General features: G+C 44.2%; 1 protein-coding gene across 1 annotated transcript; it reads left to right on the forward strand.

Moving 5' to 3' along the window:
• Nucleotides 1-3,255: 3,255 nt before the first annotated feature.
• Nucleotides 3,256-30,769, forward strand: TAMALIN (trafficking regulator and scaffold protein tamalin). Its single transcript, XM_081320400.1, has 8 exons — nt 3,256-3,448; nt 17,704-17,753; nt 20,815-20,869; nt 21,332-21,434; nt 24,859-24,952; nt 25,073-25,139; nt 27,523-27,589; nt 27,907-30,769. The coding sequence occupies exons 1-8, from the start codon at nt 3,296-3,298 to the stop codon at nt 28,350-28,352; spliced, it is 1,035 nt and encodes a 344-aa protein (XP_081176526.1). The 5' UTR covers nt 3,256-3,295; the 3' UTR covers nt 28,353-30,769.
• The last annotated feature ends 26,388 nt before the right edge of the window (nt 30,770-57,157 follow it).

Genomic DNA, 57,157 nt, shown 5'->3' on the forward strand with positions numbered 1-57,157 from the left:
CAGGGGAGAGCAAGAAACCAGCACCCTAAATCTTAATTTTTTTCTATCATATACACTTCCTAGTCACAATAAGATTTTCAACATTCTAGCCTTCCAATTGCCAGGGGATGATAGAAACTGCAGTTTAAGGTGCACTAGGTTGGGGAAGACTGAACTCATCTTTTACCGCTATATGGTCATCTAAATGCTTATACAGGTAGTCCTCAACTTACGATCACAATTGGGAACAGAATCTGTATCATTTAGCGAAGCAGTTGTTCAGTAGGACACCCATGTGACTGCTTTGCTCAACAACTGCAATCCCAGCTCTCCCAGCTGTGGTGGTTAAGCAGATGGTAAAAGACCTGCCTGCCAAAGGAGAGCAGGCAGTTCCCTTCCATCCATGGAAAGCAACTCCGGCATTGGGCTAGAGAAATAAGGCTTGGACCCCAAAGATTTCTGCAGCCCGACCAAGGATTCTCTATACATGGAGGGGAGGGGAAATCATTCAGCGGCTGGCAGCAACGTGCAACCTTTTCTACTGGTTTTCCCATTGATTTTCTGGGGAAGGCAGCAGACAAGATTGCAAATGACAATCACATGATCACAGGGGACTGTCCAACCAGTTGTAAGTATGCACTGGTTGCCAAGCACCCAGATCACAAGCACATTATTGCAGGGGTGGAGTGGGGAACAGCATGATGTTTTAGAATAGCCAGAAGTATTTCACTTGCCAAAATTTCATAATTTTGAGCAGTCATTAAAAAAACTAGTTGTAAATCAGGGAGTACAATATAAAGTGTAATATAATTTATTTATTTATTTATTTATTTTTGGGACTTATATCCCGCCCTATCTCCCGAAGGACTCAGGGCGGCTAACAACAATAAAAACAATACAAAAGTTAAGTTATAATAAATAAATAAAAGTTATAATAATCAACATTTAATCCCAGCGCTATCTATATACAAAGGACTGAAAAAGTAGCATTTTAAATTCAATCTTTTAGTTCAAACAGCATCTTTTATTTTGTTTTTCCTTGGAGTGAAAAGTTGTGATGCTCCTTTGACTCCTTTACATGTTATACAATTCAGCCAGGTTTGCAAACAACTGTACAGACATGCAAGTGAGGTTGCAACAATCAGAATCTATCTGTACAATGGCTCGTCTTTTGCACTTGCCCTTTCTTCACTCCTCCACTGTGTGATTTAAGAAAGTGAGATCCATGATGTCCCCCAGATATTGTTGTTGTTAGTTGCGAAGTTGTGTCCGACCCATCGCGACCCTATGGACAATGTTCCTCCAGGCCTTCCTGTCCTCTACCATCTTCTGGAGTCCATTTAAGCTCACGCCTACTGCTTCAGTGCACGGCATCGCTCATAGCTTCATTGAATTACGCAAGCCCCTTCCCCACGACAAGGCAGTAATCCATGAAGGGGCCCCCAGATATTAGATAATGTCATCTAACTTATCCATCTCTAAAGAACCCGGGTTGAATAGCACATTTGTTTTTGGGGATTCCCCAATTTATTTCGGGGAAATAAAATGCTTGTATAAAATGGATAGTTGTAGAACTAACCATGAACAGAGCTAGTATTTCTAACAATGTGCTTTTTGTAACTGAACAAGGTATATAACTGAATAAGCCTATAAAAGCGCACGCTTCTGTTACAGTCTTTTCTGGCAATTAAGGTGTCCTCTTAATTTATCCATGTGGACGCTAGGAGGAGCTATATCACCGCACATCTTTCCCACGTTTTCGCGCAGACTATGAAATATGAATGTATATTCATTTGTGGCTTGAGCCACATTCTGAAAGCAACCTGTCTGTGGACAAGAACAGAAGAAGGAAGGAAGGAAGGAAGGAAGGAAGGAAGGAAGGAAGGAAGGAAGGAAGGAAGGAAGGAAGGAAGGAAGGAAGGAGTTTCTTCGCTTCATTTCAGGAATATCGAGCTGTTCCGTCGCTCTCACCAGAAGCGAAGTGCAGCACTCGCGCCGGCGTTCCCCAATCTGGAGCCATCTAGATCAGGGTTTCTTAAGTTTGGGATCTGAAGTCCACATGTGGCCAAGGCTGAGAAAGCCTGATCTGTGGACGATTCCCAGATTCTCTGATTAGGGGAGTTGCATTCCGGTACAATTGAGGGGCGCCGGATTGGGGAAGCAAACGTAAGGTAGGTGATGAGAGACTGTTTTGTGCAAGGAATCTCTTTGTTTCGGACACGATCGCCCTGTATCTCTTCCCACAAGCCTAACGGTGCGGGAGCAGCGAGAAAACATAGCTCGTTTGAGACAGTTTCGGATTTGCGTCAGCGGTCTTTACAAAGATTGCTTTATACTTAGGACACAGGACAACAAGATCCGGTTTCTCAGCCTCAGGCGCACCGCAGCGGAAGCTCCGCTACCTGGGCCACAAAAAGCAGCTTTGTTTCGCACTGCGGCCGACCGCAGACGGCTGAAACGACGGGGCCTCCGGGGAACCGCTTCGCTTGTTAACTGTCCTCAAAAGGTTCCAAATGAAGCGCTCTCTGCAACCCGACAGTCTCGCCTCTAGAACAACACCGAGGACTAGCGGCTTGGAAGTTGGAAGAGGAGAACACTCTCCTTCAGACGCCGCTCCCTCTCGGAGTTTGCTTCTTAACCGAGGAGAAAGCATGCCTGGGATGAATGGGCCGAGTGGAGGTGAAAGGGGGCGGCTCGCCCAAGCGAGCTCGGCTAATAGAAGTAGCCCCGATATCTTCCTGGCCTGATGGGGGATGGGTTGGGTTTTATGGTCATTTTTAATATTTGTATTTACTGTTTTTAGTCGGGCATATGTTTAATCTTCTTTTAACTTTTGTATTTTTGTATTTTTGATATACTTGCCCTGTTCACCGCCCTGAGTCCTTCGGGAGAAGGGCGGCATATAAATAAAATTATTATTATTATTATTATTATTATTATTATTATTATTATTATTATTATTATTATTATTATTATTATTATTATTATTATTATTATTATTATTATTATTATTATTATTTATCTGTATTGGAAAGCGTCCAGACGTCAAAGCTGGAAGCCCGTCACTTATTCCGATTTAGCGCTCCGAATTCAGAAAGGTGAGTTTTCTCGGCGGTGGGCAAGGCGCTGCGACGCCAGGGGCGTGGCCTCCCGAGACGGGGCGTGGCTTCCGCGGCGCTGTCTTTGCAAACCGAGGCTTGACTCGCCGAGACAACGCGGAGGGGCGGGTTTCCCCCCCCCCTCCCCATCGAATCCCGGAGCCCAGACAGCATCGTGTGGCGCGGCCGCCCGTCTTCCTTTCCGCCGCTCTCCAGCCATGACCCTGCGAAGACTTCGGCGCCTCCGGCCCGGACAGCCGGCTCAAGAAACGGCGGCGAGCGTGGCCGGCCCGGAAGCTGACGGGGGCCGAGTGTCGGAGCTGGAAAAGGCGCTGGCGGCCTCGGGGGGCACCTTGCCCCGAGCCAGGCGGGTAAGTGAAAGAAGGGACGCCGCCCTGGCGGAGGGGGACGCGGCGGCAGGAACCGGGCATTTGCACCCGCGCGATCCTCCTAACCCGGCGCCGGCTCTCCTTGGCCCGCCTCGCCCAGCCCGCTTTCCAATCCTGGGTGTGTCTCTTGGCGGACCCGATTGTCGCCTTTGCCGCCGCTCGTTTAGCCGCCCGCTCGCGTTCCCCCCCCGCCCCCAATTGCCTTTCCTGCCCGTCCTCTCCCGAGAGGCGAAGAGCTTCCAAGGACTGGGGAACTCGGGAGGAGACCCCCTCGGGCTTTCGCTGCCCAGTCCTGCGAGGAAGGGCTGTCTTTTCCACCACCACCCCCGGTCTTCTCGCTGTCCGTTCATTCTCCGCGAAAGCCTTCGCCTCTCCTCCTCCGGGGAACCTGCCTCGGTTCAACGCGGAGCGAAGCCGTCCGCCTTCCCTCACCTGCGCTACTTCTCGATGCGGGAGGCGCGCTTCTCCGTGCCCTGAAGGTCCCGCGTGGGCGAAAGGGGTAGCCGCGGGGAGGTGGATTCACGCACACTTTCGGCAAGACTGATCTTAGCCTCCTGCTGCCATCCCGACTCATCCCACCCCACCTTTCCTGACAAAACGTAACGCCCCTCTTGGGTGAGGAAGATGGAAAGTGCGAAGCCGGAGCCCGAGTTTCCGCCCGAGCCACCAGAAATTCCTTGTAGTTCAGAGGTCGCCAACCTTGGCAACTTTAAGACTTGTGGAGTTCAGCTCCCAGAATTGGCTGGCTGGGGAATTTTGAGAGTTGAATGGCTGGGGAATTTTGAGAGTTGAAGTCCACAAGTCTTAAAAGTTGCTAAGGTTGGAGACCTCTGTTGTAGTGGACCTGTTAGTCCTGGGATTGACCAACTGTTTTGAATTTGCTTGGAGAAGCTAGTAGACGGGTCTCCTGGGTGGGCTAGGGCCTCTTCTTGATTGTTACCACTTAGTATCTGGAGGCCATTTAAACTTATAATTGATCGATGGCTTCCAGTCCATGAAAGTATTGCAGTAAATAAAAATTAATGGGTGGCAAACCACTTTGGGGACTTGAATCTAGCAAGGAGGGGGAGAGGAGGGGCTTCTGTCAGATGCTTTATTGGGGAACTCCTCTTTGGCCCAGCTAGTTACCTTTGCAGCTGACTTTCTAGATGGAAAAGCATCACGTACTGTATATGCACTCACTGAAGTTGTTTTTCACATTGCAGAAATGTGTGGCTTATGTCTCACAAGACGCGTACGGGGAGAAAATTTACATGAGTGCAGGTCCTACTGGACTGTGTGAGATATATATTTGAATAAGCATACGTTATAGTTTGTTTTTAGATACAAATGTAAAACATGAGTGTGTACATTCAAAGAAGTTGTGGTATTCAGATGTTTCATTGTTTGCATGGGTTTCTTGCTCTCTGGAGGGAATCATTTAGGAAGGCAATACGGTGAAGTAAAAAAGTGTCCATCTGTTCAACATCTCAAATTCTGTGGTTACTGTTCCCCTCCTAGTTGCGGAATTAGTTTTAATTTTTTCATTGCGTCCTGATTAACTCGGTACAAAGCAAAAAGTCTAACTGAGCTCCTTCCACCCCAAAATTGATTCCTGATAACTCCGGATTTCATTCCTTTCAGACTAATTTATTGAGGGGAAGAGGTGCTGTAGTTCACTTTGCAACTGGAGCCAGTACAGATCAGCCAGTGAGCTATTAACTAATGCAGACTAATCTTTATCTGTTGCTGGGTTAGGTATACCTGAATTCTTTGGGAACTTCTAAGTGCGTAGGGGGGGGGGAACTCCTTATGATTGAGGGTTTCCCATTCCCTTCTCCAAATCATCCTAGCACTCTCTTGGTGAGTTAGACTGTAGCTTCCATAGTCCACAGCTTGCAAAGTGGAAATGGAAGTGCCAGGATGCAATGCTTCGGGGAAATTAAAATGGAAAGAAATAACTCTCCTGTTTTCTTTGGTAAGGGTTTATGAAACAAGTTCTGTATCTAAATTTGTTTCTGAGATGCCAGGTTGGTCACTCTAACCATGTTTTGAGGGGAAGGGTGTTGGAATTATTATTTCTTTATTCAGTACAGTACTAAGTGACTAAGGTTAGCATTCTTAGTGCTCATTTTAACAAACCAGTGTCACAGTTACTGCTGCAGATACTGCTGCCTCCAAGTTCATCATTTTATGAGTCTGTGGCTTAACACCGAAATGGGGAATTAATTTGTGTGGTATTCCCTCCTTTATTTGTGAAAGAGGGGATAATGGCACAATAGAACAGCCCTTCTTTGTCTGTCTCAACAAAGGGCAAGATCAAAAAGCTTACAGGAAACTACTCAAAAAAGCCAGGAACCTTTGCTAGGCCTATTCAAAATGAGTCAAAACCTAATAGAGATACATGTGCCATTTGTATATCATGAAAGTATCCTAGAAACAACTGGAAACCTCTTTTGGCACTCACAGGTGCTTTCATCTATACCAGGAGTCTCCAAACCAGGCAATTTTAAGACGTGTGGACTTCAACTCCCAGATTTCCCCAGCCAACATGGCTGGGTGAGGAATTCTGGGCGTTGAAGTCCCCAAGTCTTAAAGTTGCCAAGTTTGGAGACCCCTGATCTATATGTTTGAAGGAAAACGACACACACACACACACACCCTATTTGAACTACATATCCCATTAGGTACAGGTAGTCTTTGACTTGCAACCATTGTTTAGCAATCATTCAAAGTTACAAGGGCACTGAAAAGGTTACTTATAACTGGTCCTCCCACTTATGACCGTCGCAACGTCCCCATGGTTATGTTATCAAAATTGAAGCAATTGGCATGTATTTATAATGATTGCATTTTGCCAGGATTATGTGATTGTCATTTTTGTCCTTCCCAACTGGCATATTACAAGCGAACTCAATTTTTTTTTGGGGGGGGGGGCACGGCGGCTGGATTCGCTTAATGACCACATGACTCATTTAACTGCAGTGATTCACTTAAAACAGTGGCAAAAAATATTGTTAGACTGAGTATGACTTACTTAACAACTACCTTGCTTAGCAATGGAAATTCTGGACTTAACAATTGCAGTTGTGTTCCAGAAAGCAGCCGTGGAGTGTCAGCCCCTGAGCTGCGTTTGAACCGACAGTTAGAAGGAATCAGGGAGTCATTTCCTGTACGGCTCTTCACATCCCGTAATAGCGTCCTGTAGTTACAGCCGCCTGCTACTGTGTGCAGATACAGCAGCTATTAAAGGAAACTTGGTCTGCTGCGACCTGGTGCCAGTGGTTTCCCCCTGACAGCCAGTTTGTTTCGCGGGTTCTAGACTTTATTAATCACCCTCCGAGTGGAGGGGAGAAGTGGCAGACTGCCACACATGGGTGGCGTCTGTGCTAAAACACCTTGACAACCGTGACATCACTGTTGTCCAGAACAGAAGTGACGTAACTGGGAAGAAACAATTACTGGAAAGAGGGAGGAGGCGTGGACGGTATGAGCCCACGTGGAATGGCTTATAGCCTAATTTTCAGTGTTTTGCTTCCCCCGCCTCCCAACCTCTCTGCTGGTTTGAGGTTAGGAGCAATATTTTTATTTCTGTTTCCTGTGCTCATTGCCGAGCATGGGAGTTCCCAAACAAGAAACACAGTAATCGCATTTCTTTTGGGGATGGCTTTTACCTCCAGCTATATTATATTCTAGCTGTGGTGGTGCAGTGGTTAGAATGCAGTATTGCAGGCTAATTCTGCCGACTGCCAGGAGTTTGATTCTGACTGGCTGAAGGTTGACTCAGCCTCCCATCTTTCCGACGTCGGTAAAATGAGGACCCAGACTGTTGGGGGCAATATATGGACTCTGTAAACCGCTTAGAGAGGACTGTAAAGCACTGTGAAGCGGTATATAAGTCTAACTGCTATTGCTATTTTTGAAACCTCTGGCTTCCACTGACAACCCTGATGTGTCTCATATATATATATATATATATATATATATATATATATATATCTGTGTCAGACAGACCTCAGATGGCTGAGCCACACTTCTATCAGATTAATGGCATGGCTGCTCTTTCTCCCCAAACTTTTAAAAGGAATAAAAATGGTCTGTCCTTACAAGGACCAGGCAGCTGCTCCTGTTCAGTGCTCAGGATTACTTCAGCAGAGATTATACTTCCTGCTGTCCCATCCTCCTCCTCCAAATTGTTGAGAACAGAGTAGTGAACTATCTGGTGTCAGTTAACTTTGTAACTGAGTTGGGGGTCTTCCTGTTCCTACTCCCAAAATTCTGACCTCTGTAGCGTGTTGTCCCTCAAGGCCAGCCGCATGAAGTATTTTGCATCAAGAAGCAAGTGAATCTTTGAGTATGCTATGACACATTCAGGGGTAGGCAACCTCGGCTCTTTTATGACTTATGGACTTCAACTCTCAGGAATTCTGGGAGTTGAAGTCCATGAGTCATAAAAGAGCCGAGGTTGCCTACCCCTGCTAGAGGCACTCTATGCCTCCCAGCTCTACTGAAGAAATCCAGATAGCTACAAGATGGCGGCAAAGAACCCCAGTAGTCTCAGTTTGTGGTCCAGATTTTGCAGGTTCAGAAATGCTTCCCTAGGGGGGGGGAAAAACAAGATCAAAGGTTCTTATGCTCCCCGTAATTACATAGCTGTATTTTGTATTATTTTTCTGTGTGCTTCCTGAGGTGCCAGACCCAATCAAGCACATTGGTGATCAGGAGTCTACTAGCACTTTCCCGACTGACACGTTTCATTGAAAAGCTTAAGCTTTTGTGAGCCGAGCTTGCTTCATCAGGTACATGAAGTGCTTTGTTGATGTAGGCTTTTAGCCCCTCCTTGCATTTCATGAAGCAAGCTGCAGTTCACAAAAACCTATGCCTTTTAATAAAAATTGCTAACAGTAGTTGGGAGGGAGGCTGCCAAGAGTCCTGGTTTGTTTGTTTGTTTTTTGCTACCATAGACTAGCCTGTCTCTCCTTTTCAATTGGTGACTAACGTATCTCAGTTGCTTGAGCCATTCCTGACCCATTTTTCTGGCTTCTGTAAGTCTCTAGGAGGTTGTGTGGTGAATTTTTTCAGTAGTGTGGTTTTGGGTAAGGTTCTTACAAATGGATGAAATGAAGAGCCAAAATACATAGGTATGTAAAGCCTTAAAACAATAACAGCCTATTTTGCATTAACCCTTTTCAGAAGCCACCCTGAAAAGGTTCAGAAAGGTTGACCTTGGTCCTCTTCAGTGCCATCTTTCTGCAGACCATGAAGACTGAAAAAAATAAAGAAGGGGCACACACACACCCGCCCACCTCTGCTGTACAAGCTTTTTCAACATAAGCCACTATAAAGACTCCAACCAAGTATTTTCCATAGAATTAAAAAAAATCCTGAATGCTGAAAGTATGTTTTTATCCTGTAATTGGTGGCAGGACCAACCCCAGGCAGTTTCCTGGTTGGGTATCTGGTAGGTTGTACGACATACCATGCATGAGTTTTGTTATGTACTGGGCTCTTGTGATACACCACGTGGGTTGCTGGAGCAGCTAACGGCTCTCCAGCAACCCAGACTAACAGTCTCTTGTCCTGCAATTGGCTAGCCCCAGGCGGCAATGGTTGATTCAAACCTATTGGCTGCCGCCTAGGGGCTAGACTATATATTGCGGCTGGTTGCAGCCCTTGTTTCGGTACAGTTCCAGCAAGAAATAAAGTATGAGTTATCCTGTACTCAGCCTCGCGTCTTCATTCCTGCACCAAAGAACCCACTATTTAACAAGTTTCTTCTTCTTCTCATAACCCCAGAACTCTTTGTTTATTTGCATATGATACGGCCTGGAGGAAAAGGTGCATTGTTTGTGTAGTTTTGAGCCTAGGTCCGTCTCTCCCAGGAAACTCAGTGGTTTTGGTTTAGGGGAGGGTTCATTTCCCAATGCTTGGTTTTGCCCTGAAATGCAAACCTTTGTGCCTGCTTAGCCCCCCAAGTAATTTTGGCTTGATTGCTCTCTGAGAATGTCTTTTTTATTAAAATGTTATGCTACAATAAAAGTATAAAGTGAAAAAAGTGAGGGGGAAAAAGAAAACATAATTTTGACTTTTCTCTAAGAATTTCTGAGGTGGAGTATTTATTGAAAAAGGGTAAATGTGGAACATAACATGTCACTTTAAGAAAAGGACAATTCAGATACTAAATAGTAAGGTAGGGAGAAAGGTGCTAAACCAGTGTTTCTCAGACTTGGCAACTTTAAGATATGTGGACTTCTACCTCCAGAATTTCCCAACTAGTTATGTTCTTCATGCTGTTAAGTTTGAGAAACTCGGTGCTAAACGATTGATTGATTTAAACCAGACATGTCAAACACAAGGCCCGGGGGCCGGATTCGGCCCACGAAGTGGTTTCATGTGGCCCACAAAGCCATCCTGGAAACAGTGAGGAAATGCCCCCCACTGCCTTGGCCCATCCTACTGCTAAGGAAGCTTTGGATACAAAGCCAGATCTCCTCACATGGAGAGGAAGTGGGCCTCCCTCTTGACTTTGCTCTCTTACCCATCATGAGCAACCTGGCTAAGGAGAGCAAGTACAGCAGCAACAGCCTTGAGGAGGTCGTGCAGCTGGGCGCCCCCTTGGGGAAGTGGAGCTGGGCTTAGTGCCACGTGTGCTTGAGGGTTGGGCTGGGCATTTGACCTCTGCGCCACTGTCCAGCCCCCCCCCGCATGGCCTTAGAGGAACAGTGAAGCTCCTCCAGTGGACCATGCCTTGGCACTTGCCCCAGTCCCATCTCCTTTTGCCAGAGACCCTCAGATCTGTCCCACACCTGCCCCATAGGCAACCTTGACGCAAACGATGTAGAACTGGCCATGCCCACCCAGTAGACCACATGCACTCCAGCCATGCCCACCCAGTAGGCCATGCCCACCCTGGCCACACCCACCCACCCCAAGGGCAACCGCAATGCTGATGCGGCCCTCAATAAAATTGAGTTTGACACCCCTGATTTAAAGAGATGAGTAGTGAGCAGATAATAATTGGATGCCCTTTTCCCTTTTCAAAAGGGAAAATTGGGTTTGGAAGAGTTGTCTGTTTTCACAGTTTGTGTATTGTACATGCTTGGCGTGTGTGTGCATCTGGGCCGGAGACCCCCTTTTTTAATTAAAAAATTTCAGTGCAGTAAAATATACAAAACAAACAAGAACAAAGATAGAAAATAAGAAATAGAGATACAATTGCTCCTTCTGCCCTTCCTTCTAACAGTAATTATCATCGTAAACCTTTTCCCTGCATCCTTCTAATCATTTATAATCCTCAAATCATCAATTCATTCTTCTTTTGTTTCATCAAAAGTCCATTTAAGGTTTCCAGTCTTTTTTGAAAGCATCTATTGTTTTATCTATTGATAAACTAGTTAGTTTCACCATTTCTGCAAGTTCAATGAATCTTCCAATGTAGGCATTTCACTGCTTTTCCAACACTATTCCACGTACGATAATTTTGCTGCAGTTACCATATACAATATTAATCCCATATTTCTTGTCTAATTTCTTTGCTGGAGACCAGTTTAGAAGCAACTCTGAAGTATGGAGAATTGAATGCAAGCCTAGCTTCACCCTGAGACTAATTGTGTGTACATGGAGTGCAAAGAAATCCTCCAATGCCTTATATCAGGTGTATTTACTGGCTTTCAGCTCCAAGATCCTATTATGGTAATATTACACTGTACATTGCTGATGGCTGCAAACAGGTAGCCAGGTCAGTTGCATGGTGCCATGGGATCTCACCCAAATTACACTGGGCTCATTTTTTTTATCCTGCCCATCTTATTGGTCTGCTTTGTTTATCCTGACAGATGACCATTTCTTCATTTGTTTCTCCAAATACAGTAAATTGACCCGGTGGAGGAAGTCAAAACCTTGAATTAATACAGATGGGCTGGAGTATCTACAGATACAGCTGTCCTTGGCCTTTGAAAGGAGCAACATGTTTGCCTGGGATGGAACTCGTGTGGAGATGTCTTAGAAAGAGTAGAACTTCTTGGGGCTCCATTTCAGCCACCTTGATGTGAGAAAGAAGCTAACCAGGTTGGGTCAGGTTAGAGCTGAGACGGGAGACCACTAGGGCCTTTAGGTGAAACTGGAAAGTAAAGAAAGCTCTCCAGAATAAAGCAATGGAAAACCTGTTCTGTATACTTGGCAGAGGAACAACGGGAAACCCACAGTCAAGCTCAGCAAAAAAGAATGCTTTACAGATAGTCCCTGACTTACAACCATAATTGAGCCCAAAATCTCTGTTGCAAAGTGAGACAGTTGTTAAGTGAGTTTTTCCCCATTTTATGACTTTTCATGCCGTAGTTGTTAAGCGAATCACTGCAGCTGTAAAGTTAGTAATAACAGTTCTTAAGTGAGTCTGGCTTCCCCAATGACTTTGCGTGTCAGAAGGTGGCAGAAGAGGGTTGCATGACCCCGGGATACGGCCACCGTCATAAATATGAACCAGTTGCCAACCATTCGAATTTTGATCACGTGACCCTGGGGATGCTGCAATGGTTGTAAGGGTGAAAAACAGTCCTAGGTCACTTTTTTCAATGTCGTCGTAACTTTGAACAATCTCTAAACAAATGGTGGTAAGTCAAGGACTCGGTGTACTTTTTTCCGGTGGTGAATCCCTTTGGCCAACCATTCTGGTTTGCTTCATTGGCTATGGTCTTGGATGGACTTTGGTCTTATAACCTTGGAGGCCTGTAAAAACTGCAACCCTGGAGAAGCAGTCCCCACCCATGACAGGAAACAGCCACTTTCTCAGCCCGCAGATGAAAAGCCCTGTTTGTTTATGGAACCACTAGCCATTTGTCCAGTTTTGGGCGGAAGAGAGAGGATAGAGCAGGAGACTCATTTCACTTTCAAAAATTGCCACGTGCAATGATTTGCATGGATTCTGACTCTCCCTGTGGTTCTGCATCCTGGAATTTCTCGGGTGGGAGTGAAGGAGAAAAGATGGAACCAAGGGGTCTCGCTATCCTTTTGGGGTTTGTCCCTTTTCCTAATGGCCTGCCCCACCCCGCCGCCCCCCACCCCTCGCAGTCCCGGCTGCCTGGCACACAGTCTTCAGCCCAAAAGGGTGTTTAGCATTTCTCCCTGTTCCTGCCGCCCCCGCCTGATATTGGAAGCACATGTTTTTCTCAGTGTCTGGGTTTCATTACTGGTGGAGACAGGCTTCTTTGCAGGTCTGAGGCTGCGCCCTTGCCTCTTGGGCCCAGGGAACAACACAAGGGGACGAAAGGGGATGAACAATCAAGAGAAATGGAGCTGTTCTGAAACACAAGCATCCGCTCGCTCTCCGCTGGTTGCCATTTGGAAAAGCTTCTATCACTGCTGCTTTTGGCAAGACCCTCTTTCTTTAGCTCCAGAGGTTCTTCCCTCCGGTGGCTTGCAATGCAACACGTCTCATCCACCAGCAGAGTCAGTGGGCTCCCCCACTCTCTGCAAAGAGCAACCCGCTTGGCTTTTCTTCCACACGTGGCAGCAACACACACAGGCACTCGCGCAGACAGGCAAGCACCGCCTCCCACCCACCCCCACCCCCGAAACCCAGCTGGCAGCTTGGAGGCTCTGAGGTTGATCCTGTGAACTCAGCATTTGGTCTCCTTGGCTGGATGCAGCGGTTCAAAGCCATCTGGCCACACAAAGGGAGGAGGGAGGATTGGGGAATTGGAACATTCTCCCTATTGTACTTTGGGTCAGCCTGGAGCTGAGCTGGGGTGGGCGGAAAGAAGTTTTGAATGCTTAGGACAATCGGGTATTTTTCCTTTCCTGCCTTACAACATGCATCCTTAAAAGATCCCAGCAACATCTTAGCCCAGTGATGGCAAACCTTTGGGGCTTGGCAGGTCAAACATTTGGAAAATGCCTAACTCGACTCTGCTGGTGTCTCTCTCACACACACACCACCCTGACCAAAAGAGAAACAATTCTCTATCCTCCCCCCATACACCTACCAATCTAGGCCACTCTGAATAGCAGCGCTCAATGGCTCTGCTGGCCCAGACCTTGACTTCAGCCCTAGCACTACTGCTGTCACTCAAAAAGGCTGCCTCTGCCATACTCCCAAGGTGCAATTATCCTCCAATCCAGTTTTCCTGGAGTTCTCTTCCTGTTGACAGGCCCTTGTGGCCTACCTGAGCTTGCTCCAGACCACATGAAGCCTTCGTTCTGGAATCAGCTTCACAGAATGCTGTTCCATCGCCTGCCTCTTCAGCCTCCAAAAGCTCTGCCTTATTCTCACGTGACATCCGGAGGTCTAGAGGCTGTGCAAGGGGACCCACCATTCTAACCCAGCTTTTCAAAACGCTGCAAAAACCTGTTTCAAAAATAGTTGTTGGTTGTTTGTGAATGCCGCTGTATCACCCAAAGCACGGTGTGACATCTTTGACACGTGTCATAGGTTCGCCATCATTGTGTTAGACCCACATCCTTGGCCACCGAGACTGGCAAATGATTATCTCCACTGAACTACAAGTGAGCATTGTGACTCTTAAGTGCATGGGTCTTCAAACTCGGCCCTTTTATGACTCATGGACTTCAACTCCCAAAATTCCTCAGTCAGGCACACTGGCTGAGGAATTCTGGGAGTTGAAGTCCATGAGTCATAAAAGGGCCGAGTTTGAAGACCCTTGCTTAAGTGCAATGGGCAGCATATAAATGTGATAAATAAATCCAGCTGCACTGGGATTGAGGAAAAGGCTCAGAAGTCACACCAGGTGTGCTTCTCCTGTATCCTCAGCCAGGAAACCAACAGGTGTGTGTCTCTTGAGTCAATATTACTCTTACTTTCTGGCAAAAGAGATCTTGACCAGGAAGGATTCTGAACTGTAGGGAAGGGCGTGTAGTCAGTGAACATAAAAGAAACTCAATTGGACTATGTTTCTATCAATTACAATACCATACAATATAAGATTCTCCCTGGAGTCAAGCTCAACTCCTGATAACTACCATGTCTATTTTCTTGGCAACACATGGAAGTGCTTTCCCGCAACCACTTTGGGTGGCTTTTTGATTGACCGGACTAATCTGGTGTTGGTGTGTCCTGGTGGTCTCCCATTCAAACATTCACCAAGAGGTCTGCCCCTGGTTTCATATTCAAGATCAGCCCAGGTTGACTAGGTGCTGCTACCTCCTGCTTGGTGATGCCTTGATGCTTGCTAAAGATGGCTTAAGTGTTGAAAGAATGCATGAGGTTGTTTTGAAGCATATACCATGGGAAATCGTATTCTTTTTTTTCATTCGCAAGGGATCTGAATCCTTTATGCCTCTACTTTGCACTTTTTGGTAACTTTCAAGTTGATACTTTCATTGTAAACAATATAAGAGGGTGTTCTAGTACAGGGGTAGGCAACCTTGGCTCTTTAATGACTCGTGGACTTCAACTCCCAGAATTCCTGGGCCAGCTGGCTCAGGAATTCTGGGAGTTGAAGTCCACGAGTCATAAAAGAGCCAAGGTTGCCTACTCCTGTTCTAGTACAAAGGCATGTTATATGTAGAATTACAAGCTTAATGCAGAAAACATTCCTCCTGATAGCTAATCAGAATATTTGGGAGAGGTTCTCAACAGACACAGTAGCTCTGATTATTCAAGCATTTGACTTAAGTGCAGAATCAACGCATGGGAGGAGGAATATGCTCGTCTCCCACCGGTAGGAAACCAATGTCTGTATCACTTTGTTGGCCTTTTCATATTATTATTTTTTGTGTAATTATTATTTTTATATCGCCTTTGTTCCTGAGAGCAGTGTAACCCTGTCTGTGCTTCTCAGCTCTAAAGTGGAATGTCTGGATAAGGCTCAGAAGGACTCGGTTTTAGCTTTCAGTACCTTCTGGATCTATTAAGTAGAATTTGAATTTTGACTAGCTTGCTACAACCTCCAGGGTGAAGACACTGCCCATGTGCCTTCTGGATCAATTCCCGTTATAGTGGGATTCAAATCTATTCACTCCACTCTCAGCAGGCCACCCAAATATCCCACTTCACTGATGGGAATTTGTTGAGGTCACTGAAACGCCATTGTCGAGCTTGACAGGTAGGGCCATTTCATTCCAATATGGAGCTGGAAACCCTTGTCCCTACACTTGCTTCTGCCACTTGTCCCTTCCCCCCACGCTGAATAAATGCAGCGACCTACCGGTTCGCTGCTTCCAACAGTCTCCCTCCTTGTCTGCTGTTCAGAGGCCCGTTCGCTGCTCTCAGTTGCCATTTTTTCCAGCGTTGGGCTGCTTAGCTGCGCTCCAGAGCTGGCTGTCTCGTTCTTTGTTGCCAGCTGCCTCTGACTCCACATGCAGCCATTCATTTACTGCGCTCCTGTTTCCTTTATCCTTTCTATCTTCCTTATCTAATTTTCTGCTTCTTTTCCCTCCCTTTCCCCCCCCCCACCTCATCTCCTATACTTTCCTACTTAGTTTGGTTACTTCTCTCCCTGTGATCCGATACTGCTTCCTACACTGCCGCCATCTTGGATTGCTTGACTGATCTTCTGAAAAGTCATTGCAATCCTGAACCTGAGTTTGAAAATGCTTGCAAATGATTCCAGTGATGAAAATAAAAAGAGATTTATGTTTTATGCCTACAGGTTAAAACAGAGGTCATTCTAGGCTGGGGGAAGCGGGTGGAGTGCTTGCTTGTCAGAGGCAGACAGGACGAAGTCTTACATGAGCAGCTGTTTATTTTCAAGCATAATTCCAATTGCATGTGTAGCTGCCTAATAGAAAACTGATGCTTCGTTTCTTGGCTGCGCCTTGCAGGAGACGTTGAGTTCAGCCATAAACCAAAGACATGCACGTTTGCACACTTGTACAACTCAGATAGTTTAATGAAAGCCAGAACATTATCAATTGCCATGTTGTCAGCAGTTATGTCAAGATGGCTGAAATTCTTCAGGGGACGCGACATGGCATGAATGTGGGGCACCACCCACCTCCAAGGGTGATTGAATCCATTTATATTAATAAAATTTCCTAATTGCTTCTCCAAATTTCAGTTCCCATCATTTGCTCTGTTGAAGCAACAACAATGAAAGCGTTTGTTCAGAATGGGCCTGGCAATTAATTTTATTTTAAAATTAGGGCTTCGGAATAAAGTGGGGCTTTCTCTTCCAAAGGTTTTTCCTTTTTCGTGGCACCAAGCCATGTGGCTTTGAAAGACTACAGTGTTCAGATGTGACTTTCTGAATGCTTTTCATCAACCCTGGTGGTGGGTGTAAGACCCTCTTAGTTGGCATTTGTGGTTTTGGGGTGTGGAAACTTCGCCAAGCTTGAGATGCAATTCCAAGAAATCTTCAGGCTTATGTGAAAATTGGATATAAAGCACCAAGATGCCCCTAGGAGATTCAGCAGCCTAGATAGTGATGTGCCATTTGTTTTGATCAATTTTTTAGTCAGATGATATAAATCTCGGCTGGCTTCATTGACAGTTGTTTGTTTGTTTTTTGCTTCAAGGAATGAAACAGAAACCTCATTCTGAATGTCCATGAATGAGGACCTAATGTGCTTTCAACCTAGAGCAGTTCCCATTCATGCATTGTGCAAGTGGCTTCGTAAAACTGAATAGCCAGTTTACGGGTAGCAAACCAAATTGGGTTGATGATGGCATCAGAGGACAGACATCCCCTGGAGCAAAGGAACAGTTCTTTCAGATGCAAGAAGCATAATCCAGATCAGGATTATAGGAAGGGGGTGGTGGTTTACAGGATGAAGAACAGGGACTGCCTCCTCAGCTTGCCTCCAGCAGGCTCCCCATTCGAATTCCCCTCCCTTGTGTGTTGTTAACCAACTGCATGAATGGCCTCTTGTCTAGCAACTGGCTTCCCAAAACAGTGTCTGCTTTGGATTTAGCTGCCTCAGGCAGAGTCCTCGTTTCATGTTGGAGACCTGTTTACATTGCCGGGTTGGCAGTGACAGGCATCCAGAGCAAGCTATCAAAGCTGAGCTTTTATTGAAAGCACATAATGAAAATGATCTAAGTAATTCTTACAACAGCTCAGTAAACAAGGTAGGCAAAGATTCTCTCAGATCTTGATGCCGCTTGAAGACTGAAAGTGGAGTCATCAGATGGCAGGAAAATGTGCTTCGTATGCAGCCTTTAAGGCCTCTGACTCTGGGGTTGTTCTGTGGCTCCCTTGGGCCAGTCCCTGGCTCAGTGCCATCAGCGCTACATCTGAGTGAGGTTTGAGGCCTGCCTCCTACCATACTCTTGACTAATTCTCTTTTTTGCACCTCTCCTTCAGGGCTCTACATTCAAGTGGCACTCGCTGAGCCAGTCCCCTGAGCAGCACAGGTAGGTGCTAAGTTGCTCCTTTCCTGCTGGGAGAGTTTCAGTGGTAAATTTTGTCCTGCTCTGCTGAAGACAGGGTTGCTTTTTTCCCCATGTGAGCCTACAGAGAAAGGCTTGCCTTCCATGCAGTCTAATCAAAAGCTGTCTGTTTCTTGCTTGTGCTCGCTTAGGACCCGGTCTTGTTTCCCCCCAGTCAGTGGCTGAGAGTCAGTGAGATGGTCCTACAGTGGTTTGGTGGTGGTGGTGATAGGGAATAAAAGAAATTATGCACCTGGAGGTAATTTGCAAGCACTGCCAAGGTATTTTGTCTTCTGGGATAGAGCCTTAGACTAAGGACCCTTTGGCTGTGTTAACTCCAGTCCTATATCTCCTGCTGGGGACAGAATTTCACCACCTAAAGCTTCAAAACGATGGTTAACCTCTCATGGAATAGGGTAGACTCACTCTTCAATTTGTCTCTTTAATAAGTAAACTTTTCAATTGATGGGGATTGCAATTCCTCCTTTATCTCTCTGGTGCAACTTTCCTCAGCCTGGTGTCCAGCAGAAGTGGGACGTATAATACAATGCTTTGATTCAAAAGCAAAAAAGTGCTTCAGCGCACACAGGGCAAGCATACCATATACCTTTCTGCAACTCCTCAAACCAAAATCCTCTTCTGGTAATGGTATACATGGTAATAGGAGTATACAGGTTGGAGGACCAATTCCCACCGTTAACCTCTTTGGTTAGCAGGGCTTATGGGAATTGTGGTCTTAGCATATCTGATGAGTATCAGATTGCCATCCCTGATAGGAGTTAATCTTCCCTTCACTGGGATCCAATGCAAGAAGACTCGGATGTGGCCTAGTTGAGTGTTGCTTCACAATAAGAGACTTTAGACAAAATATCCATAAATTACATTTGATACCGAATCACCTTCAAGCTTTAGGAATGTGCCCTTAAAGCTGCATTGATGAAAGTGATAAGAGCAATTATTGCCACTTCAGCTCTTTAGGAAGAAGCTTTGTTGTGCAGAAACAAAGAGAGAGAGCCAAGAAAGGGCTCACTGGAGAAAGGACCTTTGTTTTTGCCTCATCTACAAGCCCTGTGGTTGCAGTTCTCCAAATGATTGGAGGTGAAATTCTCCTGAAGCTTTCTTAGAGAACAGGAAAGTTGGGTTTTAACAGTGCACATGAAAGGTATAAAGCAGGGGTAGGCAACCTTGGCTCTTTTATGACTCGTGGACTTCAACTCCCAGAATTCCTGAGCCAGCGTGGCTCAGCTTGGAAACCTCTCCCTTTCCCCTCAGCATGGCTGGCTCAGGAATTCTGGGAGTTGAAGTCCACGAGTCATAAAAGAGCCAAGGTTGCCTACCCCTGGTAAAGGAATACCTTTCCACAGGCTTGTGATTTCATTGCTAAATGGGGAGGAAAAGAATTTCCAGTTTTGAAACGTCGTAACTAAATATAGGATATCTGAATGCCATTGTCTTAATATCTTATTACATTCCCGTGTCAAGTTTTTGCCAACATAGCATCCTTCAGGTTCTTCTAACCTGCTACCTCGCAGCATGCTGGGTGATGGGTTTTGTGGGCAGTCCATCTTGAAGGTGCAAGGCTGAAGAAACAATGACCTTCCCCCTTGTTAGAGCTACTGTCATATGTGATAGACAAGGAGAACAAAAGCCAGGAGTAATGCAGGCTATTAGGAAATGTCTCTGTGTAAAAGCTTCTCCTAAAATATGCTTCTGAATTATATTGGGGACGTTTCTTAAATTCCCGGTGACAGCTTGTAGAAATTAAATAAACGTTTGGGAGTCGCTTATAAAAACCCTCTAATTCAACCATACTTCTTTTCCAGAAATAATAAGCAGAACCCAGGGGTGGTCAGTTGGGTGTGTGCATGCACCCATACGTTATTTGTGGCCAGATATTCTACTCTGTTTTATAAAGAGGCGCAACTTTTTCATGAAATGAAAGGAGGAATCTTTGTCTCCTTCTTGCAGTTTCCAAATTATCATTAAATAGAGAGGCATTTTTTATCAAATGAGAAGAAATTTTGACCACTTACTACCCTTATACCAGATGGATTCATATCATAAATGGACAATGTTCATGGAATGACCCATTCCATTTAAAAGCACAGAACATACACTCAACTTGCAATATCTGGTGGTAATATATGGGACTTTGATAAAAAAAAAAAGTGATTGATAATCTGGGTTATTTGGATAGGAAGGCAATGCAAATATTTCTCAAGAGAATCTGCAGAATGTTCAGTAAACAGTTCATTTTAGTACTGAAGTCATTCAAAAAAATTTTAGGAGAACTTGACAGGGATTTTTAAATGCATGTTTAATTGTGAAAGATTGCAGCTCTGTTGTTTAGAAGAGTGGCCATCCATGTAATTTACCCTAAAAGATGGTCCCCGTATGTTAGATTATCTGCCATTCTTCGGTATTTATCTTAGGTATCTCCTTTTTTGCAGTAAATGAGTCTGCAAGAAAGAGATGCATCTAAAAAAGCATACTCTTGAATAATGTGTTGTGGTTGTTTGATACTGAATCTATGTTTGCTTCAGCAACCCCATCCCTGATTACATTTGTGTTTGCTTTGGCTATGTTTCTGCACTTGGATCTCCTTTTGTTATTTTGTTAGCTCCAGTCTGGATTCATAAAGACTGGATGATACACAAAAAGGCTGCTCCCTTCCTGTTTGTTTCTTTGGCTCAAAGTGGCGATATGGAAGGAGCTGTAAGGGAAAGAGGGACTGTGAGCTGAGGAGATGATTCTTGGGTGCGGCAATTGTTTGATCCAGCTGCCTGGCTAAGGGGAAGAATGCTGCTTTCGCTCCCCACCAACCCTGTATTTGAACACGCATGAGACCGAAGTTGCTGAACTATGACTAAGGGAAGTTCCTGTAACTTAAATCATATTGTGGGGCAGTGCTTCAACTGTGGGAAGATGGAGGAATCAGAAAGTGGACAAAGATCCTTACACAACTTTGGGAATAGGGCTTGGAATCTGCCTCATGCAAGGTCCTGAGGAATTTCAGCTGAATTTCTTTCCTCTTGCATTGTTTCAGGAAAGTGATCACGCTGGAGAAAGAAGAGAGCCAGACATATGGTTTTGAGATTCAGGTAAATGTAGGGAGAAAGCCTTTTATTCATTCCTAAACTTACCTCACATCCAACTAAGTTTTGCAGGCTGCACTCTGCAGGAATTGAGGACAGGGTTTTAAATCACATGCCTCAGGGTATTTGCAAATGGGAAAAAAGTTGAAATACAAATTTCAGACTCTAAAAAAAAATTAAAAATTGAGGACTTAGATTTTTCAAAGCAATGAATATCAGATCTGAGGAAAATATGACAATGTCTTGAATCTTGCCTGTCTCACTTTTCAGCTGAGTTTGATCTTAGACATTTTAGAGAATGAGAAATGATCCAAATCGGGCAGAATTCATTTCATCTCACAGCTTGCTATGGCTGTCTAGCTCTTCATGCTGTTTTACCTCATTCATTATAGATTACAGCATCAACCCCTAATCCACCCTTCTCATGCCATAATAAATAATTCTTTTTCCCGTCTGGGCAATTTTCAGACCTATGGGCTACACCATCAGGACACAAAACGTGTGGAGATGTTCACTTTTGTTTGCCGGGTTCACGAAAACAGCCCAGCCCAAGCAGCAGGCCTTAAACCTGGTAAGAGACTTCATTTACTGCATTGTACTGCTTCAATGGAGCTCAACAGCTGACTGGTAAAATCAGCAGATACGATTCAGGTTTTAGACCTTCCTGGCCTTTAGTGGCCAGTGAGAATGTCATTCTGTCTTCTTGAACTGCAAATTTCAGGGCACACTTGTGTACAGCCCTCTGTTTTATTGTCTCCATGCTTCCTCCCAGCTTTTTACAATTGTAGGGAACACCGAGTAGATCTCTGTTGTGGAAAGCCATTGGAGGACAACATGATATCACCGGCTCCTCTTGTTACTTCACAGAACGGAGCCTGCAAGGCCACAGTCTGAACTCCACATGTCATTTGCTGCAGGACACCCTCCAACTCAGTCTGCTCATTTCCCCAAGCCTGGGAGCGTGAGCTTCTCTGTGAGGCTCCAAGGACAGGTGCTGAGACCCCAAGGTGAAGGCTAGAAATTGGGAAGTGTACAGGTAGAACTTGCTTAATGATTGCCCTATTTAGCCATTGTTCAAAGTGACAATGGTGCTGAAAGACTAGCTTTACAACCAGTCTTCACAGTTACAACAGTTGCAGCGTCCCCAGAGTCACATGATTGACATTCAAGCACTTTGCAACCAGCAAGCATTTAGGACAGTTGCAGCATCTCATGTTCATGCGATCATCATCTGCGTATTTCACAGCCAGCTTCCCACAAGCAGAGTCAACGGAGAATCCAACCGTAAAATTATAATTCACAGTCACGTGATTTCTGGCTTAATGACTTAACTCTGAATTGTTGTAACAACTGCCGTTGAAATGAGGTTGTAAAGCCTGTTGGAATCACATGATATTTCACTTAGTGGCTGAGTTGCTGTTCCCAGTTGTGGTCACTGGGCGGGGACCATCTGCATTTCCTCACCTCTCATTATTTAGAATCAAAGGAGACCACAGTTGATGGGGACATGTGGAATCCTTGCAGATTTCACAGTTCTCACAGGACTATCCTCTCCAGATTTGACTACAAATCACCAACATGTTGAGTAACAAGTGCCTCCCGGTTTTCCATGGAAAATAAAAGGAAAAAAAATAGTACTAGACCAGTTTAACATGCCTAAAACAGAGAAAACAGAGGGCGGGGAATCAAGAAACCCTCTCCAGACAGACAACAGCAGGAAAACCTGTCTCTCCGTTTTCCTAACATCATCAGTTTGTCCAGCTGGGGTTTCCAGATTTAAAATATAATAGTTCAGAAGGCATTCCTGTTCACTGGAATGCTAGGCATTTTTCTGAACAATCAAAATACTGCATGTTTTCCTCTTAAAATGGGCAGTGGGCCCATTGTCTCCTGGCCAACAGGACTCATGGAAGAAATATTGTAGTGTACAATAGCCAAAGAGTGGGGTCTTTCCGAGACAGGCCAGTAATGCAGACTCCCTCTCCTTGTTCTTTCCTTGCCTGTGATTCATTGGCTCTTTGTAAGGAGGCCTCCACCATCTCTGGCTTCACATCACAAGGAACCATGAAGAAGGCTGGGGTGCAGCTTTCACGAGGGTGCCTTCTTCTCTCCTCCCAGCTGCTCTGCTCTGGAGAGCCAAAGCATGGCATCTTCATTTAAAGCAGTATTTTTTCAAACTTGTCACCTTTAAGATGTATGGACTTCAACTCCCAGAATTCTCCAGCCAGTTGAAATCCACACATCCTAAATCTGACAGGGTTGAAAAACACTGCTTTAAAGAGTCAGATTGACAGCAGGCTCAGACAGAGGTGAGGGGGTGAATGAATTAGAGGGTTTGGCTGTGCAATATGGTACCCTCCTTTCTTCCCATTAAACACTGCTTTTCCTGTTTTTTGTACAGAGGGCCTTTTTTAAAAAAGTATACCTCTCCAAGCCGAGATCATTTTTCCCAATAGCAAAAAAATTTCTGGCTCCCAAACAGTCTCTTTTTTCTCTTGTAAGCAACCCTAGTCCTCAAAATCACAAGCTGTACTTAAAAATAGCAGAACAATCTCAGAAAAAATTGAAAGAATATTCTGTTAAAATTTTCTATATAGTAATAAATTACTGTTATCTGTACAGAATTTTTTTATGAATTGGAATATTGCATTGGAAGGTTTAAAATGCTTCTATTTCTCCCTAATACCACATGTACCGTGTGTGTGTGTGTGTGTGTGTGTTTGTGTATACACACATACATACATACAGACAGACAGACAGACACTCTTTAAGATTATGTGTACATACAAGCACACACTTAGTCTCTCTCACATACATACGTTCTATAAACACACATACATGCAAACACTCAGATTCCCCGTGTTTCTGTTCTTTCACCCAACTCAAATATCTTTTTATTTTAATTTCTGTCATTTTGTTCAATAAAACAGAGAAGAAGAAATTTAAAAAGTCATGAGTATTCTTGATTAAATATTTCCCCATGCCCCTCCTATGGTTCTGCCCTCACTAAACTCTTGACACATAATTAGAGTGCTCAGAATAAAACCAAATCAATGTGCAATTATGCTGTTTACATAATTTAGATGGCGCCCAAGACAAAATTGTCATTGCCGTGTTGGTCTGTGGAAAAAAGAAATCCAAACCCATACTTGTGGAATAATTTTATGAAGACCAAATAAATGCAATACAAGTGTGTGCAAGCTTTTATGATCATTTCTTTAAGCAAGCAAAACCAGGGGAAGAGGAAAAATTGCTTCACCTCTTTTAGCTGTGAAGCGGAGAGATCACAGTCAACTCTGATATGGGCATTGTGGACTGAAAGCCTTCTTTGTGTTAAAGATGTGGGGATCAGGCATACAAGGCCAATAAAAAGTGGGGGGCTTCGTCCATCCCTACCTCTACCACCAATTCAGTTTTTGGCTTAATGTCATGGTTCCAACAAATGGAACTCTTCCAAGAATTTTGAGGCCTTGTTTACCTTAAAGAATCTTTATTCAAGTAGTATAACATCGGCACTAACATAATCGAAGCCAAAAACTAAATTCCCCTCCCCTGAGCACATAGTATCAAAGCACAATTCCCTCCTCCAATTAACAGTCATAAATCACATTCCCCAATTAGTTCAAAGCTTGGGCTTCCCCTCAAGTTCTCCAGACCGCCAATTCTTTACCATCTCTTATTTCAACAACCTTGGTTCTCATGCTAGGTTCAGTATTATTATGTCTAGGTGGACTCTCATGCACATTCCCCCCAACCTTATCATCACCTAACTCTACAAGTGAAAAGAAGAAAATGGCCACATCTCCAACGGTTGTCAACGCAAAAATATCCGATGTTAGCAGCGTTGACACCAAGCCTGAGAGACCGAAATAAAGAATGTTTTTGCAGAATTGCAGAAGTGATATCTTAAGTTCAGGCTTTAAGTGTGCAGCCCAGTAGAGATCCTTTGTCCCCCCCCCCCCCCGACTCCTTTTTGTTGCCTCTCTGCTTTGTAGGAGACACAATCACAGGGGTGAATGGGCTTAACGTAGAAGGCATCCGGCACCGTGAAATTGTGGAGATCATCAAAGCATCTGGAAACGTGCTCAGGTAAAAGCCAGATTGCTGCTTTAAGCCAGGACTAGCCCTCCCCTCCCCCCACTCCATGTGCCACGGCTGTGGTTTTCTATCCACGGAGGCATCACTCATCTCACTTTGTCCCCTGTTCAGGTTAGATACCTTGTACGGTGCATCAATCCGGAGGGCCGAATTGGAGGCTCGCTTGCAGTATCTCAAGGTGAGTGGCATTCAAGCAGGAAAGTGCAATGAAATGTTTACAAGTTTGGCTCAGGTTGCTGCCCAAAAGAGGCAACCGTTTTGAATTAGGGCCTGTACATGGATATGAAATGATATCCCCAAATTCAACCTGGGTAACTGCCCTACAAATAGTCGTATAGACAGAATTGCAGTTTTTTGGCTTTGATCAGGATGCTCCATACTCCTAAAAAAAACCAGAAAGCTGTCTTATGCCAAGTGCAATTATTAGTCCATCTGGCTCAGTATTAACTGTAAAAAAAAACAGCAGTTTTCACTGCATAGGAATTACTAAGGGGAAAGGAGCAAAGTTAAAACTTCCTCCCCTATTCCCCCCCCCCCGTCCTTCCTTCTACCCACTGATATGTCCCTTCCCATTTGCCTTCTGCTTCACCCATTGTGATCCCCTATTTTGAGGTTCTGTGCAACTCTTCAGCTGAAGAAGTTCTCTGCTGTATAACAGCGTCTTGGAATGGAGGAAATCAGGGAAAAATGCAACCTCTCGGGCAGTGTTCAGCAAATTAAATTTTTCAATAGGCGTCAAAAGAAAAAAGAAGAGTAGTTTAGACCAATCTAACCTCCTTTTTAAAGGGACGTGGTGGCTCAGTGGGTTAGGACGCTGAGCTTGTCGATCAGAAGGTCGGCAGTTTGGTGGGTTGAATCCCGAGTGCCGCGTAACAGAGTGAGCGCCTGTTACTCGTCCCAGCTTCTGCCAACCTAGCAGTTCGAAAGCACGTAAAAATGCAAGTAGAAAAATAGGGACCACTACGGTGGGAAGGTAACAGCGTTCCATGCACCTTTGGCGTCTAGTCATGCCGGCCACATGACCATGGAGACGTCCTCGGATAAGCGCTGGCTCTTCGGCTTTGAAACGGAGATGAGCACCGGCCCCTAGAGTCAGAAACGACTAGCATGCATGTGCAGGGGAACCTTTACCTTTACCTTAACCTCCTTTTAACACTGATCAATAACTTTTCCACTTTCCATCAAATGTTTTCCGGCACTATTCACTTTGTTCTAGCACAGTAAATGTCATTTTCACTGTTGGTTTTTCTGTATCAGTTTCCCCCAGCAGGAAATTCTTGATCTCCATTTCTCCACATGCAATATATCCTAACAGCAGCAAGAAGGGATGAAGATAGCCATGCCACCTAGAGAATGCAGGATATGTTTCAGGGCTAAATTTTAGGCTAGTCCCTTTTTCCCCCCTTTATATTCTGCCTTTGTTTAAGAAAAATAGCTGTATGAATCCTCTTAAGAGGTCTAATTTTACTTACAATTCCAAGCTGCCGAAAAGCAAAAAAAAAAAAGAAAAAAGTGGTGGGCCCAAACTGTATCTTTATGAGATGAGGGATCTCTTTAAAATAGTCTTATTCCCCATGATTAAGGTGTAATTTAAGGTGATTCTGGACATGACAAAAGGAATACCTACACTGATATAAAAGAATACAGCTGGCGTAACTAAATTGAGTACGTTTCTTACATTGCTTGAATTTTGGGTTTTGCTTGTTCTTTATAAATATTATAGGCAGTGTGGTGTAATAGTTAAGGCATCAGGCTAGAAACCAGGGGACTGTGAGTTCTAGTCTGATCTTAGGCACGAAGCCAGCTGGGTGAGCTTCGGCCAGTCCCTTCATATCATCCATAGGAACTAGACTCAAAGCCATCTGTCTGTCTGTACCTACTTATTTACCTATCTACCTATCTATATCTGGCTGGCTGGCTGTTTATCATCTATCTCTATCTAATGTTGCAGGCTTTTAAGTTTTTTTTTTTAAAGAAAGAAATTTAAACTAATAATGCAGTGTGTCTTTGATTCCTGAGCTACTCTCTTATTTCTCCTGTTGTTCAGAAAGATGTTCTTCATCATCTCCTACTTCATATTTTTCTTATTAGATATTTCATAAACTAAATCGGGAAGTTCTACCTGCAGAGTCTGCTGATAAATGGAGCCACAGCCTTGTTTAATTACTGTCTGAGAATCTGTATTTCTGAGGATGTTTTATGTGTTTAGCAGGAAGCCTACCTATCCTTGAGAAGTAGGTGGGCCATTAGTATCTTTCAGAAGCCAGCAGGTAGTTGGACAATAGGCTCAACTCTTCTCCTCTTTCAGGCTTTTATTCTGTCTCTTCGCAGCCCATAAAATTTGCAACTCTTATCTATTGGATTCTTTGAAAACACCCCCCCCCCAATCCAAGCAGGAGAAACCATCAGCTTTAGTCACAGAACGAATAAAAAAGGAAGGATAAGATTTAAGGAGAATGGCTCACCAGCAGTCAAGCACCATTTGAAGGAGATCATAATTAGATATATAGTCTTGACTGATCCTTGTTGTTGTTTGTAATGTCAGTTTCTTTCCATTGTAGCAAACGCTGTATGAAAAATGGGGAGAATATCGGTCATTGATGGTCCAAGAGCAGCGCCTGGTCCACGGTAAGTGTCAGAAGAGTGCCGGCGTTTTTTGTGATTGTCTTCTAGATCATGGATGGAGAACCAAATCTGGCTGGCAGCAGAAAGACATATTCCATGGTTTACAGACTACTCTTGGTTGTGTTTGTGTAACCCACTAGGCGAGGGTTTCTGGGAATTGAAGTCCACGCGTCTTACAGCTATCGAAGCTGAGAAACACCGCACTAAGCCAAACCAAGATTACCACAAAATGTGGATTCAAGCGTGGACTAGTTCTTCTCTTTGGGAGAAGAAGCAGGTTCCTGCCTTCACTTAAGTAATTGTTTGCTCTTTCCTGGTAGGGATCGTGGTTAAAGACCCCAGCATCTATGATACGTTGGAGTCTGTGCGCTCCTGCCTGTATGGCTCTACACCCTACGGGATGCTGTTGAGAGGAGCTGGGAGTACTTACAGCAGCGTGGGCTGTGTCAGCACTGCCACTGATGAGACTGAGGAGTCTCTTTACCAAACTTGCTTTTTTGACTCTGCCGACTCCCTGGACATTGTCCCTGCAGCAGCTCAGTCTTCACGCCCCAAGACAACGTTGACCCGCAGCATCAGCGTCAAATGCTCCACCACCAGCAGCAGCAATGGGGATGCCTATTTCTGGGACAAATCCGGAGAACCAAAGAACTCTGTAGTCACGTCAAGGCCCCCCAAAAGCAAACAAGGAAGTTTCCGCAAGAGACTCCTCAAGTTTATTCCTGGGTTGAATCGTTCTTTGGAGGAAGAGGAGAGCCAGTTGTAAAAGGACATTCTTCTTGGGAAAGCAAAGCACAGTTCAGCCGTGAGGCCGGCTGTCTCTGCTTGCTGTGTTCTCTATTTATTTATTTATTTGATTAGCAGAGGACTGGGCTTCCGAACGCCAACAGACCAGCTCTATGGAGTGCAGTTTGCATCCGACTTTTGGACGAATAATTCATCAGCTGGGATGGGAGTGGGGTGAAAGGGAGAAAGGAGACCTCAAAAGGGGGAAAAAATGTAGCACATTGTGAGGCCAAAGAAGTACAAGTGATTTTGTATACTTCATTCATACGAGGGTAGTTTGGGTTTGGGATGTTTTTCAGGAATTGGCATAAAGCAGTCTCTTCAAATCATTGGGTGGTTCTTTGTTGCGGTGGGCCATAGGGTGACTTCTTTTAGAAATGGATGGGAAACAGGACATTATTATTGGTTTAACTAGCAGGGATAGTTTTGTTTTTGTTTTTTTAAAACGGTATGTTTAGTTTGCGTTTGTACATTGGGTGGCTTATGTTAGGACTTAATGAGGGGGGCATTAGGAGAGCCAGCATGTTAACTTAGCCTAGAGCATGAAAGTAACATTTGAGGTTTAGTCAGAAAGATTGAGAAAGCTCAGACCCGAGGCAAAAACTATCCTCAGTAGAAAGCAAAAGCTACCACCTTCTTTTATTGGACACCCTCCAGATGCATTGGGACTTCAAGTCCCAGAATTCCCGTCTAGCCTCGTCTTTGGCCATGTTGGCTGGAAATTTGCATTATATTTAGAAGGCTCAGTTACAGGAATGGAGTGAACTGCGTATGAAATCAGCCTCGGTAAGTGGGTGTGAACTAGCAAGAACTCCCAAGATATTTCTGCATTTTGGTTTTGTATTTTTAAGTGTTGAAGGGCAAGACTGCCAGGGGTTTTATGCATATCAAGTTCAATCTTTCCCTTACACTTGGGGCCAGGCCGATTCTAAGCTATACTTAGAAGAAGGAACACTTAATCCAGTTGGGGAGTCCATGTCTTGCAGTCGGCCCCTATGTCTACAGCAGCAGATACTTTCCCTCCCGCTGGGAAGGCCGAAGGATCATCAATTGAGCTGTAAATGTATGGGGAACTCCCTACCCCCTACCCCCCCACACACACACACCAGTTTGTATAAATGTGGTTTCTGAGCTGCTCTGTATCTTTATCTGCTCTGGGGAGTTACATCCTGCCTGCCTCATTGCCTCCAGAGGCTGCAGCAACTCCCCACAACCTCCCTCCAGTCTTTAAAAAAATCCAGATGTTATTACACATTTTTCCTCTCCTTATTCTAGAGCAACTGTGAAAGGAAAAGTTATGAGGAAAGAGGTCTTGGTGTTACATTTTGCTCTTTCAGCGTACCTAATTCTACTTGAAAGGCCAACAGACCAATAGGAAGTCCCAACATTCAGTTTAATAAATTCAGTTTATTCTAGTTTTACCGACTTTTCTCCCAAGTTTGTAAAAGATTGGGTCTGTCAGGAGTCCCCACTTTGCTCCTGCTGAATTAAACACTAATTCTCAGGACTGCTCAGGAAGAGAAATAGAGGAAGTTAAACAAGATGACCTTATTTCCAAGAGAGCTGAATCTTAAAGATCTGGATTAGCAGGGTAATTGGATATTATGAAGGCCGGCCCTAGGCAGAATGAAACTTGTGGCTACCTTGCCCAAACCTCAGTGCAGCATCTTTCTAAGGATTGCTTCAAGCTATAGAAGGAGAAAGGGAGAACGGGACATAGACGTAGACAGACATAGACATAAAGATCAATCAGTCTTAATTGTAATCCAGCATATCTAGAAGGTGCCAGTTTGAGGAAGGCTGGGCGAACCTTAGACAAAACAAGAAAGGTGTTTGTCTAAAACCTTAGACAAAAGGTGATTTGCGATCTTCCATATGGCACTGCACTACAACTCCTGGCACCCCCTTTATTATCGGCTGTGCCAGCAAAGGCTCTTGGGAATTGTAGTTTAGCAACATTTGATGAGCCATATTCCTGGCCTAAGTGAAGTCCTCAGAACAGAACTGTGCCTCTGAAAACGGCTTCGTGTCTGTTCCAATCTCTCACCAGCAAATGCCTTGTGTGAGGGAAACCAAAGGGCAGCTTTCTGGTTTTTCTTTTTTTAACTTTATCTCAGGAAATAACTGCAGGAAGAGGGGAGGAGGGGGTGACACAGCGCAGACGGGAAAAGAGTGGCTGTTGTGCACCCTGACAGATATTTCTCAAAAGAGATGCTAAAGGGGGAAGAAGCAACAAACAAACAAAGCAAGGCCAGCAATTTAGGGAGGCACCGTGTGCCAATAACTGTGTTCAGCTTACTTATGCATAAAAACCATATTCAGAGTTGGATTTTTGTACAGACATGTGCAGCTATGTTTCCACTGTAAACTTTTGGATAAAACTTGTGAGATGTTTTGCATTCAGATAGTAGTGCTCTCATTTTTCATTAGTCTTGCAAACAGCAAGGTAAGCCTTGGAGCTCTTCAACCATCTGCTGCTTGGATTTTCTCAAGAAACCGAGGAAAATGAACACTTGACTTGGAAGTTCTTCAAGCTACAGAGAAGACTTGGGCCACAAAAGTGCAGGATGCTAATGCTGCCCAGTCCAGGCCAAGGCCAATTGTCTTATTGGGCAGAAGAACAATATTTAGAGCAAAGGTGGGGAACTATGGCTCCTTTATGACTTGTGGACCTCAACTCCCAGAATTCCTGAGCCAGCATGGCTCAGGAATTCTGGAAGTCCACAAGTCATAAAGGAGCCATAGTTCCCCACCCCTGATTTAGAAGTTAGGAGCTTCTCTGAATGTTCTGCTGCCAAAGCTTTGAGGTTATCCAGCTGTTGCTGAGCCCCAAGTGACCCAGTGGTTCTTCAGCATTCCTTCATGCAACTGAGTCCACACTGCTTCCCCACAGCCTCTGGCCTCTGTCCCCAGTCTGGCAGCTCGACTTCTGCCTGTGGAACCTGACCATGACCTCAAACTAGATCCAAAGTGGAGTAGTTAAATTTAACTTCGGACAGACAACTTTGGGGTATCTTGCCTCTGTATTGAAATGACTGGTATGGCCTTGCTCCTGTGACTGTAGATGTAGATTTCCATCCAGGCTTGGGCATAATGTATGGAAAATCCTGAATTTTGCCAGACTTGAGATTTCTTGAAGTGTAGCACTGTCAGTAGCACTATTCACCTTCCAGCAGTCGGATGCCTGATAGAGATCACTCTTGACTGATTCCAGGCAGCTCATTGTGTGATAAAATCTAAAGTTGGAGAGGAAGAGGCACCCTCTAAACAGAAGAGAACTACTACTTCACTATGTACTTGCAACCATGGGTTCCACTATACATACCTATAAGCACTAGTTCTACTGCACTGTGTGTTTACAAGAATTCTGTATTTGGAAACATGGCCTTGAATTCAGCAAATGCATCACACCCGGCTCTGTGAGAAAGGAATACGTACAGAGATACACAACCACACATACCCCAACAAGACACTGAGCAACTGTGCAGCTTTATACATATTACAGAATTCAGCCCCACTGCATTTTAGTTCCTGGTGTAAGAAGCCAAAATGACAATTCTATTGACATGAAGCCGTTTTCAATCAATGATTGAGTTCTTGAATTATATTAAGATAGGGTTTGTTCAACCATGGTTTATTGAAGAAATCACAGTTGTTCTCACACTGGGCTCTTATGCCAAAATCAGAGAATTCTGACCATTTCCTATCAGAGGCATTCCTAGAGCTTGATATAAATCAGGGGTCTTCAAACTTGGCAGCTTTAAGACTTGTGGAATTCAATTCCCAGAATTCCTCAGCCAGCACGGCTGGCTGAGGAACTCTGGGAGTTGAAGTCCACAAGTTTTAAAGCTGCCAAGTTTGAAGATCCCTGATATATAAATCAATACAGATAGTTTTCAACTTATGACCACAATTTGAACTGGAACTTCCCTTGCTAAGCAAGGCAGTTGTTAAGTGAATTGTGCCCAGTTTTACAACCTTTTTTGCCACAATTGTTAAATGAGTCTGGCTTCCTCACTGATTTAGCCTGTTGGAAGCCAGCTGGGAAGGTCACAAACGGAGATTGCATGACCCAAGGACCCTGCAGTTGTCAAATACATGCTAGTGGCTGAGCACCAGAATTTTGATTGCATGACCATAGGGATGATGTGATGGTTGTGAGAAAACCAGTTGCAAGTCATTCTTTTGTCCCATTATGTTGCTAAATGAATGGTTGCAAGTTGAGGATTACTTGTTGCACTTACAAAATGTAAAAGAATTTTTAGTCACAAGTCTGTGCTTTGTAATTTTCCTTTTCCAAATCTATCCTAATCAGCACTTAGAGGGAGATTTAACCACTTGCATTCTTGCAAAACCTCTTAGATTAATGTGGCCTATTGGGATTCTTCCCTCCAATTAACAATAGCAATAGACTTATATACCACTTCACAGTGCTTTACAGCCCTCTCTAAGCAGTTTACAGAGTCAGTATATTCCCCCCAACAATCTGGCTCCTCATTTGACCAACCTCAGAAGGAGGGAAGGCTGAGTCAACCTTGAGCCAGTCAGGATTGAACTGCTGGCAGTGAGCTGAATTAGCCCGTAATACGGCATTCTAATCACTGTGCCACCATGGCTCTTTTTAAACGTAAATTAAAACTTTACCTTGGGGAAGTAAAATGTAGGCAGCTGGAACTCTTTGAAGGAGAAATTGTAGCATAGCATCTAGAATCTGTTCTCTAGAAAGACCATCTTCCCGTTACTGTAGTTGGGTTGGCATGTTGTTACCCCCAAAGCCACCTGTTTTGCCTTTTTTTTTAAAGCTACCTTCAGAAACTGGGCATGCTCACCCTCTTCTGCTAAGTTCACTTGTCCTTGTTTTCGACCAACGACACCTAATAAGCAGCAAATTAATTGGCTGTTTGGCAGACCAGGGGTTGAAGAGGCTTATGCAGCATCTTAGTGTTAATTAACTTAAAGGACCCCCACCCCATCTGTTACCTGCCAAGTGGAGACCAACTGTTTTGCTTGGTCAAAGAAATACATGCTTAGCTGGGGGTTTGTGGACTCTTGGCAAAGCCTTTTCCACTAATCTCAGTCAGTACATCTGGGAATAAGCCAGGTTTACAAATCCACTGCCTTTCCATTTTTCACCCTAGGCCTAGCCCAAGGAAAGTAGCCAGTTTTTCCTCAGGGTCTTTCGGGGTGTGCACTTATTGACTGCCTGAAGACCAGATATCAGTAAGTAGAGCTTTCAAGGTTTTGACTAGTATTGTCCTAACAAAGCTTTGTGATGGAGGGGTGGCCTGGGGGTGGTGGGGGAGGGAAAATATCATGGCAGGTTCCACACATCATGCTGTATGGAAGCAAAATTTGTTTTTCTCCTGAGAGGGAACCCTAATCCCCATCAGTCTCTAGCTTTAAGATAAAGTTGCAGACCACCTGCTTTCATTAAGAGAGATTTGTAACAGCAGAGCTGAGTTGTTTTGAGCAAATACAACATGCTCTCAGGTGGTGTCCCTTTTCCTGACAGCAAATTGCTGTAACAGTTCTCCTTTGCAAAGTTGAGGGGGAACACCGTGATTGTACAGTAATTAATAATAATAATAATAATAATAATAAAGTTGGAAGGGACCTTGGAGGTCATCTAGTCCAACCCCCTGCTCAGGCCTTGTCTATAAAATATCTTTGGTGCCATTTGGGGAAATTTAAACGGTAGCTTGACTGTAATGCCAGGCATAAAAGCATGCAGGTGATGCAGAAAAACTGGATCAAGCCTCTCCGTATCAAACTCAGTGTTGTGTACTGAGTTCTTCACGCAGGAAAGGAGACGAGGCAAGTTAGTTCAACAAAGCTCATGGTTTATTGCTTGCAGGATCTGAACTGAGAATTAGGCTGCAGCTTGCAGCAATATATAGCCTGGCCCCTAGGCGGCAGCCAATAGGTTTAAAGCAACCCATTGCCGCCTAGGGGCAGCCAATAGCAGCACTGGAGACCTGGAGTCTGGGTTGCTGGAGAGCCGTTAGCTGCTCCAGCTTACCACGTGGTGTTCCCATTGAGCCCAATACATAACACCCCTCCCCTCTTAGATCAGAAAAACATCATAACAATAATTGGCAAATAGTACAAGTTACAAGACTTAACATCATAGCATTTTTTGTAAAACAGTACAAGTTACATTAGAGCAGGGGTGTCAAACTGCCGGCCCACAGGCCGGATGCATTGCACTGAAACCGTGCCCACCCCATTGCCGGCAATGGGGAAAAATCTCCGATACGTCGTGCGACGTCTTGTGACGTCGTGAGTTTGACATGTCTGCATTAGAGCATCAGTTAGCCAGAATGAATAGACTTCCATTATAGCACACAAGACAGTTAACATCATAGCTCCAATACTGTTTCAGTACAGTGACAAGTTACAGTACAGACAACTTTATAGTTCCTTTATTTTACAACATAATCAGCTAGATAAGAAGGAGGCTTGCGTGCCCTTGTGGAACACCTTGGGGTTCCAGTCACTTTCTAGTCTACCAACTTACCCATCGGGCCAGGTAGACCAATGTCTCTTGATGCACTTGAGTCAGAGGAATTAGATGCTCTCTGGCTGGCCTCTCCAGGTTGGCCCACCCCAGAGTCATACTGATCAGCAGAGTTGGCACAGCGGTTGTTAAAGTCTGGTTGGCTTGCTCCTTCAGGGGGTCCATGTTGCACTTCTGGACTCTCCTCCTCTACGCCCAGTTCCTCATTGCTTAAGAAGGAAGAGTCTTGAGAGTCCATGTACGGGCTGGCTTGGCTGCCAGCTTGGGGACTTTGGGAGGGACTTATGACACAGTCCTTGCTTAGTGGCCGTTCTGGAAACCATTTTCTGAGTTGATCAATGTGGCGTCTGACAACTCGCCCTCCCTCCAGCTCCACTTCGTAAGAAAGGGGACCAGATGATTTGGTAATTTTACCAGGAACCCACAGATTCCCATGTCCATAGTTTCTGGCCCATACCCAATCGCCCCCTTGCAGCCCCCTTGGGGGTTTTGGTTGAGAGGCTTCTGCTGCCACTCTATCTGGATGCAACCTGTACAGTTTAGTGATCAATCGCCTCCCCCAACGAAGTTCTGCAGGATTTTTGCCTGTAGCAGTGCAGGGCGTAGAATGTTGGCAGAGTAAAAAATCTGCCAGTCTGTGATGCCAGTCACCTGTTACGATGTGTTTGAGTGATTCCTTCGTGGTCCTCACCTTCGTTCAGCTTGACCATTAGAGGATGGGTGAAAAGGGGCAGATGTTGCATGTCTGATAAGATTTGCTCTTAGGAAGGCCTGAAATTCAGCAGCAGTGAATTGGGCCCCATTGTCTGAAACTAAGACATCTGGCAACCCATGTGTGGCAAAGAGTTTTCTCACCACCTGGATGGTCCTAGCAGTAGTCATGTTTGCAACTGGGATTACTTCCAGCCATTTGCAGTGGCTGTCCACCACTATGAGGAAGTGCTGTCCCTGAAAGGGCCCAGTGTAGTCTATATGAATTCTAGACCAGGGAGTGTGCATTTCTTCCCACCTGTGAACTGGGGCATGTGGCATCTCAGGTCTAGATTGCTGGCATGTATAACAACCATGTACCTGTGCCTCAATGTCCTTGTCAAGGCCAGGCCACCAAAGCTAGCTTCTTGCTAAAGCTTTCATTCTGACAATGCCTGGATGGCCCTCATGTAATGACTGTAAAACCCTGTCTCTCAGTGAAGAGGGGATTATGACTCTGTTTCCCCATAAGATGCAACCCTTGTGAGGTGATAGCTCATGTCTTCTGACAAAATAACTCTGAAACTCAGAGCCTGGGCTTTTATCCAACCACCCCGTGTGTACCCATGAAAGCACTCTACTAAGTGTTCTATCTGTAGCTGTTTCTGCAGCCATGTCCCCAGTATGGAGGGGAAATTCTGGTAGGTCCTGAATGGACAGAATTCTGGCCGCAGGGGCCGGGTCTGGTTCCGTTAGTGGCATTGGAAGTCTGCTGAGGCCATCAGCATGGCCCATTTCTTTACCAGGTTTGTGAACCAATTTAAACATGTATGCAGATAAGAAAATAGACCATCTCAACATTCTTGGGGAAAGTATGTGGGGGGTTTGTTTGTCTGTTGTGAAGAGTCACAACAGTGGTTTGTGGTCTGTAAAGACCGTGAAGTCCCTGCCATATAAATAGTCATGGAATTTTTTTATTCCAGCTACAATGGCTAGGGCCTCTTTGTCAATTTGAGCGTAGTTACGCTCAGCAGAGGACAGTGTCCTTGAATAAAATGCAATAGGGACTTGTGTTCCATTCTTTTCTAAATGACTCAAGACTGCCCCCACCCCATACAAAGATGCATCACATGCTAAACAGACTGGTTTAGACTCCCTAAAATGAGTTACAGTGGATTTAACTGACAATAGTGCCTTTAAGTCCTGGAAGCTTTTTTCATGAATGCTGGTCAATTTCCATGGAGCTTTCTTATCTAAGAGCCTGTGAAGAGGCTCTGCCAATGCAGCCTTGTTAGGCACGAAGGCATGGTAGAAGTTGAGGAGGCCCAAGAATGCTTGTAGCTCTCCTTTGGATTTAGGACTAGGAGCCAATTGAATGGCCTTCACTTTGGATTCAGCAGGGTGAATACCGTTAGCATCAATTCGAAATCCTAGAAATTCCATTGAAGGAACCGCAATACTACATTTACTCTTCTTTAATTTGAGGCCTGCTTCTCGAAGCCTCTGTAAGACAGCCCTGAGCCTGCTGGCTAACACTTCTGTAGATTCTCCAGCAATAAGTACATCATCAAAATAAGGGCAAACACCCTGAATGCCTTTAAATGTGCGTTCCATGATTTCCTGAAAAATGCCTGGAGCAACGCTAACTCCAAATTGTAAACGCTTTACTTTGAAAGCCCCCCTGTGAGTCACGATCATCTGAGCGATGGCTGTGGCCTCATCAACTGGCAGTTGCTGATAGGCCTGTGCTAAATCTAATTTAATGAAAATAGTGCCCCCTTGCAAAGAAGCTAAAATGTGGTTCACCACTGGAACAGGGTAAGCGTGTTGTTTAAGGGCTTTGTTAATTGTACATTTATAGTCTGCACATATTCTGATTTCTCTGTTGGCCTTAAGTGGAGTGACTATAGGAGTTTCCCACTCCCCACCATCAACTGGTTGTAAAACGCCCTGTTCTACAAGCTTGTCTATTTCTGAGTCAATTTTATGTTTGAGGGCAAAAGGGACCCTTCAAGGCTTAACCCCAATGGGAACTAAGTTGGGATCTAGCTTGAATGAGGTAGGCGGGCCTGTGTATGTTCCTAGGGCTGAATCAAAAACGTCTGCAAAGTCCTCGCAAACTGATGAAAGGTTTGCAGCTTGTGTCTGGTTGATACCAGTTATTTGAATGCCTAAAGCATCAAACCAATCGAGTTCTACGAGACTCGTTCTCTGGCCCCCTACTACTGTGACATCCAGTTGCCCATAAAACCCCTTAAAATTTACGGCCAAGGTGGCTTCCCCCTTAACTTTGACTTGAGCATTTTGAAAGTAAGTTAAAATTATGTCGGAGGGCCTTGGCTTGGCCCATTTTCTACTGTGACTGCATACGAAATTGAAGGTGTCCAGGGAAATAATGGAGACAGCAGAGCCAGAGTCCAACTCCATTTTACAAGGGACTCCTTGTAGTTCTACCTGCAGTTTGAGTTTAGGTTTGAGGGGACGTCGGGCCCTGGTGCGGCATACACTTCTACGGCTTCTACAAAACCCCACACTAAACGGACCCTGGGCCCCGGTACCTCTCCTGGTTGGATTTTCTGACTGGTGTTTGGGTGGCCGGTCCCTCTGGCGAGCTCTGCAAACCACTGCAATGTGGCCTGTTTTGCCGCAGGCCCTGCACGTGGCTGACCGGAATCTGCAATCAGCACATTGGTGGTTGCTGCCACAACCTTTACATCTAGGTAAGAGAACTGCCTTGTAAGTGTTCTCTTGCTGTTTGCTGCTGCGGTGCTGTGCTTCGGGTTGCTTGTGAAGCTTGTTGACTTCAGGATCTTCTTCCTCCGAAGATTCTTCTGAGCGTTTGGTGTCCTCATGGTGGACTGTTTCTTAGTGTTTCATCATTTTGGCAGGCTGGACTGTCTGGACTGCACCCCCAGTGGCTTCATCTGCCATTACTTCGTCTTGAGCTTCGATGAAGGTTAAATTCGGTCTGGCAAAAAGTCTTTGCTGGAGCGTTCGGTTCCATAGGCTGCAGATGAGCCGGTCTCGCAGTTGCTTCTCTATGTCGGAAAATTTACAGAGGCGTGCGGCCTGCCTCAAGGCCGTGATGTATTCTGATGCTGTTTCGCCGGGCTGCTGCATTCGCTGTCCAAACTTGAAACACCAAGCAATCACCGACATCTTTGGCTGGAAATGCTCTCCCAGCTTTTTCTTGAGGTCCACATAGGAAACTGACTCTAGCGGCATCGGGGTGAAGAGGTTTTCGGCCACGTTGAATGTATCTGGGCCGCACACACAGAGCAGCGTGGCGGCCTTCAGCCCATCTACTGCAACTTGGTTTGCCCAGAGGTAGTTTTCTACCTGGGACAAATAGGAAGGCCATCCCTCTGGATGCTTGACATCGCGTAGTCTTCCAACTTTCGGCATTCTGTCTTCAGCTGGTTCCTGTGGTTTTCAATCCTGCTTCTCCAAGGCCCAGGGTCTGAATCCGCTGAGCACGTGGTCGCTAGCGTGGCTTGCTAGCCAACTGTAGGTGGGGGAAATGCCTTTTCCCTCCAGGCGTGAGCTGCCTCTCCCTTAGTGAACTTCAGCTCTTTTGGAGATGCAGGATCCCACCTTCATTGCCAGTGTTGTGTAGTGAGTTCTTTGCGCAGGAAAGGAGACGAGGCAAGTGAGTTCAACAAAGCTCATGGTTTATTGCTTGCAGGATCTGAACTGAGAATTGGGCTGCAGCTTGCAGCAATTTATAGCCTGGCCCCTAGGTGGCAGCCAATAGGTTTAAAGCAACCCATTGCCACCTAGGGGCAGCCAATAGCAGCACTGGAGACCTGGAGTCTGGGTTGCTGGAGAGCCGCTCCAGCTTACCACGTGGTGTTACAATTGAACCCAATACATAACAGTCAGGATTCTTTAAGCTCCAATCTGCAAAATCTAGTACCTGAAGCTTGATTCTTACATGGAGATGATTCAATAGTTCAGGCCAAGAGTAGAGAGCTGTGCTTCCTAGGTCTGCTGGGAATTGTAGTTCACTATCGAAAGGCTGCTGGTACCCCATTGCTGGGTGATGGTTGAATACGAATGTAAAAAGCCTTCTCTGAGCAGAGATGGTTATATCTGGGCTTATCTAGCGTACAAGCCCACCCTTCAATGCTGGCCAAACCAAACTGCTGTTTTCCTCTCTTGAAAGTTTCAAAGTTTTGTTCCTTTATTGGAGAATATCTGCCTCTGCACTTAGGGCAAACACCTATGTGCACAGAACTGGACTGACAAAAGTGATGTCATTTATTATTTATTAAATTTGTTTGCCACCCATCTCATCACAAGGTTCTTCCATCAGAGAATTTTATTTTAATACTGGCAGAAGGGGTATATGCTGCACAGCTTCCAACCAAGGAATTTTGTCTGGTGGCATGGTCCAGGAGAAGAACCTTTTCTGCCATGGCTATTTTTGCCCTTTGGAACAGGGCTTTTCAAACTGTGGTACATTGGCACCTGGCAGGTGGTACGCGACTATCCTAGAAAAGTGGTAGTGGGGGAGGGGAATGAGCTGAACTGGTGGCAGCACCGCACAAGCCTGAGCAAGAGACGGCTGGAGCTGCAGGGCTGTCAGGACTCAGCGGAAGCGCCAGGATCAGCGCCTCTTTGGGGCTGTCAGGGCTCAGTGGAAGCACCAGGATCAGCGCCAGGCTCCAGCTGGAGCTCAGCACTGATCCTGGCACTTCTGCTGAGCCCAGGAGAAGCACCAATCAGCTGGAATGTTGCAGCATCTCCAGGTTCTTGTGATTTACATTCAGATGCTTAGCAACTGATTCATATTTATGACGGTCACTGTGTCCCAGGGTCATGTGAAGTGACCAAAACCTGCTGCCACTACCCAGCAGATGGGGGGAATAAAAACCAAACACCCACCCCACTCTCGCTTTCAATCCTCAACCTCAGACAGGAGGAAGAGCGCTGCCGGGCGGGCAGGCAGGCAGGTGTCTTGCTTGGCTGTGGCTTGGGGGGCACTTTTTTCAGTGCTATTGTAACTTCGAACAGTCACTAAGCAAACTGTTGTAAATCAAGGACTACCTGTACTTCATTACTTTTTTCCCTTTTTTTTGGTCATCAAGTTTTTGACACCTTGTTAGGCAACTGGTGGTAGTCGGATGTTGCCATATCCTAAAAGTGGTACAATGGGTGAAAAGGTTGAAAAGCCCTGATCTAGTAGGCATGCTCAATAGCTTGATGTGTACTATGTAACATTTCATAGCATCCCATAATATCCTTAGCATGATCTTGTTAATGCCCAGTTGCATATTCAGCAGGTGTGTTTTGCACATTATAATTAGTTTTTGAAGTTAATAAAGTTCAAACTTTTGTACAGACTTCAGCTGGTTTGAGCTGGTCCTTATCAGAATTTCACATTCTTGCTTGTTACTTCAAAGAACTAGAAATATTAATCAAAGGCCCTTCTAACTACTGAAAAGATCGCTCAAAGCCCCCGCCCCCACCGCTTCCATCAGCAGGTTGGCTTGGAGCCCTGCTGGGGGCATTTTATGTTGGAGGTGGCTGTTGGAGCAAGAGAGAAGACCCCACTTCTTGTACCACTTATGTACTTGCTTTCTAGTTTTAGCAACAAAAGTGGCTGAAGAGAACAGTGCCTGTAGGGAATCTGCAGGCGATGACCCAGGTAAGACAAGGCTATTGGGAGGTGGCTGTTGGTGGTTCCTACGCAATCATGAGCAGGAGCTGAAGTGGGGGAGAAGATTAAGTCTATAAATAGCACAAAGAAAACACTTGTACTAAGCAGGTGTTGCTGATATCAAAACACTCACCTGGCTCCATTGCCATAGTACTTGGACACCTGGCAGTTCTATTTACAGTACTGTAGTGTTAATTTAAAGGGCTACCAAATCTGGGCTGCAAAGCTCCAGATCCTGAGTCATCCAGATTTCCACAGGCTGGGAGCCCTACAAAAACAACCCACGAGTAAATTATTTTCCATCATCATACCAATAAAAGTTTCAGGTTTTAAGATGGAGCCTCCATAAGAGGGGGGGGTGAGGTGGAATAATTCATTTTATATGCTGGCAAATTAGTTGTTTCTTGTTATGTTCTGTGAGCAGTTCTAAAAATCTACCTGGTTTTTCAAATTAAATTTTTCATTCCATAGAAAACAATTTTTAGCAACATATATTAATCTAAACATTCTTGAAGTGCAGTGTAGTATGCATTATGATTACAGTTCCAATGCATCAGATTCTTAAAACTAGCATAATATAGTTTGTATTATTTAAATTCTTGATATGATACAGATTAATTGCAAATCAAATTTTCTTTGATGGATTTTAAAAAAACTGAATTAAAGCTATTTTATAGCTTCCTTACCATTTTGTTTCTAATTTGCCTCAGTGGAAAAACTGCCCCCTTTTTACTTTGAACAGGGGTCAGCAACATTAAGATGTGTGGACTTCAACTCCTAGAATCTGGAAATTGAACTCTACATATCTTCAAGTTGTCAAGATTGAGAAACACTGCACTACAGTACATAGTTACTACTATTGTTAGTGACAACCTGAGCAAAATTCTGAAGAGTTTTATAATATCATCCAACATTGCTGTGGCAATATTAAACCTGTCTACATTAATAATTTGCCTCATATTGCATTAAGTGCAAAAAGAAAGACGAGATGGTATAGCTATGGTTTATAGTTTTCCAACTGTGTTTCAGTTCTAACCAAAATTCCCTGATAAAACTGTTAGGCCCAGGAGGGAAGCTACTGTCTGGTGCCATTGGGATCCATTTATCTTTCTGAGCTAATAGCAGCTTGTCACTCATTGTGCAACCACAACCACAGAGTTGGAAACTTCTCCATTCTGTGCGCTTATTTGTATTTGCTTCCTGGTCCTAACCTAAAAGATTACTCTGAGAAATTCAAATGCCTTTCTTTGTAATGATACTTCAGCAACTTCTCAGAGTAAAGGAATGGAAAAATCGAGGCTCACCATTACTTGCTGAGTTTCAGACCCCATCATCCAGAGCTGTTAGTAGTGATGGCTGGGGCTGAAAGAATGCAGAAGATTAGAAGCTCCTAATGTCTGACATAAAGATATTACTGCATTTTTTTTTATTCAAAGCAACAAACATTTTAGCAACAGCTTGTTCTGTGGTTTAATAGTTTACATTAGGTTTTTCAAGCATTTGAATAACCTAATGAATTCAGGATATTACTGACATTTAAATTCTATATTAGTGGAGAAATATCCTAAATGATTTATTATTATAGTTCCCCTACCTTTATAAATTCCTTCTGCTTGAAAATCTGGAAAGTATACTTAAAGATCCTTTAAACTAGTCTCACTGAATTACAAAAAATTCTCAGCCAAGAATGTATTGAATACACAAAAATACAGTGAATTCACTTTATATACTGAATTCTCTCAAATGTTTGTCATCTTGGCCTCAAGAAGCTACATGGCATATATTTAAAAATAAAAAAAGCTTTATTTTTTAAAAATTAAAAAATAAAGCTATTCATTTACCAAATATTGAGATGAGACTGAGATTCAACTGGTGATACATTAGATAAGAAAATTAGTGGGGATATTAGATTGATATTAATATTTGCCATTTAGCTTCCACCTCAGCTGCTACCACCAGTGTCTTTTATAATCCATCCTTGTATGCCCATGTTGAGTTATCATATCTGCTTTAAGAAGAAAATAGCCACCTTTTTATCAGACATATGCATTCCAGTTTACTAAGGAGGGAAGGAATCATGGGCTAAAACCCTTAGTCTGCTGTACACTGCTATATGAAAGTTGGTACCTTTCCAAATTTTGCTTCCCCAGGACATGACATCATTTGTGTTCAGTTCTTGCTTCTCTTTTCTGGTTCTGCAGTGAGAGCTACACAGAACTGCTGATGGAATTTAAGGAAACATCTTGACCTTTTCACATAGGAAACAGAAAAAGCATCTTGCTCATAGGAAAGATTTTGTTTCACGTAGAAAACAAAATGGACATCTTGTTCTTAGACTTCCTTTTAACTGCTCAGTTTCTCTCTGTAAAATAGATGCACAAGAGAATTTGTCCTCAGTACTGAGAGGAAAGTGTACCTAATAGGATGTCTATGGAAATTCTTAGTCATCCAAGCCATGGTTGTCCCTTTCTTTGTTTTTCCTTAAAGACATTTTGCTTCTCATCTAAGAACCCTCTTCATTTCATTCTTCAGTCCATTCTGAAGAAGCTTCTTGGATGAGAAGCGAAACATCTTTAAGGAAAAACAAAGAAAGTCCAGCTTTGGGTACCTATGGGATGCTTTTCAGCTTTAGAAAATTCTCAAATTTGGGCCAGGAGAGATTCTCTTGCCTTTTTATTGAAAAGGATTTGCTTAAATTTGACATTGTGCCATTTTTCCTTTTCTGTCTCCAGTTTGTTCCTACTAGCAATTTTTTCATGGATCCTAAAATGCCTACTAGCTGATTTGACCTTCTCAAACTTGCTAGAAGCTGTGTTTGGAAAAAGTAACAGCTGAGAGAAAAGAGCAAAGTCACTAAGTATATTTCAATATATTACCGGTAGTTACCACTCAATTATATGCTTATCCCTCAATGTGATGAGATATATTTGAAAAATGTAGATGGGGCATCTTGCCTGAATGTGGACTTTTAATTGTTGTTGTTGTTAGCTGCGAAGTCGTGTCCGACCCATCGCGACCCTATGGACAATGTTCCTCCAGGCCTTCCTGTCCTCTACCATCTTCTGGAGTCCATTTAAGCTCACGCCTACAGCTTCAGTGACTCCATCCAGCCACCTCATTCTCTGTCGTCCCCTTCTTCTATTGCCCTCGATCTTTCCCAGCATTAGGCTCTTCTCCAGTGAGTCCTTCCTTCTCATTAGGTGGCCAAAGTATTTGAGTTTTAGCTTCAGGATCTGGCCTTCTAAAGAGCAGTCAGGGTTTATCTCCTCTAGGACTGACCGGTTTGATCGCCTTGCAGTCCAAGGGACTCGCAGGAGTCTTCTCCAGCACCATAGTTCAAAGGCCTCAATTCTTTGGCGCTCAGCCTTTCTTATGGTCCAACTTTCACTGCCATACATTGCAACTGGGAAGACCATAGCCTTGACTATACGCACTTTTGTTGACAGGGTGATGTCTCTGCTTTTTAGTGTGCTGTCTAGATTTGCCATGGCTTTCCTCCCCAGGAGCAAGCGTCTTTTAATTTCTTGGCTACAGTCCCCATCTGCAGTGATCTTGGAGCCCAGGAAAATAAAATCTGTCACTACCTCCATTTCTTCCCCATCTATTTGCCAGGAATTGAGAGGGCCAGATGCCATGATCTTGGTTTTCTTAATGTTAAGTTTCAACCCAAGTTTTGCACTCTCCTTCTTCACCCGCAACAAGAGGCTCTTTAGTTCTTCTTCACTTTCTGCCATTAGAGTGGTATCATCTGCGTATCTTAGGTTGTTGATATTTCTTCCGGCAATCTTAATTCCAACTTTTGATTCATCTAGCCCTGCCTTTCTCATGATGTGCTCTGCATATAAGTTAAATAGGCAGGGTGACAGTATACAGCCTTGCCGGACTCCTTTCCCAATTTTGAACCAATCAGTGGTTCCGTGTCCAGTTCTCACTGTTGCTTCTTGACCCGCATATAGGTTTCTCAAGAGACAAATAAGATGGTCTGGTACTCCCATCTCTTTAAGAACTTGCCACAGTTTGTTATGATCCACACAATCAAAGGCTTTAGCATAGTCAATGAAGCAGAAGTAGATGTTTTTCTGGAACTCCCTAGCTTTCTCCATGATCCAGCGTATGTTGGCAATTTGATCTCTAGTTCCTCTGCCTCTTCGAAATCCTGCCTGTACTTCTGGTAGTTCTCGATCCACATACTGCTGAAGTCTAGCTTGTAGGATTTTAAGCATGACTTTACTAGCATGAGAAATGAGTGCAATGGTGCGATAGTTTGAACATTCTTTGGCACTGCCTTTCTTTGGAATTGGAATGTAAACTGATCTTTTCCAATCCTGTGGCCACTGTTGAGTTTTCCAAATTTGCTGGCAAATTGAGTGTAGCACTTTTACTGCACTGTCTTTTAAGATTTTGAATAGCTCAGCTGGAATACTGTCACCTCCACTAGCTTTGTTGTTGCTCAGCTTTTCTAAGGCCCACTTCACTTCACATTCTAGGATGTCTGGCTCGAGGTCAGTGACCAACTCATTGTGATTATCTGGGACGTTAAGCTCATTCTTGTATAGTTCTTCTGTGTAATTTTGCCACCTCTTCTTAATCTCTTCTGCCTCTGTTAGGTCCCTGCCATTTTGGTCCTTTATCATGCCCATTTTTGCATTAAACGTTCCCTTCATCTCTCCAATTTTCTTGAAAAGATCTCTGGTCCTCCCTATTCTATTGTTTTCTTCTATTTCTTTGCACTGTTCATTTAAGAAGGCATTCTTATCTCTTCTAGCTATTCTCTGGAATTCTGCATTCAATTGGGCATATCTATGTTTTTCTCCCTTGCCTTTTGCTTCCCTCCTTTCCTCAGCTATTTGCAAAGCTTCCTCAGACAGCCATTTTGCTTTCTTGCATTTCTTTTTCTTTGGGATGGTTTTGGTTGCTACCTGTTGTACAATGTCGCGAACCTCTGTCCATAGTTCTTCAGGCACTCTGTCTATCAGATCTAATTCCTTAAATCTATTTGTCACCTCTACTGTATATTCAACAGGGATATGATTTAATTCATACCTGACTGGCCTAGTGCTTTTCCCTACTTTCTTCAGTTTAAGCTTAAACTTTGCAAGGAGAAGCTCATGATCTGAGCCACAGTCAGCTCCTGGTCTTGTTTTTACTGACTGTATAGAGCTTCTCCATCTTTGGCTGCAGAGCATATAGTCAATCTGATTTCTGTGTTGACCGTCTGGTGATGTCCATGTGTAGAGCCGTCTCTTGGGTTGTTGGAAAAGAGTGTTTGCTATGACCATCGTATTCTCTTGGGACTTTTAATTAGGATGTAATTAATGTTTATTATTTTAGACATAAGCTTCTACCATTGACATGGCACAGAAACAAGGAACAGACGGGAGGAATTAATTTAATTGACTTGCTCCTTATTCTTCTCAACCTGTTGACCTCTAAATGTGTCACATTACAATTCCCATTATCCCTAGACACCACGTGAAAGACTGCCCCATGCACGAGCTATAGACACTAACAGAAAAGTGTGAAATACATTGAATTAGGCCTCTGAACAAATGTATTCTGATATAGTTTATTTGTCATAGATCAAGCATAATGATCATGATTATCAGGCCAAAGCCTCTGTCTTTTGGCTCTTTGGAAGCTTCGTTGCCAAGTCTGAGTGGCCCACAGTGATTCATATGAATGCAATATATTTAGAAAGGTGTGTGCTTTTGAAATTATGTATACAAACAGACATAATTCCATATCCAGAAGGCAAAGCCCTAACAAAAGAAAAGATAAAAATATATTTGTGTGCAATGTGCCCTTTACTGTTAACTAAATATAGTACTGTATCTTGGGTATCTCTGTAATTAGCAAACATCTCTCTGACCCACTCAAGGTTGACTCAGCCTTTCATCCTTCTGAGGTCAGTAAAATGAGGACCCAGATTGTTGGGGGCAATACGCTGACTCTCTAAACCGCTCAGAGAGGGCTGTAGAGCAGCGTTTCCCAACCTTAGGAACTTGAAGATGCGTGGACTTCAACTCCCAGAATTCCCCAGCCAGCATAGCTGGCTGGGGAATTCTGGGAGTTGAAGTCCACGCATCTTCAAGTTCCTAAGGTTGGGAAACGCTGCTGTAGAGCACTGTGAAGAGGTATATGAGTCTAAGTGCTATTGCTATTGCTATCAAGTGATTGAGGGGCTATGGTTCTCCCCCTAATGCATACCCTTACCTTCTGGCATTACTTTGACCCTCAAAATGGCAATGATGGGGACACATATGAGAGATGGACTTGAGTGTTTAAGGCCAGAGTTTGGTGTCTGGCTTGTTTACTTTTTAACTGTGGCTGGATACTCTCCGCTTGGTCTCAGAAACCTTATTGGCACAATAAGGCAACTTCTCAAAAGAAGAACTGCAGGGGTCAGATGAAATGGGAAATGCATTGTGTATGGGTGCAGGAGGAAGTGGTAACCAAAGCAGGAACTGCAATGACACCAGGAACAGCTTGGCATGGGGTGTGTAGTGGGGCCCCATCCTGAGATCAGCTAAAGGGAAAGAGGAATAGGAAAAACAGCTTGCCCAAGTTCAAAAGTACAAGTATAACCGGATGTGATACACAACGATTTCTTGACCGAGATAATGGGGATGTAAAGAGAGGAGAGGATGTTAAAAAGAAGTGTTGTTGTTAGTTGCGAAGTCGTGTCCGACCCATCGCGACCCTATGGACAACGTTCCTCCAGGCTTTCCTGTCCTCTACCATCTTCTGGAGTCCATTTAAGCTCACGCCTACTGCTTCAGTAACTCCATCCAGCCACCTCATTCTCTGTTGTCCCCTTCTTCTATTGCCCTCAATCTTTCCCAGCATTAGGCTCTTCTCCAGTGAGTCCTTCCTTCTCATTAGGTGGCCAAAGTACTTGAGTTTCAACTTCAGGATCTGGCCTTCTAAAGAGCAGTCAGGGTTGATCTCCTCTAGGACTGACCGGTTTGATCGCCTTGCAGTCCAAGGGACTCGCAGGAGTCTTCTCCAGCACCAGAGTTCAAAGGCCTCAATTCTTTGGCGCTCAGCCTTTCTTATGGTCCACCTTTCACTGCCATACATTGCAACTGGGAAGACCATAGCCTTGACTATACGCACTTTTGTTGACAGGGTGATGTCTCTGCTTTTTAGTGTGCTGTCTAGATTTGCCATGGCTTTCCTCCCGAGGAGCAAGCGTCTTTTAATTTCTTGGCTACAGTCCCCATCTGCAGTGATCTTGGAGCCCAGGAAAATAAAATCTGTCACTACCTCCATTTCTTCCCCATCTATTTGCCAGGAATTGAGAGGGCCGGATGCCATGATCTTGGTTTTCTTAATGTTTAGTTTCAACCCAACGTTTGCACTCTCCTTCTTCACTCGCAACAAGAGATTCTTCAGTTCCTCTTCACTTTCTGCCATTAGAGTGGTATCATCTGCATATCTTAGGTTGTTGATATTTCTTCCAGCAATCTTAATTCCAACTTTTGATTCATCTAGCCCTGCCTTTCTCATGATGTGCTCTGCATATAAGTTAAATAGGCAAGGCGACAGTATACAGCCTTGCCGGACTCCTTTCCCAATTTTGAACCAATCAGTGGTTCCGTGTCCAGTTCTCACTGTTGCTTCTTGGCCCGCATATAGGTTTCTCAAGAGACAAATAAGATGGTCTGGTACACCCATCTCTTTAAGGACTTGCCACAGTTTGTTATGATCCACACAATCAAAGGCTTTAGCATAGTCAACGAAGCAGAAGTAGATGTTTTTCTGGTACTACTTCTCAATAACCTATTCACATATTCTGCTGAACAATAGATTGTGAAACAAGAAGACTAGTAATTCTGGTTAAATATTGCAGCAGGAAGCAGCACTGAGTGATCTCAGAAAACAAAGCATGGTCAGAAATTATTAGAAATTGGATGAGAGATCACCAGGAGATCCCAAGGCTGTTGGCTAGACTGGGAAGTTGAAAAAAGTCTCAGAACGAGCAAAATATGATTTATAGTTTTGCTAAAGAATGGATGTACTTAGATGTTAGGAACCAAGCTTGGTTTGAAGGAGAATTACAGCCCACAATGGCTGAATTTGCATACTTATGATTGTTGTGTTTTCTCACCAGCCAGTGGATGCAGCAGCTGAGTCTGAGGAATCAGATGAGGAGGAGGGGCCTGGAGTGACATTAGAGTCAGAGGAAGGCTCTGAAGAGCTCCAAGACTTACAGTCAGACAAGGAGCCAGGCCCCTCTACTTGTGCTCAGGCTGAGACACAGCTGTGCTGGGAGCCTGAGTTGGACAGTGATGAAGAACAATTGGGACAAATCCAGGATGCATGAAAGCACAGGCAAGAGAAGCGAGTAGGACAGAGGAATGCAATGGGGCGGCTCCAGAGGCGAAGGAGAAGGCATTAGGAAGCCACGCCTTGGCTGAATTATAAAAGGGAAGGTGTGGGAGGTGCTGGTTGCCGAAGGCAACCATTTGTGTTGAGGATCGAGTTTCTGTGGACTGTGTTTGTTTGCCTTGGACATTGACTCAGGTCTGTGAGAATAAAAGGGGTTGGTTTTTTCTTGCAGTTCCTGCCTGTTTCTTGGAAGAGGGGTTTCTCCTTGTGAGCATAACAAGGACTCATGTAGGCTGGAACAGAACAGTCATCTTTATTTAACACTCATCCAGCAACTGTTCAAACTTATGATGGTGTTGAACAAGTGGTACTTGCAACTGGTCCTTGTATTTACATCCCTGCAGTCATGTGATCATGATTTGGGCATTTGACTGCCGGCTTGGAATTGTGACATCATAGCAGCCAAGTCAACCAGGAAGATGGCAGGAGGTTGCAAATGGCAACCACAGGACATACTCACTTAACAATCTGTGGTGATTCACTTAAAGACAGCAACTGGAAGTGCTGGAATTTCCATCACCAAACAGCATGGTCATGAGACATTACATTTATGATTTCCCAGGTATCAGCTTTAGTTGGCTGTGCATATGGGTGAGTGATGTAATGCCAAAGAGAATGCCTTCCATAGGCAAGTCAGAGACCGTTGTTGGCTGTAAAACAAGCTGAGAGCAGAAATTATGATCCTAATTTTGGTCATTAATTGAGACTAGTATAGTATCAATTAAAATATAATAGTATAATAAGCTAAAGCCAAAGTGCATTATACAGGTCGTCCTCAACGTATGCCCAAAATTTCTGTTCTTAAGTGAGAGATTTGTTAAGTGAGTTTTGCCCCATTTTACAACCTTTTTTGCCACAGTTGTTAAGTGAATCTCTGGAGTTGTTAAGTTAGTAACACGGTTGTTAAATGAATCTGGGTTCCCCATTGATTTTGGTGGTCAGGAGGTCATAGAAGGAGATCACGTGACCCCAGGACACTGCAACCGTCATACATATGAGTCAGTTGCCAAGCATTCAGATTTGGATCACATGACCATGGAGATGCTGCAATGTGAAAAACAGTCATAAGTCACTTTTTTCAGTGCAGTTGTAGCTTTGAATGGCCACTAAATAAACAGGCTACAGTACTCTAAAACAACCACCTAGTGGTCACCTAAATTTTGCAACTGACATTTAATGGCCAACCATATTCAAGTACAACAAGGCCATCTTTCTCAACCTGGATGCGTTCTGCCACGGGAAGTATCCTTTCTGAATCATGGGAATTTATTTATTTAGAAAATATTACTGGCCGTCTTAAACACATAATTCTGGGCAGCAAACAATACATACAAAGCCAATTATACAAACCCCATGGTCAGCTATAATAATATAATGCAAAAAAAGAAAAGAAAAGAAAAGAAAAGAAAAGTGAGGGACTATATAGCAATGCCAGAAAACAAACACATGTAAATTGGGTTCCCCTAATGTATTCTGGCCCTTATGCATGAGAAAAAGTCAGTCTTAGCAGCCTTCTGGAAGGCCAGGAGAGTGGGGCCTTCCAGATCTCGGGGGGGGGGGTAGTCTGTCTCATTAGAAGAGGCTGCAATATCAGTGACCCCTCCTTGGCTCTGTTTAATAGAGGAGACCTGGAGTATGTCCACTCTGTTGGATCTTGTGGAAAGGGCAGAAATCCTTGTAGACAGATGGCGCCCTAAGTAATCTGGCCCTGTACTATGCAAGGCTTTAAGGGTGATGACCAGCACACAAAATTGCACCCAGAAGCATTCTCCATTGACTTTGCTTGTAGGAAGCCAGAAAAGGAGGCCCCAAAATGGTGATCACGTGACCATGGGATACTGCAATGTCATAATTGCATGCCAGGAACCAGGTCTTCAGGTCTAGAGAGTGCTCTGATTGGGAGGGATTGCAAGATGCAATACAAATCCAGCGGTCGACCAATTTCTTTGCCACTTCTTACTACGGTATGTTTCCTCACTTGGTCCCAATCCACAAAGAAGATTACAGGAGGACTACAAATCCTGTTATAACAGTGAGGAGGACCCCTTTGAAGCCAACAATTCTCTGCTGAACTCTTGAGGAAATTTGTGTAAGCCGAACATCTTTCCTTGAGGGAACCTTGTATGGATGACATTTCCAGTCTTTGTTTCCGAGTGACAATTCCGCTGGCACCATGAGGTTTTCTCCATGTTTCCAAGCTGCGGCTCCCACCGGTCCTAGGTGGCACAGCCAGCAGTGAGGCACATTCGGAACTGCAGTTCAGCACAATCTGGTAAGCAGTAAATTCCCCACCCTACGTATTTTCCAAAGAGATATGAAAAGCTAACAAGACATTCATTACCATGTGATCAGCTTTCATGGATTGTAACTGATTTCCTCTGATGCACAAAACCACCTGAGTAAGGGGCTGGGGTAGTGACTGTGTAAAATATCAAGGCACAGGGATGTGTGCTTTTGACTTGCTTTGTGGCCAACAATGTTCTGTGACTTAACTAGGGAAGACGTCCTCTTTAACATTGCTCACATTACCTACCCATATGAATACTCAGCTAAGGTTGATACCGGAAGATGATTTCTATACATTATCTCTTCCGTGTTTAATTCTGGGAAATTAAAAGAATAGTTAAATTCCGATTTACAGTAACCACACAACCCATCAAAAGCAGTAGATGACAGGAATAAGATAGAGAAAGGTTAATTGTGGCCATCGAGTAGCTATCTAGGAAGTCAATTTTCACCATCTTTCCATGCTGAGGAAGCAGTTGAGATAGATAGAGATAGAGGACCTTCTCTACGCCTGAACCACCTATGTTTCACTCTCACGAAAAGATTGGTAGAGATAACAAATTAACAGCTTTGCAACTTATAACTGAAGAGTTGAGAGTTTCCGTAATGGGCTCAGTTTTCTGAATTTGCCTCCTACTTCTACAGTATTTATTTATTTATTTATTTTGGGAACTTATATGCCGCCCTATCTCCCAAAGGACTCAGGGCGGCTTACAACAATAAAAAACAGCAGTACAAAAATTAAAAAACGAATTAAATAACAGCCCCAAAATAAATTAACTACAGTTAAAAATTAAAACATATTCAAAAACCCATCATCAATCCAGGTCAGCCTGATGGAAGAGAAAAGTTTTGAGGTCGCGGCGAAAGGACCGGAGGTCCGGGGCCATCCGAAGCTCAAGGGGAAGCTGGTTCCAAAGGGCTGGTGCTCCCTGAAAAGCTCTGGACAATTCAAAAAAACCTATCTAAATCATCATACTTTAGCAGGTTCTTATAGCCAGTGGGGAAATCGTAGCCTTTCAGATGTTTTGATTAATTAATCTAAGGTTCTGGATGCACATGACACACTGAACCATAAATTGATCCCTTGAGCTGGGCTTGTGTAACATGCTGTGATCCAATGTGATGGCTGATTTTGGTTCAGGGTATTTAAGAATACTGCTAAAACAGGTTTATAGGAGGAAATTAACCTGGCCCAGAATATATCAGTTATAAATGAACACTCCCACCATTTTGACCTCTTTCCAAGAATCTTCTATTCCTTATTGGGAAGATCATACATCGAATATGCTAACCCCAAACGCAATGTACTTTATTTGGGCTGAAGTATGGCGTGAATACAGTCGCTAGAATTTGCATATTGCGATGCGCAACTTTGCACGGTGGGTGAATTTAGCAGTCACAGCTCACCACGCAATATGAACTTCACTGCAAGAGAGCTATCGGGTAGGAAATACAGGAGTATAGCCAGCCGTACCAACAAGCTGAAGAACAGCTTTTATCCATGGGCTGTTAGGCTTTTGAATGGGAAATAGTTTTTATAAACTTTATGCGTGATTGACTTGTGAGGCTGGTGCGTTGTGCAGTTAGCTCACATGGTGTAATAAGATGGAGGGTTTGTGTCACTGTACGTTGGGGGTGGGGGCACGAAGGGAGGCTCAGCCAATCTCAATGTATACATGGTTGTACTTTGACAATAAAGGTTCGTTCATTTATTCCTTCATATTAGCTCCAAAACTGGCAAGGAATTCATCAAATTGCAGAATCCCAGCAGGGCCGACACTAGAGAAAATACTGTCTAGCAGTTCTACTGGTACAACAACTCCCTCCCTGGGCTATCCCGAATGCTTCTCCCAGCACCTTTGATTGAGAGGGCTTTTGTCTGCCTCTGTATCTGTGCCTCCGGATGGTGCTTGCAGGAATCCATGTGCTGCTGCTTCTGTGCCTTTCCCACCCTGGCATCCACGCAGCTGGCTAGAGCAAAACCAACAACTGCATTCCCGGAGCTTGAGTTTTTGCTGACACTAAGAAAGCAATCCGGAGATGCAAACCCATTGTGACAGGCCAGAAGGCTCAGGGGTCCGAGGCCCTTTCGCTTGATTTGCAATGGCGTGACAGGCATGGAGGCCACTGGAGAGAAGGGCGGAGAGTGTTCTGTGGCCAGCAGCCCACGGGGGCTGGGATCTAGAAATCCAACAAAGGACGGCGATGGGGCTCTATCAGAAAAAGAGTTGCAGAGGCACAGCCTTCTGGGTCTCCTGTTCCGATCAGAGGCCAAAGCATTCAGATGGAGCCAGAAATGGAAGGTGGAAGCTCTAGTCCCATTCCTTTTGATGTTGGGGGAGGGGGCAGCCTTACGGAATGCAGCATGTAAGCTTCACCCGCTTTATAAACACACCAATGGGAAAAAGCTTCACCAGTTGAATTGTACCAGCCCTGCAGGTGTTAAGGGTAAAAAAATCCTTGTGGGAGCAGACCTGGTGATTTGACATGGAAACGCTTTGTCTGTGTTATCTTTTCTAATGCCTTCTCTTTAAGCAATTCAAATAGCACCTTCCACTGGCCAGGACCTACCTTCCCCCCCCACACACACACACACACTCCAAAACTGAATTCTTTTCGTGCTGCCCTATGTGGAACTTTGAATTTAAAGGCTAAACGGTAATTTGGAAGGGAGGGAGTACAAATAGCATGTAACTTATGACATTCGTTTACCAACTGAAATTACAATGGCACTGAAGAAAGTGACTTGCAACCAGTCCTCACACTTACAATCATCTTAGTATCATCTCTATAATCACATGGTCAAAATTCAGGTGCTTGGCAACCCGGCCTGTATTTATGATGGTTGAAGCATCCTTGGGTCAGGGGACGGCCATCTGCAACCTTCCCAAGTGGCTTCCAACAAGCAAAATCAATGGGGGTAGCTTAACAATCGCCCGATCTGCTCAACACCTGATTTGCTTAATGACTGTGGCAAAAAAGGTTCTAAAATCAGGTGTAGCTGGTTTAACAGCTGCTTTGCTTTGCTTGGCAACAGAAATTCTGGTCCCAATTGTGGTTGTAAGTTGAGGACTGTCTCTGCATTCACATAGCTCCTGTCCTGGGCTCTTTCTTAGAGTTGCCCTCCAGAGCTGCACCACAATCCCTGGTAAAGAGAACATGATATGACATGATAGCAGTGATGATTCCAGTATCTGAGGGGCTGCCACAAAGAAGAGGGAGTCAAGCTATTCTCCAAAGCGCCCAAAGGCAGGACAAGAAGCAACGGATGGAAACTAATCAAGGAGAGAAGCAACCCAGAACTAAGGAGAAACTTCTTGACAGTTAGAACAATTAACCAGTGGAACAACCTGCCTCCAGAAGCGGTGAATGCTCCAACACTGGAAGTTTTTAAGAAGAGACTGGACAGCCATTTGCCTGAAATAGTATAGTCTGAGCAGGGGGATAATAATAATAATAATAATAATAATAATAATAATAATAATAATAATAATAATAATAATAATAATAATAATAGTAGTAGTAGTAGTAGTAGTAGTAGTAGTAGTAGTAGTAGTAATAATTTGGAAGGGACCTTGGAGGTCATCTAGCAAACAAAGTTATCACTAAAAGCCAACATGGGTTTGTCAAAAACAGATCATGCCAGACAAATCTTATTGCATTCTTTGACCAAGTGACAAAACTAGTGGACCAGAGGAATGCTGTAGATATAATTTACTTGGACTTCAGTAAGGCATTTGATAAAGTAGATCACAACCTACTACTTGATAAGATAGAAAAATGTGGGTTAGATAGCATCACCACCAGATGGATTCGTAGCTGGCTGACAGGCTGTACTCAGCGTGTGGTCCTCAATGGAACTGCATCTACATGGAAGGAAGTGTGTAGTGGGGTGCCCCAGGGCTCTGTTCTGGGCCCAGTGCTCTTCAACATCTTCATCAATTATTTGGATGAGGGGATAGATGGGGAACTCATCAAATTTGCAGATGACACCAAGCTGGCAGGAATAGCCAATACTCCAGAAGATAGGCTTAAGATACAGGAGGATCTGGACAGACTCGAACACTGGGCACTATCTAACAAAATGAAATTCAATTGTGAAAAAAGTAAGGTTCTACATTTAGGCAGGAAAAATCAAATGCACAGGTATAGTATAGGTGGTACCTTGCTCAATAGTAGTAACTGTGAGAGAGATCTCGGAGTCCTAGTGGACAATCACTTAAATATGAGCCAGCAGTGTGCTGCAGCTGCCAAAAAAGCCAACACAGTGCTAGGCTGCATTAACAGAGGGATAGAATCAAGATCACGTGAAGTACTAATACCACTTTACAATGCCTTGGTAAGGCCACACCTGGAATACTGCATCCAGTTTTGGTCACCATGATGTAAAATAGATGTCGAGACTCTAGAAAGAGTACAGAGAAGAGCAACAAAGATGATTGGGGGACTGGAGGCATATAGGGAACGGTTGCTGGAATTGGGTATGTGTAGTTTAACAAAGAGAAGGGTGAGGGGTGACATGATAGCAGTGTTCCAATATCTCAGGGGCTGCCACAAAGAAGAGGGAGTCAAGCTATTCTCCAAAGCACCTGAAAGCAGGACAAGAAGCAATGGATGGAAACTAGTCAAGGAGAGAAGCAACCTAGAACTAAGGAGAAATTTCCTGACAGTTAGAACAACTAACCAGTGGAACAACCTGCCTCCAAAAGTGGTGAATGCTCCAACACTAAAAGTTTTTAAGAGACTGGACAGCCATTTTTCTGAAATGGTATAGGGTTTCCTGCCTTAGCAGGGGGTTGGACTAGATGACCTCCAAGGTCCCTTCCAACCTATTATTATTATTATTATTATTATTATTATTATTATTATTATTATTATTATTATTATTATTATTTATTATATTAATGAATAGCAGGGAATACCATTCCAAACAAAGGGTAAAATGACAAGATGGGTCTGCTGACCTAATCCTGCAAATGCTGTCACTCGTGTGCTTGCCTCAGCATGTCATAGTGGCATTTGCACAATTCCATCATCAGGTGCCCATTATTTTGGCAGCATTGGGTCACACACCTGCTCCCAAGTGCTGCAAAGCCTCTTTGTGCCTCTGATTCAAAGCTCTGTCCAGTCCTCTTCCCAGGTGCGTTTAACAGCAAGCTGCCTTCCAGAAATCAGCAGGCGGTGCATCTTTGGACACCAAGCTAAACATCATTGTCTTATTCATATCTGCCTCTCT

The sequence above is a fragment of the Vipera berus genome, assembly GCF_964194415.1.
Source record: "Vipera berus genome assembly, chromosome: 2".
Taxonomy (NCBI): Eukaryota; Metazoa; Chordata; class Lepidosauria; order Squamata; family Viperidae; genus Vipera; species Vipera berus.

Coding starts and splice junctions, on each gene's coding strand:
- TAMALIN (XM_081320400.1), top strand. CDS start 3,296: ATGACCCTGCGAAGACTTCGGCGCCTCCGGCCCGGACAGCCGGCTCAA. Junction 25,140..27,522: donor CTCGCTTGCAGTATCTCAAG/GTGAGTGGCATT, acceptor TTTCCATTGTAG/CAAACGCTGTATGAAAAATG. Junction 27,590..27,906: donor AGAGCAGCGCCTGGTCCACG/GTAAGTGTCAGA, acceptor CTTTCCTGGTAG/GGATCGTGGTTAAAGACCCC.